The sequence below is a fragment of the Phragmites australis genome, chromosome 21 (genome assembly GCF_958298935.1).
Source record: "Phragmites australis chromosome 21, lpPhrAust1.1, whole genome shotgun sequence".
Taxonomy (NCBI): Eukaryota; Viridiplantae; Streptophyta; class Magnoliopsida; order Poales; family Poaceae; genus Phragmites; species Phragmites australis.
The window spans coordinates 2,418,447-2,488,839 of NC_084941.1; the positions used below are offsets into that span (position 1 = coordinate 2,418,447).

The 70,393-nt window shown below is 44.9% G+C and overlaps 6 protein-coding genes across 8 annotated transcripts in view; 4 read left to right on the forward strand and 2 right to left on the reverse strand.

Annotated features, from left to right (window-relative positions):
- LOC133903488 (MLO-like protein 9) overlaps nucleotides 1-3,459 on the forward strand; it is a 4,320-nt gene extending 861 nt beyond the window's left edge. Inside the window, exons 4-15 of the mRNA XM_062344887.1 lie at nucleotides 116-232; nucleotides 350-410; nucleotides 600-688; nucleotides 1,073-1,147; nucleotides 1,216-1,304; nucleotides 1,616-1,665; nucleotides 1,772-1,812; nucleotides 1,891-2,064; nucleotides 2,348-2,383; nucleotides 2,481-2,548; nucleotides 2,640-2,700; nucleotides 2,899-3,459. Coding sequence (XP_062200871.1) covers nucleotides 116-232; nucleotides 350-410; nucleotides 600-688; nucleotides 1,073-1,147; nucleotides 1,216-1,304; nucleotides 1,616-1,665; nucleotides 1,772-1,812; nucleotides 1,891-2,064; nucleotides 2,348-2,383; nucleotides 2,481-2,548; nucleotides 2,640-2,700; nucleotides 2,899-3,360 — 1,323 coding nt within the window. The 3' untranslated portion in view covers nucleotides 3,361-3,459. The remainder of the gene's footprint in view (nucleotides 1-115; nucleotides 233-349; nucleotides 411-599; nucleotides 689-1,072; nucleotides 1,148-1,215; nucleotides 1,305-1,615; nucleotides 1,666-1,771; nucleotides 1,813-1,890; nucleotides 2,065-2,347; nucleotides 2,384-2,480; nucleotides 2,549-2,639; nucleotides 2,701-2,898) is intronic.
- A 5,366-nt stretch (nucleotides 3,460-8,825) lies between these two features.
- Nucleotides 8,826-9,948, forward strand: LOC133904111 (RING-H2 finger protein ATL80-like). Its single transcript, XM_062345598.1, has one exon. It carries the CDS (start codon nucleotides 9,026-9,028, stop codon nucleotides 9,791-9,793), a length of 768 nt encoding a protein of 255 aa, XP_062201582.1. The 5' UTR covers nucleotides 8,826-9,025; the 3' UTR covers nucleotides 9,794-9,948.
- A 2,858-nt stretch (nucleotides 9,949-12,806) lies between these two features.
- LOC133902976 (monosaccharide-sensing protein 2-like) lies at nucleotides 12,807-17,244 on the reverse strand. Of its 3 annotated transcripts, none has more exons than XM_062344306.1 (6): nucleotides 16,948-17,244; nucleotides 16,748-16,846; nucleotides 15,804-16,370; nucleotides 14,756-15,705; nucleotides 13,682-13,869; nucleotides 12,807-13,576 (listed from the first exon to the last, which is right to left on the reverse strand). In XM_062344306.1, the coding sequence occupies exons 2-6, from the start codon at nucleotides 16,824-16,826 to the stop codon at nucleotides 13,132-13,134; spliced, it is 2,229 nt and encodes a 742-aa protein (XP_062200290.1). In that variant the 5' UTR covers nucleotides 16,827-16,846; nucleotides 16,948-17,244; the 3' UTR covers nucleotides 12,807-13,131. The 3 variants fall into 3 exon arrangements, with proteins under 3 accessions (XP_062200290.1, XP_062200289.1, XP_062200288.1); XM_062344305.1 differs by having other exon boundaries at nucleotides 16,934-17,244; XM_062344304.1 differs by having other exon boundaries at nucleotides 16,986-17,243.
- Nucleotides 17,245-26,485: 9,241 nt separating this feature from the next.
- Nucleotides 26,486-31,725, reverse strand: LOC133903831 (protein PLASTID MOVEMENT IMPAIRED 1-like). The gene is made up of 2 exons (XM_062345293.1): nucleotides 30,969-31,725; nucleotides 26,486-28,953 (listed from the first exon to the last, which is right to left on the reverse strand). Exons 1-2 carry the CDS (start codon nucleotides 31,352-31,354, stop codon nucleotides 26,862-26,864), a joined length of 2,478 nt encoding a protein of 825 aa, XP_062201277.1. The 5' UTR covers nucleotides 31,355-31,725; the 3' UTR covers nucleotides 26,486-26,861.
- A 5,423-nt stretch (nucleotides 31,726-37,148) lies between these two features.
- On the forward strand, nucleotides 37,149-39,487 carry LOC133904100 (protein ALTERED XYLOGLUCAN 9-like). Its single transcript, XM_062345585.1, has one exon. The coding sequence runs from the start codon at nucleotides 37,902-37,904 to the stop codon at nucleotides 38,949-38,951; it is 1,050 nt and encodes a 349-aa protein (XP_062201569.1). The 5' UTR covers nucleotides 37,149-37,901; the 3' UTR covers nucleotides 38,952-39,487.
- Nucleotides 39,488-61,479: 21,992 nt separating this feature from the next.
- LOC133903867 (uncharacterized) lies at nucleotides 61,480-69,740 on the forward strand. Its single transcript, XM_062345339.1, has 8 exons — nucleotides 61,480-61,817; nucleotides 62,314-63,045; nucleotides 63,838-64,989; nucleotides 65,121-65,448; nucleotides 66,330-66,585; nucleotides 66,677-66,854; nucleotides 67,448-67,650; nucleotides 67,753-69,740. Exons 1-8 carry the CDS (start codon nucleotides 61,581-61,583, stop codon nucleotides 69,365-69,367), a joined length of 4,701 nt encoding a protein of 1,566 aa, XP_062201323.1. The 5' UTR covers nucleotides 61,480-61,580; the 3' UTR covers nucleotides 69,368-69,740.
- The last annotated feature ends 653 nt before the right edge of the window (nucleotides 69,741-70,393 follow it).

Below are 70,393 nucleotides of genomic sequence, written 5' to 3' on the forward strand. Positions count from 1 at the left end.
GGGTAAAGAAGTAGTTCCTTGTCCTCTTGTTCGGATTTATGTTACTTATGGATGGAGAGATGCCAGACCTTTCAGATTCTGTGTTCACCTGAGCTAATTCAAATGACATTGGCAGGGTATGGTATCGCTTGTTTCAGACGATGCGCTGCATCAGCTGCATATCTTCGTGTTCTTCTTGGCTGTCTTCCATGTCGCATTCAGCGCTCTTACAATGTCCCTGGGTAGAGCAAAGGTATGGTTGGTTCTCACTTCGTCCTGTTTTCCTTTTCCCCAAAAAACTGAGAGATTTTGTTTTTATACTAGTTATCACACGAACAAACACTCGGTTTTGTTTTCTCTTTCTATGCAGACGCGTATATGGAAGGAGTGGGAAAAGGAAACTTGCTCCCCCACCTATGAATTCGTAAATGGTAGTATCTATTTTGATTGGCTATTGTTTCGTACGCTTTATGTCAATTGTGTAACATACAGTTGTGTAGTGTTATTTTCCTATCCTAGAATAATAGTACATGTACATAGTGATATATTTGCTTTCTACTGTCAAGGTGGTTGGATTTGTTTGTTTATTTGCAATTTGATGTCATATTTAACTTCTGCAGATCCCTCAAAGTTCAGGCTTACTCATCAAACATCTTTTGTGAGGCAACACGCAAGCTGTTGGAACAAAAATACAATCCTGCTCTATGTTGTAAGTTGTTTCATGACTCCTTTGTATGGTTACACAAGTAGCATATCGATTGTTTTAGTAAACTACATAATTATTTTTTTTCTCAAGTTAACATTTACAAACTACTTCTTACCATTGTACTGAATATTGAATATCAACGGTTTAAACTTTAAACTTGAACAGCTAATTTATTTCCAGTACTAATTAATGAACAAGGAACCCCAAAGATTCTCCATAATTTTACAGTCGAAATTTATAATAAAATCATAATGTACATGCAATAAACTGCTCTACCTTAAGCTTAGAGCTTCTTCTCATTATTGTCATATTGTATCTGGAAATGAATTTAGTGGCTTCAATCAGATATCATTGCTTGCTGTGCTTTAACTTGATGTAAAATTGCAGGTGAGCTTCTTTAGGCAGTTCTTCAGATCTGTCCGAAGGACAGACTACCTTACTTTGCGGCACGGATTCATTGCTGTAGGTAGCAACTGAGTCATGAGTAAATCCCTGCTATCAGTTTAAGTTGCTGATAAACGTTTGTGCAGGCTCATTTATCGCCAGGGACTAGGTTTAATTTTCGAAAGTACATCAAAAGGTCATTGGAGGATGATTTCAAGACAGTTGTTGGCATTAGGTAAGGAAGTATGGGCATCTTTCCCTTACGTCAAGCTTATTGAGGGAATTTGAAAATTCATTCATTTCTAAGTGGCTCTTTCATTTACTTGTAGAAGAGAGCATTAGTTGCAAAATGTGTCACAGACTATGTTGTCTAAACATTTTATGCCAATTCAGTTTTCTAATCAAACTATGATTAGAACATTCAGAGTTAGAGTGTTAGACAGCTTCATGTAAACAAATTTTTTTAATATATGCTTCTTATTTCCTTTATCGTCTCCTGTTTCATCTTCCTGATGACCGAACTCATTTGTCCCAATAATTGATCAGTCCACCTTTATGGGCGTCTGCTCTTGCTATCATGCTCTTCAATGTTCATGGTGAGTTATAAGTTTATTTCCTAACCATCATTTGCGCAGAAACTATATGCTGCCTCTGTAGAATGATATTATTACTTTCTTTTGATTTGGATTATGATTTCTCCAGGATGGCAAAATTTGTTCTGGTTCTCTACAATTCCCCTTATAGTAAGTGCTTACTGTGAGTTTATTTTTCTGGTAACACGTTTTATATGGCAGTTGTTAACAGTGTTTTTCCATATGTAGGTGATTCTAGCAGTTGGAACAAAGCTGCAGGCTATAATTGCTATGATGGCTATTAAAATTACAGAGAGTCATACGGTTATTCAAGGAATGCCAGTGGTTAAACTGAGTGATGAACATTTCTGGTTAGGGAAGCCTCGTCTGGTTCTTCATCTCATCCATTTCGCATCATTTCAGGTCAGTACAGGGCCAGAAAGGTACCTTATCAACAAGAGTATGCATCACGCTACCAACCTTGAGTTGTGTGCATTATCAAATGATGACTATTATGCACAATAATTTTCTGGCTAACAGTGCCAAATTGAGCTTGAACTCACGTTGTTGCCAGAAAAAGGAAATAATGGTACCTAGAGAATATTGCATGACTTTGTTTCTAGTCTTCAGTATGCATAAAATTGAATTGAAGTCACAAGGCTGCCGGAACACACTTTTGTCTAATAGCTATTCTTTGTTCTTGCAGAATGCGTTCGAAATTACATATTTCTTTTGGATTTGGGTAAGATTGCCTTCGAGATTAGGGAGTACTTTCTATGGCGCAGTTCTAGACTTGTAGCCTGCGTCAAAGACTTTGCTGATGATAAATTCCTGTGCAGTACGAATTTGGGCTGAGGTCCTGCTTTCATGACAACTTTGAGCTTATCATTGCAAGAGTATGTCTTGGGTAAGTTTCAGATTCTTTTGCCTTATTGTTGCTCAGAATTTTCTACTGCACATTAACCATTCCTGCCATTTACATTGCATTCCTTTTACAGGGCCGTCGTCCAATTTATGTGCAGCTATATCACCCTTCCACTCTATGCCCTTGTATCTCAGGTAAACACATTCACATTGCTTACTAATTTCAACAATCTGCCAACTTTTTTTGTGAGCGAAAAAAGAAAATTATGCGAGAGCGATAACTTCATAGCAGCATTTACAACGGCTATTAAATTCCCAATCCTAGTATATTAGTTTATCACAAGGTTTTGATTCTTTGAAGACTAATTAGAAAACAAAACAATTCTTTTCCAGATGGGTTCACAAATGAAGAAGACAATTTTCGATGAGCAGACAGCAAAGGCCCTGAAGAAATGGCACAAGGCCGCGGTTAAGAAGAAGCATCAGAAGGAGTCGTCGCAGGACCCCTCCGAGACCCCGAGCACGGACACAACAGCAACAACGGAGGCGAGCCAGTGGCAGTGGCAGAACGAGGTGCCGGTGCGGCACCTCCACCGGTACAAGACCATCGCGCACGTCGGCGGCGCGACGCGGCCGCTGTCCGACTCGGAGTGCAGCGACACGGACGATGCGGAGGCGCTGCCGTCGTCGTCGCAGACCAGGCACCTGATACCGCCGGCAAAGCAGCGGAGCCTCGACTCCGGACGCGCAGAGGTGCGCGTGGACGTTGCCGAGGCCCCGGCGCCGCCACGCGACGTCCTGCAAGATAGCTTCCCGTTCCCGAGGCTGCCTGCTCATCATGTGCCGGACAAGTGACGAAAACGAGCAGCCTGTTAGCAGTAGTTAATGCTAATCTATATGAATCTGTTTTCGATGATAATTCAGCTTTGTGGTGTAGCAGCCTGTAATCGATGATCGCGAATGCGTTTTTTCTGGTAAGAGTGATCCTTACTTCGACGCGAAATGATTTCATGGAACGCCGGGTTTCATGGAGCCGGCTCTCGCCCTGCTAATTTTTTTACCTGTGTTTGTTTTGGAGCCGGTGGTTGGCTCGGCCACGCCCCGGCGCCGGCCGCCAGATTACAAAGTCGAAACTTGCACCGAAGTCTACGGAACCTAAAGGAGACTAAAAGCAGATGAATATAAGTTCATGTAAAAAAGTAAACTTTATTAAATGTAGAGATCAGTCCTATTTTTAATAGATTATAAAATCGTTTCTCTCGTAAAAATTCTAGCCTATTACAAAGACTATGCATATTCTTTCATCTCTTCCAAAAGCTATCACTAAACTCTTAAATGGTTGGTTCAATTCTCTTTCACAGCTCTATCCTTTTATTTATACCCTTTGAGAGCTTCTTTTAACTTTTAAGTTTCTTTGTTCTAAAATATTCTTCACCGGTAGTGCATTTCTACCTACTATCGGAACATTTTAGTCTAGATTTTGCTCCTTATATCGAACGGATACGACTTCTTCACGACTTAGCTTCGCCTCGACGCAAGCTTCACGATGATATCACGTGACCCTCCAGCCCTCTTGAGATTTTGTTGTCAAATTGCGAAACCCTAGCGTGCTTCTCAAAGTGTGACTAGCCGCCACTTACTTTGAACGGATACGACTTCTTCACGACGCAAGCTTCGCGATGATACCATGTGACCCTCCAGCCCTCTTGAGATTTTGCTGCCAAATCGTGAAACCCTAGCGCGCTTCTCAAAGCGTGACTAGCCGCCACTTACTTTGCCTCAAGCAAGCGCTCTGATATCGATGCGCGTCCTTCGTCTTGCGATCTTAACCACCAACAAGTCTTTCCCGCTTCGGATCCATCTGGCCACCTTATCACTTGCATTGGCATCATCTTTGTTTGAATTTGTCAACACATCGTCTTCATCATTCTCTATCCATACTTTGCTTAAACTCCACGTGTACCACTAAGATCACGTTTAACTTCGTCTGGCCTCCTTGATCGTCCGACACCAAGCCTCATGTTTAGTCCCGATCATCTCGTCATCGACCGTCAAGTCGCATCCATCATCTACACACCATGAAAAAAGCAAAAATATTTCTCCCACTACAAACCATCTCCAGATTAGCTCAAAACAAAAATCCTCAAATGAAAGCCATCATGTAGAAATAGTGAACATCGGATGTTCCGGTGTGTTCTGCCTCCAAACATCGGATCATCCGGTGAGTCCAACTATTTTGTGCACTGAAGAATCTCGCTTCTACAAGAAAAGGTCCGGTGCATTACTCTGGTGTTCATTGTCTAGTCATCGGAACATCTGGTGCATTCATCTCTATCAGAATACATTGTTTCAATCACTCTGCAAGAAATGGTCTGGTGATTAATCTGGTGTTCAACCCTACACATACTGGACCTTCCGATGAGTACCACTACACTAGACTTCACAATTTCACCCTTTCTGCAAGACAAGTTCCGGTGTACTCTCCGGTGCTCACACAACTCATCATCGAACTGTTTGGTGAGTACCACTCACCAGAACCCAGTTTGTATCCTTCTTAGCTAGAAATAGCTCGGTGCACATAAGTAGCCAACACCAGACCATCCGGTGCCTATTTCAAATATTGTCGTCAAATTAAAAACCTCTGGCGTCAGCATCAGCACTACACCGGATCATCCGGTGAAGCCAATTTTCTAGGCACCGAATAATCCGATGAGAACAAATCACCTAGACTCAGAGAAAATCGTTTCAATTCCATTCTTTTTCTACTCAAGTTAGTCGTAAACAAAAATAAATATCAACAAACACATGCTAACCAAATTCAACTCAAATCAAATATTATCCATGACTTATTATACATACCGATCAAGATATTTATCCACTTAGTTTTTCAGACACCTAATATGACCCATAGCGGACTTTCACCAGCCAGTGAAGTGGGTAGTAGAAGCTACATGAAATTTTCACCTTCACTGGTCAGGAAAGCAGGCAGTAGCAGGTTTAGGAGACTTGAACCTGTCAGAGAGGCTGGTAGGGAAAGCTATGCAAGCACACATTTCAGGGCTGAAGACGAATGCTAACCATTTTTGCCACCAATGCTGATACCACGGCGGCTGCATCTTCTTTCCAAATGGCTTCCAGTTCGTGGAGCTGCTTCCACATCCGGTTGCTACAAATTCGCCTACTTGTTGCGGTAATGGCACTACGCTCTGAAGCTGACGGAGCAGGAGAAGCTCGAATAACTTATCATGCAGATTAGTTGAAAGCGATGGATTTGAGGATGGCCAGAAACCGGGGTGATCTGGATGGTAGTCTGATTTTCTGGGGGTAAATAAACCTGGGGTGATCTGGATGGTAGTCTGGTTTTTTGGGGGTTCGGTTTAGTTACTGCCTGCGTGCATTCTGCTATCTGAAGTTGTTGATTCTACTTTGTAAGCTGGTATTCCCAGCAAACCCCTTTTTTCGGTTCTGTCGAGCTTTCAAATAAACCAGAGCGTAGCCCTTTATTATCTAAAAAAAAAGATTTCCGAATTCTTTTGGGGGAGAGAGAGAGAGAGAGAGGGAGAGGGGTTAAGATAACATTAACCTAAAAAAAATATGCTTGCTCTGATATGGGCTCCTGAAGCTATGGAAGTCACTGCATGGTTTCATCTTAAGAAGGCTAGTTCCGGAGATAAGGAAGATGGGCTGTGTCCCAAAAACAGAGTTCGCGTACCATGACGAGCAGCTTCCCTGTTACCACAGCGAAATGCTGGCCCTCGCCTTTGGTCTGCTGACCACCAGCCCGGGAACAAGGCATGGGATCAATGATCATAGAGAACCTCAGGGTCTATGGTAACTGCCATGATGCCTTCAAGTATATCTCAAAGATTGTAGACCGGGAGATTGCTGCTCGAGACGCGAAGCGTTTCCACCATTTCAAAGACGGAGCCTGCTCCTGTGGAGACTACTGGTGAAGCTATCTGACTGTTGATTCCACTTGTCCACTTCGTAGCCGCAGCAGGGACAGTTCACTGCAACTAGTGGTGCTTGGATCAATTGACTGCAGAGAACTAGCATAGCAGAACACCAGTTATCTTTGCCATGCACAAGTGTATCTGATACCAGGCGTCCTTTTTTTTCTGTTTCATGAACACAAAAGGTACAAACAGAAAATTAGAAGAAACAAGTGTCCCATCAGAAATGCACTCACATACTTGGACAATGTCTGCCCCGTCCTCTCTTCCAGTCTTTCCTTCTCTAATCCGTGGAGGGGTCGTAGTCTCGTAGAGCTGTACGGTACCATGTAGGCAACCACAACTACACGCGCCCAGGAGTCGCTCTGTCGTGGTCGTTGAGTTCCACCGTCATTTGCAGCACCACCTCCACTACAACTCTACCTGTCCGGCGTCCACCGGTGCCTCTGCTGCCACCACCGCGCGCGACATACCTCTGCGTGCGCGCTCGGTGCACCACCCCCGTCCGCAGCCGTCCATCCACGACGCGGGGCTGCGTGCGCGCGACGCCGGCCGTGCGGGCCGAGCGAGACAGCGACGCCGGGGCGAAACGCGTACCCCCGGCCGGCGCCGCGTGCATGCGCTTTCGCGGCCGTGGGCGTGTTCTGTCGCGGCGAAAACGACTCGACTCAAAGGTGGCAAAAAAAAGGTCGCGCGGTGGCAGTGGCGGAGCTTGCGCCTGAACTTAGCAGGGGCCGGACATCAAAGAACAAGGACTTATCTTTGACAATCATCAAGCCAGATGACTGATAGGACCACATCTAATGATTTTTGGCTGGCTATAAATTTTAGCTCAATCTCAAATCAGACAATACTCTATCCATTCGTACTGATTTTGATATAGTCCTGATTTTGGTATGACCAAATTTGAGTCAGAACCAAACAACCCCTTCCATCAAGCCAGACCTCACCTGCTCCCATGTGGGAGGGATGAGGGTCCTCTATATCACGTATCGTCGCTGATGTGTAAGATTAGATCCACACGTCAACGATAAAATTATCGTAACGTAGATTTCAAGAGATTCGGATAACATGGAACGGCTTCGGTAGCGTCTCATCCTACTAGCAAGTTTGGCTGCTGGCATCTGCTGCTGCTGATGATTGGGAGCACTTTTCTGATGGCAAAGGGCCTTGCTCGTCTTGGAAATCGGTAGCGTCTCCTACACTTCGCTGCCGCCGCGGAATAAGCTCTGAGATTTTCTGCGTGTATGCGCTGATTTCCTATCTCAAGTGCATTGCAAATAATCGGAGGATGCGTTCTTAGCGTCAGAAAAAAAACAGGTCGTATGACTAGTAGTTAATATTGCTTCGAATTGACCGTTAATAAGCTTATTTCTGAGAATTCTAGAGGATTTCTTCTCTCCCCATTTGGATCAGCTCTTAAGTGACAATTAATATGTTTAATTCAGCGATCACCGTTTTGGTTAATTGGTCAGTTACTAGTGGGCTTGTTTGGCAGTTACTAGTGGTAAATTATCGTCCTATAATTGTATCAATCGCCTACTAGCGATTGCTGGCTACATAAGTCCTGGAGACGTCCAGGCATTTGGAAGAGCTTTCCCAGTTATTCTCATCTTTTCTATATTCACCAAGTGAAATGCATGAACTGATCCACTGTGTTGGCCCTTCTTCTTGACGTGCACCGGAGAGTTGGTGAGCGGTATCTTCGGGCCATTGTCATGAGAGGACGACAACAAGGTTACTAGAAAGCATAAGTGCACAACCACACACTACACAACATCCACTTTGAAACCCACCGGCTTCACTCTCTTCATCTTATCGTTGCACCGGCTCTGTGCTGCACCAACTCTTCACCGCATCGAACCTACGTAGGCTTTCTGATCTTCATCGAGCCCAACTTGAGCGATGCTCTCACACTAGTCACAACTAAGAGCATGTATAATAGAGGCTTAGAGTAGGTGTTTATAAAAAAAAGGTTTTTTACTCGACTGTACTGACACGAGTGCTTAGACAGATGACAAGATGTGTACTTAAATATCGTTATTTATATCATTGTTAACAAGATAATTAATTAGTTTAAGCACACGTAGTCTTTGTTTGCTTTGAAAATTACAATTTTAGATAGGTGTTTAATATTTGTTTTTTTTAAGCACCTAACCATAAGTAACTAGTATTGTTCATATCCTAAGTGTACTCACGTGTGTGCTAATAGATCAGCGCTAAGATTTGAACGCTATGCCTAAGCATTTATGCACATATTTGCATGGGATTTATTATTAAACCACATGGAAGAGCCAACGAAAAATGTTAGCAATTGTTTTCTCATTTTTCCTCGAAGTGCCAAATAAGAACCTTACGCGTAGCGTAGAGAAACACGAAGGGCATAATCGTAAAATGTGCCGTGTGGCCACAGCTCACTCCCACCCGAGAGCTTCATACGGACGCCTGCCCCTCCGTCATTAACCATCCCAACCTCCAAGAGAAGAGCGGGACCTCCCTTTCGGTCCTCTCGCCACTCCATTTTACGAAAAGACCCCTCACCCACCGGCGCGCGACCGACGTCGGGGATGCTCCGGCGGTCGTCGTCGTCGTCGTCGCGGCGCCTCCTACAGAGCAGCAGCGACAGAGGCGACGCCAACCCAAACCGTATCCCGGGCATCCCACCCGCCGACCCGCCCAGCGGCGTCAACTCCGATGTCGTTGTCATCCTCGCCGCCCTGCTATGCGCGCTCATCTGCGTCGTCGGCCTCGCCGCCGTCGCCCGCTGCGCCCGATCCCGCCGCAACAGGGCCGCCGCCGCCGCCGACGGCGGACCCTCCTCCCCCTCGAGCGACCCTGCGGACGCGGGGCTCTTCGGTGGCGGCGGGGGCGGGCACCACGCCACCGGCGCGTCGGGGGCCAGCGTGACCACGACGACCACCAGCAAGGGGCTCAAGAAGAAGGCGCTCAAGGCGCTGCCGAAGCTGGCGTACGCGGACGCGGTGGCCGCGGCCGCGGCCGCGAGGGGGGCCACGGCCGGGGAGGGTGACGGGGAGGAGGGGAAGGCGGAGGTGCTCGCGGAGTGCGCCATCTGTCTGTCGGAGTTCGGCGAGCGGGAGGAGGTGCGCGTGATGCCGCAGTGCGGGCACGGGTTCCACGTCGCGTGCGTCGACACCTGGCTGCGCTCCAACTCGTCCTGCCCGTCCTGCCGCCGCCCCATCGTCCTCGACGACCCCGCGCCGCCCAAGCGGTGCCGCAAGTGCGAGGCCATCGTCCTGGAGGCCGTCGTCGCCTCCTCCTCCTCGTCCTCCGCCGCCGCTGGCCGCGGCGTCGGTGGCGGGGGATTCTTGCCGTAGCCTTAGCAGTTGTCTGGTCGCCTCTGACGGGCGGGCCCAGGTCGGTCCCGGTAGTTGAGCTGCTCCCATCTGCCCGTGGCCCACATGTCAGTAATCCAGTAGTACAGCAAAAGATCTCCTCTAAACTCTAAAGAGCTGGAAAAGAAGAATAATTTAGAAATGTGATTCATTTTGTACAACTTCTAGAGTTCTTTTTGAGCTTGTGGGGGCATGACATCTGCTGCAAACTTTGCAACTGGTACTGTATAAACTGTAAAAAAAGCATGTGAATTGGGGGTAAAAAAATTATTTGTATTGTATAGTTTGTACTCGAGTCTAGTGTAGTCAGTGCAAATAGAGAGGATTAATTAAAAAAATCAAGGAGGAGTATTTCCATTAGGCTAGCTGGTTGTCACTGCTGTGACGTTACAACGTGGAAGTTGGCAGGCCATTGGATCATCATCTAGCTGCTAGGTAATCAAAAGCATTAGGGAGGTGTGCAAAGTGGAGCTGCTAGGTAACCAAAAGCATTAGGTAGGTGTGTAAAATGGAGTGACTGAGTGGAAGTAAATTTTATAGATCTGATCTTATAAAAGATTTTTTTTATATAATTTGTGTTTATTTATTTTTTATTTTTTTAATCTAATCATTAGATTATAAGATATATGATATAAATAAGATCTTATAAGTATTTTTCTAGATAGAGTCGTATAGAACTTGATTTGCGGACGAGTGGTGTGCTTCAGCGTTAAGTCGCCAGGGATGGATGGTCTGGTCATCAAAAGCATGTGAGCGAGCGCGAGGCGAGGCTTTTGTCTTCAGGTAATCGGACGCATCAGCGACAGTGCTAAAAGAAGTCATAGATCCTAAACCTACTCCATATTTCTTTATTCCCGCTACCAAAAGAAAAAAAAGCTGGCTCAGTCGCTCAGGATTCTCAAGCAAATAGGTAGTGGCTAGTTCTATCGGTGGTCAACCCACAACAAAAAATGATTACGTGTTACTTATATTTAGCTAAAGGTTCAGATGTATTACTTATTTAATTAGAAGGTGTTACTTATTTAATTAGGAGATGTCATATAGATATAATACATATAAGTGAGCACTGAAAAACTAAAAATTACTGACGTCTTGTACACCCTCTACCTATAAAGTAGGTCCGCCTCTGAGTTCTATCCCTGTGACGTCCCTGCGAGAACTTGTTAACCGAACTACAAAGTTCAAGCTTGTAGAACTACAGAACACGATAAGCACACTTAACGGGGTATCTCTTTGCAGTCAGGGGCATCCATCGATCGCACCGGGCAGGTGTAGCTCAGCAATTTCCTAGCACATCTTGGTCACCGAGCATTCCTAGTTTAGTTTAGTGAGACACCTCTGCAGATACCTCTAGACCAACTCTCGCGAACCGCAGATCTCCAGCTCGGATCACCGCGAACCACCCGCGGCTTCCTCCCCCATCGCTCGCGTCGTGAGCGTGCGCCGGCCGGGGACGCGAGCGCGCGGCGCGGGTGGGTTGGGCGCCAGGGGGACCATGCCATGTGTGGTTGGTGCGAACCTGCCGAGAGAGAGGACGCTGCTGTTCAGCTTCGGCAGTGGTCTAGCAGAGTACTGCCAAATGTGGTAGCTTCATTTTTATTTTTTGGAGCATTATGATTCGTGAGGTTAGTTTCTTCATAGTATATTAATTTATCAAGCAGCTAAAATATGTTCTATAAAAGCTAATTCGTAGAGAAAAGATTACCTACAATTATCACTAAGGTAATGTTTGCCCTCCCCCCCCCCCCCCCCCCCGGCCAATCCCCCCTCTAGGCGCCCTCTGTCCAACTCCAAATACAAAAGGATTAGCAGAGTTTTAACTTTACTATAGATATGTAGATATGTGGAGTAGATCCACAGCTAGAGTTCTGTCCAATACGACTATAATATAAATATTATAATATAAATAGGGTCACGTTCCAACCACAGCAATACGAAACTCTTTCCCGCCTTTCCTTGGTCGTCGAGGCAAAAACCCTTTTTTTTCCCCGTTTCAGCATCTACCGCTCGTTGCTACTACGTTCTGCTATCAGGTCAGCAAGCGAGCGAACGCGGTACTACGTCATGGCTTCTGGAAGGATGTTTCTTGTTTTTACGGGTTTGTTAGGATGCTTTCTCTTGCAGAGAGTGACCTGGCTGTACTTCAGGTTCTCAAAATTTTACCGAAGAACGAGAAGAAAATGTTCCAATGTTTCGCCTTCTTGGTGGACCAATATATGCTCCAAACGTCAGCACATTTGCGAGACCAACTTAACGCGTCCTGGAGTTTCACTCACTACCGTACTCAGTTTCTGCAGCTGAACTTTTGTTTGGATGACACTCATTATTCTTGCCACTACCCAACAATAGTGCAAATGCAGTTTTAGCCATGCAAAACACTGAAGCCTGAGCCAATCACCGGATCCAACACCATTCCAGTCGTGGGCACCTGGTGTACTCACATAGGAGTATCTGAAAAGCAGCGAATGGCTCCTCCCGTATCTTCCCCTACATATTCCTGAACCTAAAGCTTGGCAACGACTTGGGACCTCACTTTAGCAAATCTGATCTCAAGAGGTACCACTACAAGTGAACACATCACCTTTTTCGCTGGGTTATGGGTCACCAAAACAACCATGAACAGCACAACAGCAACAGCTTATTGGTTCTACTCTGACGGCCAGTAGGAATTACACTTTCTCTGCCTTCATTGGAGATATTCAGGTAGCATGAATTCTATATGCTTGTGCCTTCTCTGCCTCCATTGGACAGATGGTGATCACTAACCAGTCGCCAATATTTTCCTGAACTCACAATCGAGAGGGGCTGAGTAGACAAAAGAGCAATAACATAATCTTATCCTGACCAGTCACTAATCTCTTTCCCGAACAACTAGAAGGCCCTTTTTTTCACGACTCCTGCAAAGGCCCTTTTGGTTTGCAGCTAGCAACAAACTGAACACACCACTCTGGCAATAAACTGAACACCCAATTTAGGACTAACGATCGAGAGGAGCTTAGAAGGCAACAGAAACCAATAACATAACTGTCATACACCACCAGTTACATAGGCAAAAAGAAAATCCAAAGAACGCAAATACAGAGTCTCCAAGCAGAAAATAACAGATAATGGTCTACACGTCCTAGTTCTGAAAGCCAGCCTATGAGGCTACGACAGTATTAAGCCTCACGATGTACAGACGAATCATCTCTTTAGGCACTGTCCCCGCTCCTTTCTTCGTAGGTCCAAGTTTCTTTTACACGGCATCACAGGATTAATCACAATGAAGTTTGAAAACCACAAAATACTGCCGGCGACACTGATCACCCGGATCTGAGCCATTAATCATCCGTAGGTTCCTTGGCTTGCTTTGCTCCAACAGAGAAGAACTCAGTGATGACCTCAAGAGGCATACCTTTTGTCTCTGGCACCTTCATGAATACAAATACAAGAGCCAGTATGCAAACAACAGCGTATATTCCAAAGACACCAGCAAGCCCGATGGCATTCAGCAGCACAGGAAGGGTGTATGTCACGATAATGTCGCCAATCCAGAAGGATAAGGCGCAGATGGCTATGCAGATGCCACGAACAGTGGTGGGGAAAATCTCTGCACAAAGAATATTCGGAATAGGTCCAAACCCCATGACGAAGAAGCAGAAATAGACTATGACACTGATCGTGGAGAGTGCAGCATGCACCATGGTTCCCACATCTACAATGTTGACCACGACCAAGATAACCAGTGCTACTATCAGGATAGGGATTGTTGCAAGGAGAAGAAACCTGAATGAGAAACAAGGCAGAAGAATGATTATTCTTTCTACTCAGTTTTACCAAAAGTACATTCGAGCATAAATAGGCAATAGCATGTGAAACATGAAATCTAACCTCCTTCCAGACATATCCATAAGCCTCATAGCGATACCAATGCTCGGAAGCATCAGTAAGGTTGTCAAGGCACTGATAAGAATAGATGCAGAAGATGAACTTAAACCAATGTTTGAAAGAAGAACACCAACACCTGCTTGCTCAAGAATCTGAGGAGTGTAGTACAGAACACCATTGATGCCGGCAAACTGCATAAGGAGATAAGTTAATGATCAACAAACTAACATTTCGTATACCATATTGACAGAAAAACAGTGAAAAGAAAAAACAAAATTATGTTACAAGGTGAAATGTTGTGCTGGGCCCTTACTCTCAGAAGGCTAGACCATATTCAGCAAACATATTCACAAATCTCCTTGTAAGTGAATGTGGAGAAAAGATCAACCTACTGTTTCCATGTTTCTGATAAAATGCCTGTTAATCAAGTTATGTGACCTAAACAACGTTTAGGGGTCCCACAGCCCACCAACAGCTTCTTAGTATCTTATTGGGGCATTTGCAAATACCTCCCTAGTTTTTTATTTTTTGCAAGGATGCCACTCGAATGACAGTTTTAATGGTATTTTTGCAATTTTCTAGTGGCAAGCTTGCAATAACACCAAGAGTAGTGGTTTCTTTGCAATTGTCCCTATCTTATTTAATAGAATATTTTTATGTGTTTCTTATGCCAGATACCACAGCATGTTTCTTCAGATTGACTACTACAATTTGTCAAAACTGACTTGACTTGTGTTAGGAGGTAAAGATTATTGGTAGCCTTTACAGTCTGATCAGCAAAACTATGCTACCAGTTATTAGCATCCATCATATCATCAGTTTTATTTGCTTCTTTGGAACAACAGAATAGGCTACAAAACATTTGTTGGTAAGGTCAAGAGTAAGAACTTTAAAAAGAAAGTAATTAGCAGCAGTACAGCACATAGGAGCAAGATGCTTTATTTTGAACTCTTTGGTTTTAAGAAAAAGAACTTTAGTTCATGACAAGAAATGCTTTTGGTGTTTCTAAAGCGCTAAATCAGGTATTACGTGCACTTATGAACGTATACATTGGTATATAGAAGCAAATCTAGTTACCTGTTGCAGGATTTGTATTCCTATGCCAACAAACAGTGCATGCTTCACTCCAGGTTCAAACAGGTCAGCCCATCTTGGACCTTTAGCAACTGCCGCAGATGGATGTACCATGGCAGGACCAGCAGCACGCTGCTCCATCAGTTCCTTAGAGTAAAGAGCTGGTTGGCTCACAAGAGCTGCAGCCTGGACGAACTCACCACCGGGAGGAACATCCCCTCCTGGTAATGACAATATAGAACCCCTGTTGCCTTGTACCCCCTCCTCATGCAAGTAAATACGTTGGAAGCCACCTTCCTTTTGCCCATCTGAACCTTCTCTCTCAGTCCATTTCCACGCCAACTGCCATCCTCCACCAATGCCCATGCTGCTTACTGCCTCCCCTCCCTGCATAAGACTGCTACTTCTTCCCACAGAACCCATTATGCTACCATGAGGTGCAGCAATCTCCTTTCCTTCCACGCTTGTTGCTTGACGAGAAATAAGTGGGCTTTGGAGGCTATCCTCAATGTCATCTCCACCATGATCTGAAGCATAATCTTCACCTTCCCTTTGACTCTCGGCATCCCAGTCAGCTTTCGCCTGCTGCTGTTCCGCAACACTAAACATGCTGCCAAAGTTGGGAAATAATGTGCTCCGCATGCTCCCCATTATCTCGGGCATCTTCTCGTGGACACTTCCGAAAAGAGTGACAACAGGATCCACAAAGGGCTTACCCTGACTAACCATACTCCCATGCCGAGAGATGAGACCCATCGCACTTCCAAGTGCACTCTGTCCCCGAACAGGACGGGCAACCCAAGATAGTCCTTCTTCAGGTCCATATAGTTTGATCTTCTCTGGATCTGGAGCCAGCCCTTCATCAGCAAGCTCGTCATCAGGGCCAATTATGTATTCTTCAATACGTGTATCTTTCCCAACACCCAAACCTTCAACTAGAAGAGCCATTTCACCTGTACATTTAATCCAGCATTCCAGCATGAGTAATCATCACACAAAATGTATAAGTTCTACAATTACATTGAATTATATCTTGCAAAGTCATTCAAACCTGAGACATCTTCCCTTCCCCGCAACCTTTGCAACACTCGCTTAGCCTCAGCCATCCTTCCTTTGCTCACAAGCCACCTTGGCGATTCAGGCAAGTAGAAGACAGTCAATGCAAAGTATATAAGTGATGGGATCGATAGAACACCAAGCATGATCCTCCAATCAGGTTTTGGCATGAGGGACATCCCAAACACCATGCAATAAGAAAGGAACATCCCTGCCGACCCACTGAACTGCGGCAGTGTGTTCAACAGTCCTCTAATGTCCGTCGGGGCAGTCTCAGAAATGTACAAAGGAACAAGCGTGATGGCCAAACCGATACCAAACCCATCGATTAGCCTTGCCAGGAGCAAGACATACACGCTTGGCGCCCAGAGCATCACCAATCCACTAACGAAATAGAAAACAGCCGACAGAATCAGCATAGGCCGCCTACCAAAAGAGTCAGCCACGGCCCCAGAGAACATTGTGATGACTGTTGCCCCAATGAGTGACATGGCCACAATGAGACCCTCAATGAGGGGCTCGCTCTGCAAGTTGAATTCCTTCTTTATATACAAGACCGCCCCTGCAGTGAATCAGTGATCAGACATCTGGTCAACAAGGTCAGAACAAAGTCAAGATATCAGAACCAATTCAAAATTTTGAAGCATTTGACTTGGGTGGTAACAAGTTTCAGACAGAGAGATCGTGTATGGCGGATCCATACAATTACTTAATCACGTTAGGAATAGATTCGAAATTCTTGAGGAAATCACAATTGTTGGTAAATTTGAGATCGAACCGTAATAAAGGAAATGTTTTTCCTATATGCGATTCCACCAAACACATCGTGATCTCGACAGGAATCCCAATAATTGCTACCTAACATGGACCCTAGCGCAGCATAAAAAAACATCTAGGTGCAACTGCATAAAAAGATTAAACTTTTCTATCATGAATTACCTGCAATGGTCGCATTATCCCAGCCCTGTAGCAAGTTGCCGATGGAGGCCGCGATGGCGACCAGCACGGAGCCCGTCATGGCCGCCGAATCTACCACCCCTGCACAATCGCCACCATCATCGCTCATCAGCATACAAAATATCGTAGTCCTCCAGCAAACAAGACGAAACACAGAACATATCGGACCCGAAAGAACCAACCTACAAAAACCAATCCAAACGCAAGACCCCTCGCTTACCCCCGCTCCGGCGACCGAGACTTGGGATCCCCGGTCGGGCACGGGACCTTAAAAGGCAGCGGCGAACTCTAGAGCGGGATCTGGAGAGGTGGTGAGGTGGCCAGATGGGAGCACGGGGGGATTTCAACCAAAGTCGCCAGCTTTTCTTGCGCTGCGCGTTGGGATTGGAGAGTGAGGAGGGCAGAGCAGAGCTGCCGCCTGCAGAGGCAGGCGAGGGGCCAGGGGGGGGGGAGAGATGAGAGTGGAGTGTGGGGTGGGATGGGACGCTGGTCACCAACTTGTGTGCGTGTAGAGACTAGAGAGGCAATGTTGTTTTTTTCTCCTCCAACGCACTCGGCTAGTGACCCTGAATGACGCTGACAAGTGGGACCATGTCTGTGCCGACGTGGATCAGTGGGTGCTTTGGGTGAAATTTGGGGTGAGAATTGGCGCTGAATGTTTGTTGACAGGTGTGCACCAGCATGGGAGAATTATTGTATGGATCTAACCTCGTGTAGGACAACTAGGCATTATGTACTTGCTATTCATAAAAAACGGTTTTGGTAGGTTTTTATCATGTTAATCCAACGAATTAAAATCCAACTCCAAATGGATTTTTAAGAGCTAAAAGCATGCTGGTTTTCAAGGGGAGTGCTAGCTAACAATTCGATATATATCAAATTTCAGCTTTCAAATTTTGGGATTCTATGTGTACAATTTGCGGATTCGAGAGTTCAATTGGTTTTAAAACAATTTATATTGGTTTCAGGTTTTACGGTGGGGTTTACGAAGCTTTTAATAGATTTTGATCTAAAATTCTAGAGGTTTAAACAAAGTTTTGTTCGGAATTCAAGAAATAATTTGGATAAAATAAATAAATGGTAGTTTTGGTGTGGCGATTGGATGGCAATAGCAAAAACACATTTATTTGATTTGCTGGTGTTAGCGTGTCGCTCATACCACTATTAGGTTTGACTCAAGGATTGATGATCTATATTTTCTAGAGGGACGTTAGTAGCGATGGAATCTTAAAAAATGGATAGGACTGTTTGGTTGTTAGTTCTTATAGTCTAGATCAAAATTTGGTCATGCTAACAAGATTTGGCTGTCACTTGATTACAACCAACATTTGGCCAGCCAAATAAAATTTGTTACTCCAGTTTTGGCTTAGTTGCATGCAAGCTCTTACTGACATTGGAGGCATTAAAAACACCTTTTGGGTTTAACGACAAGTTTAAACAATTATATTTTTAAAACCTGATGTCCAAATCAATGATTTGTATATATTATTGTACTCGTAGCAATCAAATTTACAAATTAAGACCTATGTTGACTAGGTTTTGGATAAAAAAATCAATGACACATGAGATCCATATGTCATACGCACAATTTTGATAAATTTTGGTATTGCTGTAATCTAAACACTTTCTTTTAGCACTGTATTTATTTTAGCTTGGTCATAAACTAAATATCACTTTGTTGCTCTAATTTTAGTCTTGTTCTGATTAACTGACGACCAACCCCATCACCATACAGGAGAAGGAGAGCTGAGAATAAGGCGGGCCAAAATCTCAGGCACAAACACGGTTTAGTACTAGACCTAGCCCAACTCACGTCTGAAAAGATTGAACCTGAGCGATCTGTCCATGAATAGGTCTACTAAGGTTAGACTATGTCGACGTGCCCATATCTAGTTGCTAGCATGTGTTTCTTCCCCTTGTTAGCCTCACCTAGGTAGCCACATATTGGACACAATTTCTACCATCATGTTTATTCTGCTTTATCCTTCATTGCACGGTCGGTAGCCATCCTCAATTCTCCTGATGAGAAATAGTAACTTTTATTCAGTAATAATCTATTAAGTAATATATATATATATATAATACATAAGGGAATATATAATAAGAATTTTAATAACATATACGTAATAAATAATGACTCTATATTACTAACACTTCTCAAATAAAAGACGTATGTAATAGTATTGTATTTGAAAGAAGTGATATTGAGTAATAAACTAAGATTAATACATAAAAAATTATCTCTTCAAACTTGTTGTAGAGTGGAGCCTTGATAATCATCTATCTTCAAAGCCAAAGAAGTACTATACTAAGTATAGAAGTAGAGTCGTGATGATGATAATAAATAAATTTCTTTAGTCAAGAATCACGATGAGCAGTAAGATAACCAAATAAGTTGTCATTAAGGGTAGAAAAAACCTAGATGATATAATTACATCAATTAAATCAAATCAAAGATGAATGTTTAGCTAACTACAAAACAAAATGACAATTTAACGAAGGAATGTATGTGCTCCCATGGCATAGATGGACTAAAAAAAAAGACTAAGATTTGGATGGACAATAGAATTACAAAGACGCTAATACTAGGCTTGGAAGAGTCAGCACCGGCGTCCAATCATGCAACCGGCCACGTGGGCGCCCAATGTACTCGACCGAGGACCCACATGAGCAATGATAACGAGGCCGGTGGCGAACTGGCTTGCATGAAAGCGAGCATCTCAAGGCAATGTTGTGTGGTGTCATGGATGGATCCAACGGGCAGAAACCATGACGAGCGGCGTGCACAACAGGCGGAGGCCTATGGTCGCAACGAGCAGTGACGGCTAGGCAAAGTGGAGGGTGGATCCGGTCAATGCCCATGCGCCGGGCGAGGCGAGGGAGCCAACAACGGATGAATCTGGCCAATAAACCAGTGGTTGGTTGGCGGTGGCAACCTGCAGGAAGCCAGGGTGAGTCGGGGATAGGAGGCACACAAGCCCTGCACGTGGAGGACCTCGAGCGCTCGGACGGGCACCAAGAAGAGCAGAGAGAGAGCCGACGGGAAGAGCGAGAGCCAGCGGGAATAGATCGGAATGAGTTGCGGTGTAAAAAAACTTAGATGTGATATCATATTAGGAATAACAATATCTATTTAATAATAGCTTATAGAGATAATATAAGAGAGTATATGATAAAAAATTTACTATATGTTTTGTTCTATATTGATGCAGAATGAGATCATTTAGATTCAAAAAATATTTTTTTCAATATGTTGTGTCGGATGGTCCGACAAATTATGTTGAACCAAGCTCTCCAGGTCCGACTCGTTTGGTGCTAACAGTAAAATCGTCCGTGAACAAAACATATTGAAAAAAAAATTCAATATGTCGTCCGTGAATTTCTCAAAAAGCAAAATATTTGTCGTCTATTGTTTTAAAAATCTTAAAACTTTTTTTACATGTTTTATAATTTATGTACAACTTATTTTAATTAGATTCACTTAAAAAGGCTATGTAGAATTAGAACTAAAACTCTAAAAAAAACTCTACTTTTATAAATTCTAACAATTGTTAGGACCTCAAAATAAATTCTAAAAAATCTGAAAAATTCACTAATATTCTTCTTATGTGATTGACTAATTTTTAAAATTATTTTTAGTACTAGGCTATACAGTGAAAAAATAAGTTCATTTGCAAGATTTTATTTATATATGTTTTTATCATACTATATAGCCTATCCAATATCGACCAATTCAGTCAATCATATATCATCTCATACATCTAACTAAATAACCTACTTGTACCACCTCTTCTAATACCATTCCGTCCAGCACCATCCCATTCAAAATCATCTCATCTTATTTAATTTTATTCAACCAACTAAATGTTACTTAGTAATGTGGCTTACTGAATATAGTTAGCCGGAGCAAATGGAGTATAACATCACAGCTTGTCGAACCTTCTGGACTCAAATTATTGCACTAAGCAAGCATTACTACTAAAACTAACCTAGCTTCTGCTTGCTTAGGATGAAACTGCATATTGTCGTATCTGCTTGTGTTGAGTTGCTATGTACTGATACCCTTGGGTTTATACATGTGGCCCACACATCTCCTATATAAACTAAGAATATTTATCATTGTAGGAGTAATTCAACATCATATATCACACCCTCTTAGTCTAATAGGATTAAGATACGGATTATCTTTTTCAACTATTTAGAAAATATATATCAAACGACTATGATTTACTTCTTTGCTGGCACTTCACTCAAGCCACCTCTCATGTGAGCGACCCGAGTTCAATTCCCGACGCCCACCTCCGAAGACGCTGTTAAAAAACACTTCACCTTTAAAAGGATTACTGGAACGTAGAGGAGATGGGCACAACAGTTTCTGAAATGGACGGCTGCGTACCAGGTTGCTCCAAGAAGTGATCCATCCTTTCACATATTGAAGAGCCAGAAGAATCATAGAAGAATGGGCGACCTGATGGGCCTAAACTATATAATCTACAAAATGCTCATCAAGATGACGATGACATTTTTGTTTCTACTAGTGCTTCGATTGTGGGATTTTCTATCTGACGCGTCATGATGGATTCCTTTACTTTGTTCCAAATGGCGTCGGTTTGATTGCAGCAGGCAGCTGTCCACATATCACTCTCTTCTTCTTCTTTTAGTGATATATTTTCTTTTTAATGATCTTCTAGGTATGCTTCCGGTGGTATTGCCCAGCTTTAGATTCAGCACGTTGTGTACCCATAGTGAAACAGATCACCGTTTTGTCCCCAGAATACGCACGATACCTACGTACTGAATAAATACATAGTTTTAATACACATTAGACTCCACTAATGTAAGCTACCCTGAGGTACGCTAAAAGAATTAATACTTATGCTAATTAAAATTTAGTAAAATGTTATTTAAAAATTATATACGTTATGAAGTGATGCACCGGAGTCTTTTTCGCTCTCGCACCACCCTTTACTAGTGTTAGTTCACATATGTTTCAAAAGAAGTATTCAAGGGACCTGACACGTCATACTAGACCCATTACAGGTGTTAGATTATAGAGTTTTAGTACTAACTTATACATCTTCTCTTTCGATTCCACTTCTATTTAAAAAGTCAAAAAAAATGTTTATGCACCGGCCCCGGAATGAAAATCCTAAAGCATCTCAAACCATATTCCATTCATTTCTTATTTTCCAGATTCTCCTTTTTCATTCTACTTCTATTTATTTTTTCTTATCTCCAACAGCTTTCTTTTAAAAGGATTTGTGGAGAGAAAGAAGAGATAATTCCATCTTAAATGGAATGATTTTGTGAATCCATTCGTAACGGAAATCGTAAAAGTAAATCGTTGAAACGCTGAAGAGAACGAAAATTTTTTTGTGAAGAAATTTTGATCATTGACAGAAAAAACTTAGAGATGGTTTAAAAATGGCTGGTCTATGCGCAATCGAGGGACCAGCCAGTGCCTATTTTTCACTCTAGCTAGATGCTTTCGGGCCTCATGATTTTGTGGTGGCGTACCTAGATTTTCTTCGTGTAGAAGCAGCGCAGAAGAACCTGTACGCATCACTGCACGTTGCTTTCAGTAGCGAGATAGCATCAGCTTTTTGGAGCTTCCATTCCATGGCCATAGTTCGGTCCCATGACTGCCTAAAAACGTCATTGTAACTTAACTGGCCGATTTGCCTTTAATATCCGTCTTAATCAATGTACCTTGACTTATTCTCAATTCCCATAAATCAAGTTATTAGCTGCTGGCAAGCCATCAATCTATACTACTATAAAAGAGTAAATTTTGTAAAATTACAGATACTTTGATAAAATTATCATAAAATTATAGATTTAAACAGTAATTTTACAAAACTTCAGATTTAAGTACAAAACTACAAATTATATGTCTTTGATAAAATTATTGCAAAACTAAATATTTGAGTAAAAATTTAACAAAATTACATGTTTAATACTAATTTTATCGTAAAACTATATATTCTAGATGACATGTTCTCAGCCCTATTATTATGACAACAAGACCCGTTTGCAGTCTTACAGCAGCTAACAGCTCATGAAATAGACCATCCAGGAGCTCATGACATTACAAATACTTTGGCAAAATTATCACAAATCGCAAAATCACATATTTAAGCAATAGTTTTACAAAACTACAAATTTAGCGTCAATTTTATCATAAAACTATAGATTCTATCACAGGCCTATTAACCTGACGAATGATCCCGCTTGCAATCACATGAACTCCCAGACGGTCCGTTTCATGGGCTGACAACTGCTATGAAACTACCAGTGGGGCTCATTCATCATGGTAATGGAACTAGGAATAGCTCATCTAAAATATGTAGTTTTACGATAAAATCGACACTAAATAAGTTGTTTTATGAAACTATTGCTTAAATATATAGTTTTATGATAATTTTATCAAAGTATCTGTAGTTTTACGATAAAATTGTTATTAAATATATAGTTTTATAAAACTATTGCTTAAATTTGTAGTTTTGCGATAATTTTATCAGAGTATCTGTAATTTTGCGAAAAAATAATCTATAAAAAATCACGGTTTGGGTAAGGAACTTTTTTTTTTATCTCCACCCATCAATCGCCTTTGATCTAGGCTGGGATGCAAAATTGTTCCACTCTTAAATTTATGAAATAATTAATGATCTCTACAAATTACGTCATTCATCACCACAGAAATGAAAGAGCTAATTCTCAATCCCTCCATATATTATGGGATCAATCATGATCTAAAGTTGGTCCACCTAAATTTTAGAGACTAATCTTTGCTTTTATTTACAAGTTAATTTATTTATCCTATTTCCCCTTAAAATTGAGGAGCTAATATTCAATGTGATTTTTCTGGTCCCTGGCATTAATCACGGTGCATCTAGCGATCCTCTTTCCTATTCTGCTTCCCTATCAAACCCTTTCCTTCTCTTTGGTTTCCTGCTCTTCATTCCTCACTAACATGATGCCCTGCTTCTAATGAATTAGAACTTCCATCGTACTTCTCCATCGAGTTGGGTCGGAATCTATCTGTCCAACGTACTGCTCAAAGATCAAGTGTAAAAGTCCGACACCTGATAACCATCGCCATCCTTCTCTGGTAGTCAAAGACATAGCACTGACCTTCAGGAATCATATTGACTTGATTCCTAGAACTTGGCCTAGCTCTTCTACGAGATTTATCTCGATTTTCCACCCTATTATGATGTGCATTGATCTTGTAGCGTAGATCTCGATCAGGGTGGTCTTTGGGAGGTGACTCACGATGTACTTGTCGTTCACGGGTGTGCACCATTTTGTAGGCTAATCTAGCCTCTCTCCTCCGACCTGGGAAACTAGGTTGGAATTGTTTCAGCATGAGCTACATATCTGAGTGATAGATCTTATCGATCTTAAGGCTTCTACGCATTTTTGTGCATCGGTGATAATCCCAACAATATCTTACAACCACCTTGCCCCTTTTGGAGTATTTAACCCTCCTTGAGGTAGATTGGAGAGTGAAATCCTCGCGCCTTGCAAGTACTGAGCAATATCGGAGGCAAACTGTCGGTCGTTGCCTTGTTAGCCCAATGAACCGAACAATAACTTGAATGTATGCTACATCATCACTTTTACTTGCGACATGGCTCTCATGGCTGGGACTAATATCCAACAGGTCATCCTATTGGCTAGCAAAGAGCACATTGGCACTATAGTTTGACATGGTATCTTCATTAGAGGATGCATCGAACTCTGTGAAGCGAGATTCATCATTCAGAATCTCCTTCTCTATATTGACAACTACTTATAGCGAGAGTTGCTAGAAGTTGAGACGACAGTTGTAATATGGTTTTACGATCTACTAGCCATACGATCATGTGAGTGATCATCTTGCCATCGAACCCTGGGGTTTCACGGTCGAAATTTGCCATCAGAGATCGAGTAACTTCTGTCAACTTGTTAGGGTTCACATAGATGTCGGGTTCGAAGTCATTGTAGTTCTCATCATCGGAGTAGCCCCTTGATAGAGACTCGATGTGCTTAGCTGATGAAAATATATCTTGTCATATCACCACGAATGATACCAGTTGTCGAAGATTGGTAAAATCGATTATGCAAATACTTATTATCTACAAGAGTTAGTCTGGCGTTCACAAGAGTACATCGTCAGACCATCCAGTGTACTAATCTTCTGAGCTCCACCTACTGAAATAATCCGATATGCTTAATACCTCATCATCGGACCATCCAACATGTATAACCTTTTCTACACCAGACCTTTCAACATATGTAAATTTCTTAGGATAGAGATAAAACCCTCAACTCCATTTCTTTCCAACTTTAGTTAATCATTATTATTATTGTAGTACATATACATAATTAAGCAATCTAAAAACCATCGAATCAAATTACATAAACTTGTCAGCCACTCGTTACACCTGAACTAAGACACATTTACACTTTCTTTCTTACTTATTTTCTCAAATGTTAATAATCCATTTAAATGATTAGACAAATATACATGCTTAACAAATTAAATTAATTGTTTTTCTTGGACTACAGACACGTGGATTCTACGTAAGCGCTTAGCGTTGAGAAAATGATGAGCCGGCTCGCATTTAGCCTCCTGTTTTCTTAAACAACGTCTTCGTCGTCGCGACTTGACGTGTGCTACTGCTGAGACAAGTATGGGCGCGGACAGGTGTGAGCACGAGGCTCCCGGTTTGCGAACCTGGGCGATGAGTCACCGGCGGCGGCTGCCCACGTGTGCGTGCCGCGTGCGGCGAATGACCGGCGCGGTGACGTCGACGGACGAGGCAGGCGCCCATGGTTGATTGATTGGGCGTCGCTGGACCTGTGCCGCAACGCTAGGGAGACATCTGATCGATCCGGACACCGGAGGTTGAGTGATCAGCCTCTCGCTGATCGCAGGTTGCTTTCTGCGCGCAGATCCGAGTGAAATCTTCCGAATGCCGCGTCTTGAGATGTGCAGATTTCCTGGCGAAATGGAACGAGAAAAATGAACGATCTAGGTGCAGAAACACTTCAAGTCTGGACTATTTGTGCACACATGAACTCATATGTAAGGTTTTTTTTTTTTTGTTCATGATTTTTTTTCTGCACGCTCTCCCATAGCCCTGGCTTGCTAGCGGTTGCCAGTCCGTGTTCGAAGCCTCGCCTCTAACATTTAATGAAATCCCATAGGGGCGTCTTCCTCTCCGTGGATGTTGATCAAACAAATGCAACTTCATATATATTTATATATGTATAATCTATATTAATTGTACATCTTTCTTATCTGATAATTATTTATCCGAGAACAGATATGCGCACGATTAAACCCGAGATCATTTTCCAAGAGCCGTCCCGTATCTGAAAGCAACATGAGCAGGACACTGCTGTGACTGTGCAAAAAGAACAGTGACGGTCTCGACAAAAAAGAACAGTGACATTGCCCGAAGTAAACGACTAGAGTACTAAACGAGAACTATAGCTGTGTCGCTCGGTATTTTTGTTTCAAGCACAGTGCTGTGGCTTTTAGGGGAAAGTACAGTGCTGTGACATGCTCCAATCCATCGCAATTGCATTGCTGGGCTTCGGAAAGGAATCATTCCTTCTTGGGCTTACGAGGCCCACTACAACTAATGTATCAGGCAAAAGAGTCAAAACTTCCTATCGATTTCCTCTGAGACCAGGAAACATGAACAAGTCCTAAAAAAAGGAAGCATGGACAATTCCAATCTTTTTTATTCTGGATTAGGAGACAATCTCTTATCGAAACAATAGCGTAATCAGGCTTTGATCCAAGCCATAGCAACATGAATGATCACATGAAGACCTAACTGACAAATGAGTGCAAACAGTGAATATCATTTACCCGATCCTCATCTGAATGCTACTGGTGAGATAGTATTATCAACACCTTCGGATGATGATCAGATAGGTGACATTTACTATTTACACGTTTGCACCAACTTATTTGCACCAAAATTCTACCCTGATGTTACGCATCTACATATATGTGTACCGCTGAAATCTATGAAATACCATGCAATCTAGCTCGAAGCGCGCATGCACGTACTCACGCTGCAGTCTGCAAATGATCTCACGTGCGGCCGGCGCCAATCCTCACGTCCGGGTTGCGCATCGTCTTGAGCCACATCCCGGCGAACACCCTCGACGACAGGCTCCACACGACTTCAGGCCGCTGCAGCCTCGCCCTCGCCGGCGCCGTCGGCTTCGTCGCCCTCTTGCCGGCGCGGGCCGGCCCGTGGGCGAGCACCCACTGCGTCGCCGTCAGCTTCTGCCTCTCCGCGCCCCAGCTCGCTTTCCCGCCGGCTCCGGACGCGGGGCACCTCATCTGCACGCCGCCGACCTGCAGGCTCCGCACCTTGAACCTCCCGGCGCTGTGGCCGGCTGCGCCCAGCATCCTGGCCGACTGCACGACGGCGACCATCGGCGCGCCCACCGCCTCGTAGCGCCGCGACGGGTCGCGCAGCTGGATGGCCGCCACCAGCGTGACGCGGCCGTCCGAGCCGCGGGACTCGGACCACTGGTCGGAGGGCACCAGGGAGTCGAACACGCTCGTGTCTCCCGCGGCCGGCGCCACATCGAACGGCGCGTCCTCGTCAGCCATCTCGGCTTGGATCATCAGTGCGTCCACGGCCATGGCCTCCAGCTTCTGCAGGGAGAAGGAGAGCACCTCCTCCAGCGTCTCCGGGTCGTCCCTCACCCTCCAGATGCCCGTGGCGACACGCTCGCTCCGGCCCTCGGACACTGCGGCGGCGAGCTTCCGGACGAGCCGCACGGACCGTGCCGCCGTCGAGCTCGCGATCTCATCGGTGCGCCGCCCACCGATGACCGCCTCAGCGATGCCCTCGAAACCAACCTGCTCGGGCGTCTTCCCCGTAAGGTTATCCATGTCCCCGAGCGACGCCACCTTGCGGCGCACCTCGTCGGCGTCGCCCGCCACCGCCATCTTTTGCAGCACGTCGAACCCGGTGGCGGCCATGGCGCCCGGCAGCACGAACGGCCTGGACACTTGCATGGCGAGCTTCGGGGGACCATCTCCGCTCCCCAGCGGCAAGTCGAACGGGTTCATGGAAACCAAGAATCCGCCGTTGCGCGTTTGCACGGCGGGGCCGAGGCTCCGCCCCAAGTCAGGCACCACGGGCGGAGTCGCCGCCTTCCTCGGCGACTGGCTTCGTAGCGTCACGGGCTGCTTGAGCTTCTTATTGTCGTCGTCCACGTCGAGCTTCCTAAGGAACTCTACCGTCACCATCTCTTCATCCGCGTCGAGGCGCTGCTGCCGATCCACCGCGTTCGGCGACTTCTTCCCGCCGTTGGTCATCAACGCCTCGATGGCCTCGATCTGCTCCGCAATGGAGTCGAGCTCCCGCAGCACGTCGCGGTGGGCCTGGTAACGGACAACTTCTTTAACCGTCTCGACGCCCTTCTCCACCACCTCGTACTCCGGGAGGCTGTACACGTCCCCAGCATCGGTGGTGGCTGCGGAAAGCTCGTCGTCGCCGGGCTTCCGAGGCATTAAAGACGTTACAGGATCTTCATTCTCGTCGATGCAAATCCTGTTAACTAGCTGCTTGTAAGCTCTCATGGAAGGTGAGATGGCAGCATCGGATGCCGAAAGCTTGGGCGTAGTACTTGAGATACTGAACGAATTCTTGGTGTGAGCCCTCGCGCGAGCGGCCGGAGACATATCCCTCTCCTCCGCCTGCGTGTAAAGGCTGAGCCCTGCGTCCTCCATGAGCTGAAACCCCAGCTTGAGCAGCAGCTCGCCGCCGGCCGCCTTGCCGGAGAGTGCAAACGTCTTGTCGAACCACCTGACGCGGCGTCCCTCGGAGCTCTTCTCGACGGAGTCGAGCACGAGCGAGGTGACGTCGACGGTGTGCGTCCCCAGGCGGACGCCCCGAGCCTGAGCCTCGATGGCGATGACGGACACGACGAACCTCCGCGGCTCGAGCTCCAGCGGCTTCCCGGTGCCCGCGCCGCCGGTGAAGTAGAGGTTGCACCTGACGAATAGCGTCTCGTCGAAGTCCGCGGCGCCGTCGCGCACCCGGCACGGCATGGTCTGCACAGCTCCGTCCTTGGTCTCCGCCTTGCGGACGGTGACGGCGAGGCGGAGCCCCTCCACGGAGGCCGGTAGGCCGCGGACGGCGGCCACCTCGATCGAGAACAGGAACCCCGTGTTAGGAAAATAAACCACGGTGTGTGCCATGGCCTGGCGAGTTTGCTGGGCGGCAGCAGGGATGGCCGAGTCGGAGGCCGTTGGCGACAGAAGCGGAGGAGCGTGACGTGGATCGAGATTAGCTCTGGAGACCGAGTCTCATGGAGGAGTTCGTGGCTCGAAGCGTGAAGACGGCCGGGTCGCCAGGAGAGCGCGTACGTGCGCGTGAGGCTCGACGGAGTGCGTTGCGTGGGCGCTGCGTCGCCGAGAGGCTATAAGAGGCCATGTAATCCTTGTGTGTCAGTTTGTCCGAGTTCTTTGAGTTGAGTAGAAGCCAACATACAGGCCGTTCGGCGGCCGGGGCGTTCGGCGCCATAACCAAGTGTCTACTGTTCATCATCTTCAACCTCCGTCCGGCGAGAGAGAGAGAGCGATCCTAGGGCTCGGTTCTAACAATTGGTACCAGAGCCACGTCGGCAGGGACTGGACTCGATCGCGGCGCGGTACCGCCGCTGGAATCGAGATTGTGCTATCCGATTTGCGCTCATGGCAGGCGACGATGGCAATAAGACCCCTCCCAGTTCTCCTGGCAAGAGCGCCCAAAGCAAGGGTGGCGATGGTGCTGGTGGTAGCGGCAAGGAGGAGGTCGTGCGCGTCGTGCGGGAGATCGGCGGACCGGCGAATTGGCCACTCCTCACCAAGACAAACTACACCGACTGGTCTTTGCTGATGAAGATCAAGATGCAAGCACGAAACCTGTGGGACGCCATCGAGCCTGGCGGCGTCAGCCTACAGGTGGACCGCCTGGCACTGGACGCGATCACCAGCGCCGTGCCGCCGGAGATGGTGTCGTCTCTGGCGGTGAAGGACACCGCGCAGGAGGCGTGGGAGGCGGTGAAGTCGATGCGCATCGGCAGTGAATCGGTGCGCAAGACCAAGGCACAGCGACTGCGACGCGAGTTCGAGTCCATCCGCTTCAACGACGGCGAGGCTGTCGACGACTTCACGCTACGCCTGTCGAATCTGGTCGCGGCGCTCGGCACGGTCGGGGAGACGATCGAGCCCGTGAAGGTTGTGGAGAAGTTGCTGCGCGTCGTCCCCAAGCGCCTCTCCCAGGTGGCCGTCGCCATTGAAGTCACCGCCGACCTCAGCACGCTGACGCTGGAGGACGTCGGCGGACGACTGCGCGCGGCGGAGGACCGCGCCACGGAGGACGACGAGCCACCCCCGGCACGGGCGGATGGCAAACTGTATCTCACCGAGAAGCAGTGGGAGGCGCGCTGGCGTCAGCGTCGTGGGAAGGAGAGCGCACGCAGCGGCGGCGCGCGTCATGGCGATGGCGACAGGAAGGGAAGCCATAACGGCGGCCATGAAGACGACGACGACGATGATGGGGGGAGCAGCGTCAGTTCGGGCGCAAGCAGGCGCCGACGCAGCTCCGGCAAGGGCAAGTGCTTCAACTGTGGTGTCCGCGGCCACTTCTCGAGGGAGTGCCCCAAGCTAAGGAAGGAGGAGGCGTTGCTCGCCGACGCCGACGATGAGCCGACGCTCCTGTAGGGCAGGCCGCGCGGCGACGTCGTGGTTTAGGGGGAGAATGTTAGGAAAATAAACCACGGTGTGTGCCATGGCCTGGCGAGTTTGCTGGGCGGCAGCAGGGATGGCCGAGTCGGAGGCCGTTGGCGACAGAAGCGGAGGAGCGTGACGTGGATCGAGATTAGCTCTGGAGACCGAGTCTCATGGAGGAGTTCGTGGCTCGAAGCGTGAAGACGGCCGGGTCGCCAGGAGAGCGCGTACGTGCGCGTGAGGCTCGACGGAGTGCGTTGCGTGGGCGCTGCGTCGCCGAGAGGCTATAAGAGGCCATGTAATCCTTGTGTGTCAGTTTGTCCGAGTTCTTTGAGTTGAGTAGAAGCCAACATACAGGCCGTTCGGCGGCCGGGGCGTTCGGCGCCATAACCAAGTGTCTACTGTTCATCATCTTCAACCTCCGTCCGGCGAGAGAGAGAGAGCGATCCTAGGGCTCGGTTCTAACACCCCGCGCGGCGCTTCCCGATGTGGGACAGCGCGCGCACCGGCTTCCAGCTCCTCCATGCCGACGGCCTCTTTTTACTACCCTCCATCTCCGCGGCGGAAACTGGGCTCCTCGAATCCACAACTGCCGCCACCTTCTCGCCAGCCGGAGCCCTAGGACGCGCCCCGAGCCAGGACGACAGAGAGAGGCGGCGCGGCGAGCGCGCCCTCCGCTCCGCCCTTCCGGACCCATCAACGACGCGCGGGCCGCCCTCCGCCGCCCCGGAGCGCACGATGGCGAGCGACGCGGCGCGCAGGTGGATGGCGTCCGGCCCGTCGAGGTAGTCGCTCAGGCTGGTGCCGGAGCCCGCCGCCGCCGGAGCCCCATCACCGCCCGATCCGTCCATGTCAACACCTCACACTCGCTAGCGCGTACTTAGCCTTCGATCGCCTTCCTTGAGCTGGACCAAGAACTCATGGAGTCTAGTACTCGGTAGCTTTTAACGCTGCCGTGTTGGCGCGAACGCCGGTTGAAAACCGACGGCTATACCTACCTCCCACCCATACACCGTCGCCTCCATCCGACGGCTAAGACCCGACCCGTTCGCACGTCATTGGTCCGATCAACGGCTCCTGATCGCGCCATGCCCCTCCGCCTCCGTCCGATGGCCGTGGCTTATCCACGGCGCGAGAACCGAACCGGAGGAGACGAGACGAGCCGGCAGGCCGGCAGCCACACGCACACGGAGACCGAGTGATGGAATTGAGGCCACGAGACTTTGGTGCCCCTGACGGTCACGGGCTCGTGGGTTTCTTGTGATCCATCGATCAGGGGCAGGGCAAAGCAAAGTCGATGTGATCCGGCGTTAATGCGGGAGAGGAAAATGACGCCGGCCGGGGTCAGAACGCGCGCCTTCTTGGCTGCGTGTAGGTGGTTTTTGCCACGACGAGAACTAATGGGATGGGATCGGCGAGCGTGTTGTCTTGCCTGCGAGCACGCGGCGTCACGGAGAACACGAAAATTAAATTAGTACATGCGGACACCTAACTTACTAGGATCATTTATTTGTATCGAAATTTATATTAAATAAATATTAAGTAGAAGAGATAGATGACGAAAATAGCTCAAGCATATGAAATTATATTTCCCCGCCAGGAAAACCGGGAACAGGTCGCCGTAGTCTCGCCGGTCGGATGGTGCAAAGTTGCAAACGAAACAACGGCTCCATTCACACGTACACTAGCAGTCTAGCAGCGCGTCGGTGTGCTCGGTATGGTGCACGTTCACATTCGAGCAAGCAGCACAGCGGATGGGAACGGGATCAGGATCTCCTGATTTGTGATTTCATCATTGACGTGTAGATCCAGTTTTCAGTGACGAGTAGTGAAACTGTTTGATTAGTGTGTCTACGTACGTCTATTTTTATTTTACTATGTAGAGCACGATAAGAAAAGATAAAAAAATTAGGTTCACAAATTTTGTACATTTCAATATTTATTTATAAAATTATTAATATTAAACATATTTAATTAATTATAGAAAAAACAATAGCACTTTTATGCATGAAAGTAATACTAACCTAAAAAAATTTGTTTCATATTTTTTTTGAGTTTTAGATATTTTTCTTTGCATTTTAGTTTTTCCCAGCCAATTTATTAATGTAACTAATATTTATTTCAACATTTTTCTAATTGTTTTTAAAATTACATGTATATGTATATATACATATGTATATACATATATACGTATACATATATATACATATAAACCTATATATATATGTATGTATGTATGTATGTACGAATGAATATATACATGTACATACACATTGTCCACTGCTATAATAGCTACAGTAGCAGGGGGCATGAGAATTCTGGGATTCCAGGTACTTCAGTATATAGTAGTTGATAAGAGTATCTTCATCCATGAGAACTCGGGTCTCTGTTTGAAAATGTACTACCATAATATCTTAGAGGGGAAATGCAAAAAAAACCCAAATATCACTTGGATTTTGACTTTCCACCCAAAAGTTATCTTGTTGCAAAAAAACTCCTAAAAATTTGACTTGTTGAAAAACCCATAAAAATTCAAAAAAAATCACAAAAATTCTAAAAAAAACTAGAGACAATTATAAGACCTTCTGTGAAATTTGTTTTCAAAAATAATATCCTTTGCATCATATTTCATGAAGAAGAAGTTTAAAAAAAAAGAAAAATGTGCAGCTCATTTATTAACTCATGTTATTTTAACTTTTTCATGTCTACCATTATTTTTCCTACACAAATAATTATTTAAGTAAACTAATAAAAGTGGTTTTACTAATTTTGGGGGTGTTATGGATTAGTTATGAATTAATCTATCTGTAACACATTTACTCAATCATGCATGTTACAATAACTATTTCAAGATTTCATGTCCTGCAGGAAATACTCGGTTGCTCACCATCACCACACACCGGATCATCCAGTGACCCTTTCAAATTCTACCGCCACACAAAGATGCTCTGGTGCTTCCTTTGCTTTCACACACCGGGGCACCCGGTGCAGCCAGAATTCCAAACACATGATAGTCCGATGAGGCTAAAATTCCTGGACTCAGAGAAAATTGCCAAATACATTCTTCCTTCAACTTGAGTTAGTTATGAACAAAGACAAGCATCAACAAACACATGCTAACTAAGTTCAACTCAACTCGAACATTGTCAATGGCTCATCACAATCAAATCAAGGCATTTCTCAACTTGATTTCTCAATCTCCTCCTTGATGAGTCCATTAACAACACACATAAAGATAAAAAAAAGAATTGAAACACAAACTAATGAGCATATCTAAGTGATCCAAAAGCTAAAGAAAAGAAAAAATAAGATCACTTATCATAAGATGGAATTGGAAATGCCCGAAGCTAAAAAGAAGCAATTCAAGCTCACGACATTGGATTTTCTCCCTGTTATATATTTTTCTCCACCCTGTTGGCAATGGAATCATCATGAGTGCAACAAGGGTACACATGAATGTAAAAGCTCCTCATTTCTTATGCAATTTCACCCATTTTACTCCCCCTTGGGTAATGCAAAAGATGCGTAAATGCGATGCAAAGCTACCAAGCTTTATATATAGATCACAAAGCACTTGTAAGGACTAGAAATGTTAAAACACTATGATGAGAAAACAATATAACTCAAAGGTACACAAAGTCTCAAGATGATTCTATGTCACAAGCACATGGAGTATAACAAGTTTTGAGCATGTTGTTCAATTATTAAAAAGATGTCACCACAATTTCATGATCAGTGCATTGGGAGTATCCATAATTTTATGATCAGTACAAAGATGAAAGAAACTAGTGCTGTTTGTTTGTGATTTTGCTTTTAGATTTTTCTGAAAAGTTGTGTTTTTGTCTTCTTAAAAAACTACTTTTGAAAATAGACTGGTGGTTTCTACAACAAATTTTTTACTTCTTAACTTATAGATTATCAGAAAAACATCTCTCAGTGAGCTTCTCAATTTTAGTTCATTTTTCTCATAAGCAGTCTTTTAACTTCTCTAAAAATCACTTCTTCAGAACTCTATTTATTCTGATTTTTGATTTCTGATAACAGCAAAATTAGAAATAGAAGCAGGAAATAAACATACCTGAAACGTTAACTCAGACACCCTCCTTGCATGCAACTAGCTCATCATCTAGAGGTTCTGTGCAATGCAAAAGTGGCCTGTATGAAGTGATGATTCCTTTGCCGTGGCTATCTCGCACCACTATACCAATACCTATGCCCTCATCCTGTGAAGCAAAGGATCCGTTGAGTTAAGCCTGTGCCAGTGAGAGTTTGCCCATGAGAGTTTCCCCTGCCTGTGCTGATGGCATGGGCTCCTGTACTAGGCCGCATGCACGCTGCGCACTTGTGCTGCATGCATGGCGTCCGGCTGTCTCAGTGGTTCACGGTGGGTCAGTCGTCGTCGTCGTTCGCCGTGGCAACTTGGTGACAAAAGATCTGATCTCCTAACTGATTCTTCTTGGGTCGGCCAAGCTTTGGGAAGTAGGTGAAGCATCGGTGTTTGACAATTTTTTTTTTTTACAACAGGAGCTTCTTATCCGAAGCTTTTATTAAAGGCTCTTTAACAGGGTAGGTGCAAGACGGAAGATGAACCCCCGTCCGTCGGACTCCCGCTTCGAGTAGGGGTGAAATTGGATCGGGTTCGGTCGGATTCCACCGTTCCTATATTCTAACTCATATTTTCTAATCAGGTTTAGATCGAACACGGATAATACCGAATACAGATTCGAACATGAATAATATCGGATATAAATACGAAACAAATATGTACCGGATACATACAATATCGAACACGAATACTTATCCGAGTATCAAGTCAAAGCAACAACCATATGTCTCACATCTTACATAGCCATTAAACCATGCAAAATATTCATTATGCAACTAGATTAGGCTATTAGATATAGTAAATTAATAACAAGCTAACATGTAATGTCTAATAATAGCAAAGTAGTAACATCAGTGCATCACTAATCACCGTTTATTGTGTTACATCATTAGTAGTTTTTACCACTATCACAATCTCTAGTGAACAAGCACTAGCACTCTAGCGGTACCTCATGAGTTCACATAATTAAGAGTACAATCAAGCCAAAATATACGACTACCGATGACTATCCCGATATTTTATCCCGATATTTCATCGGGTAATATCCGTTTTATGTACCAGATATTCCGTATCGATCGGATACCGTCTTCTCGAACCTATATCCACCAAAAAATACCCGAATTTGGCTCCCATACCCGTATAAACAGTCGGATACCTAGATTTATATTCCAAATTTATCTCAAAATAATACGGATGGAAAATACCCGTTCCGTTTTTACCTCTACTTGGAGTCCAACCACCAAACTCCATTCTGGTTCGCTCGGTGTTTGACATTGGCATGCACCTTTCTGCTGAACTTCAAGTTGCCTCCGTTTTGCACATGGCTCTAGCTAGATTGCTAAAATCACATGAATTTCTTTACTAAGGCCAGAAGTAAAGTACGAGTTGCTAAAATCTAGGCATGAGACAAAATGGCATACTGCGAGGAAAGGATAATGTCAGCCGAGCATGGAAGAATAGAGCACGCCGTGCCTATAATGCTGTTTACGACAATAATTCAATACCAGAACCAGGTTAGCTACTCTGGGGAGCTTGAGGTCGATATGGTGGCCTTGTTAGGGACATGTTTTTTTTTTAACATTAGACACTGTGTATTTTGTTTTTAGATTGTGCATATAGAAATATGCTAATAATATGCTCCATTTGTTTCTTTTTGTACGAAATATTATGATTTGAAAAAAAAACCTTGTGAATTTTGACCAACATTTAATCAAATTATGTGCATGCTTAGTTTAAAAAAATATATCAATTCATAATCCACAGACCTTTCAAAACGATATTGATTTTGTAGCAACGGATAAAATTAATGATCAAAATATACTTTTAATGATTTTTCTAAATCCTAATATGCCCTATAAAAAAACCCAGAGGGAGTACTTCAACTCCTCGTGTGCATATAGATCTCAATACAAAATGAGTGGATAGGAAATATGTCCACCAGAGAGGGAGAAATTGGTGCTCCTACCCTGTGAACCAAAATGGTCAGATTTTTTAGGTACATAGAGACACATACTACTCACGCACTCCGCACATACTATACACGCGTGCGCGTTCCTACACACGCTATAAGGGAATAGGAGTCTCGATACCTTCAGTGTGCGGTAACAAATAGTATCACTAAACATACATGTGCGTATCGTACCTAGCCTAATCTGGTCTCAACCCAAGCACGGATGAGCACCCGCGTCTTTGGGTTGTGGGTGTGTGTCCGGACTTTGGGCTATGCTCTTTGAGAAATGGGTTTTCTACCTAAACGCAAACGGCCCAAAAGGCCCATTTTCTGAAAGCCCAAGACGCATGTGGCAGCGACGACCCTGCCACGTCATCGATCCGCAGGTCTCAGTTCAAACCAACCATTCGCCTCCGCTCCCCATCCAACGGCGCGGCACCACCCTCTCGAGGATCGACCTGAATCTCCCCGTCCGATCAGCCACATCACCGATCTGCGCCGAGTCTCGCTATCCAATCCCAGCCATCCATCACCTTCCCACGGATCGAGCTCGTCCGGCTTCCCGACCTATAAATACCCGAAGTAGAACAGGAGAAACACACCACGTAAATGATAATCTCAAGTTCAAATCGGAAGTAAATCCTACGAACCTTCCAAGCCACCATCACAAACGGATCTGCATCCTGTGACTTCAACTTACGAAGTTAGAGGCGAATTTGTATTCGGACACTCATCACACAGTGTCGGTTTTCACTGTTTACAGAAATACAATAGTGATTTCGCAGCTTACAAGAATACTGTAACGCCAAATTTTGTTCATTCTTTTTTTTAATAATATCTCTTCAAATTGTACGGTCTTCAAAAGACAAAGAGATACGAGATGGAAACTTCGAGCCCTCGTTTTGTGCGGTCTTACCAATATGTTCCGTGCATATTCGTTCATTTAAGGTGGAACGGCTCGCAACCTTTTGAATTCACTCTGGCTTTAATTCCTCTGAAATCTGAGAATTCCGCTTCATCACAAACTGGAACCAACCGGACCGGTCCAGTATCTACGCCAGCGCCCGTCCCGCACCGATGTCCACAGCCCGCCGGCGCCCCGTCCCGTCCCGTCCCCTCCCTCCCCTCCCGACCCGCTTTGCCGTTCCGCTGTTCCCATCCCGCCGACCCTCTCTGCCACTCTCCCCCCATAACCCCAGCCCCACCAACCCACCACGCGACTCGACCTCGACCGCGCCCGCCCGCCTAACCTCCTCGCGCCCGCGATCCCGCGCCGCGGCCCAGATCTGGTGGCGCCTCGCCGAGACGAGCGCTGACGGGGGAGTGGAGGTTCGGTCGGTCGATGATTTCGGCCGCGGCGCAGGTGGGTGTGGTCGCGGCGTGCGTGGTGCTGTTCGTCCCCATGGGGCTGGCCGGCTGGCACCTCAGCCGGAACAAGGTGCTCTTCTTCTCCGGCGCGCTCTTTGTCTCGCTCGCCGTCGGGGTCCACCTCTCCCCTTACCTCCCCTCCCTGCCCCACCTCCTCTTCTCCTCATTCTTCCCCCACCCGGGCGCCTCACCCGACTCCTCCGCGTCGTCCTGCGCCCCGTTCCTCCACCGCGTGTCGTGGGCGGACGCCGCTGATGGATTGGGAGGAGGAGCGGGGCGGTCGTGGTCGTGGCCGCCCACGCTGGTGTCCACCTGCGGGTTCGCGCGGCTGTCCCGCGACGAGGCGTCGCTGCTGCTCAACGGCTCGTGGGTGATGGTGGCCGGGGACTCGCAGGCGCGGCTGCTCGTGCTCGCGTTGCTGCGCCTCCTGCTCAACCCGGCGGCCGCGGCCGCCGCCGAGCCGGAGCTCTTCCGCCGCCACAGCGACTACCGCGCCGCCGTGCCGGCGCGGGGCATCTCCGTGGACTTCGTCTGGGCGCCCTTCGAGAGCAACCTAACGCGGCTGCTCCGCGAGGATCTGCGCCTCGCGCCTCGCGTCCCCGACGTGCTTGTCCTCGGATCCGGCCTCTGGCACATGCTCCACGTCACGGACGCCGCGCGCTACGGCGACGCACTGGCGTCCATCGCCGGCGCCGCCAGCTCTCTCCGCTCGCCACTCCCCGTGCCGCCGCCGCATATGTTCTGGCTCGGCCTGCCGCGCCTCGTGAACCACATGCTCAACACTGACGCCAAGAAAGCACACATGAACGACACCGTGCTCCGTGCCTATGACCGCGAGGTCGATCAGAGGGGTGTCTTGTGCCGTGATGGCGGCCCATTCCGGCTACTTGATGTGGGAAAACTCACCCAGGGTTGCGGGCAGCAGTGCACTGCTGATGGAATGCATTACGATGGCGTGGTTTATGAAGCCGTCTTGCACATCATGCTCAATGCATTGGTGATTGAGTCACAACAAAGGATTTGAGTGGGTGGGGGTTCTTGAACAGGTTTGCTCCCACCCCCTGTTCTTTCGGTCGGTTATAATAGGCAGGTAACTATAAATTGTTGTGAATTAGGAAGGTTCTTTGATTGCTTCTAAATTTTGGTCGCCTGCCAGAAGTCACCCTTGTATTGCTCAACCTTAGATTGTGAAATAGGGACGTCTTAGAACCACACTTTTTTTTGGCTAAATGGAAACCGAGCTGGTTGTGCTGTATACTTTTTTTCTTGGGGAAATAACTAAGATGGTGATTCTGACATGTAGGATAGAGGTGACTGTGGAATACTCAGAACTTGTCACCTTTTCATTTTGGCAATAGAAGGTGTCATTGTTGTTGTAAATTCATAATTTTCTCTGAATCATGTCTGTGATGATTGATGATGTTTCCGGCCCTCAGATTCATCGACCTATCCAATTTTAATGATGGCAAGATCTATGTTCACATGTCATATTGGAGCTGAATTGGACTGTAAACTACTAAACTGTGCTACTTCCCTAACATTTTATACTTTTCACCACTAGTCCTAAGATTTGTGTTATTCTGAATGTATAAACCTACGACTATGCTGCATGCTGAATACATCCCGCATAGTCGAACACAAAGTTGATGCAGCGACCATACTGTATGGAAGGTTTTACAAATGATGGTTTTACAAATGCTTAGTACTAAAATAATGTCCCACTTATACTCTTCCTGTCCAAAAAGGAATAAGATATAGTTATTTGCTTCATTTAGTCTTTGGTCTTTGCTGTGCGCCTCTATACTTACTAGTAATTGACTTTAACTGAGATCCTTAAATGTAACAGACAAAATTAGGTTTTCAATGGCTCAAATAAGAGACTTTATAACATTGCATGATGTATTTTTCATTCTTTTATCTGGTTTATTCCAGTAGTTGGTGTTTTCATTTGAAACTGTTGAGAATCTAATGCTCCGTCATTCATTCATTCTTCGGTGCACGCAAAAATGCTACAGAAAATCCCAACGTGTGGGAATCCTTGTTACGGTGGTTCATCAAATAAGGCATTTAATTGCTATTTTATTTTTGTAGATGAGCTATTTCCGTGTTGTATAGCCCTGTTAGCAATATCACACGCTAAGTGCATCCCTTAGTTTTACTCACTTTGCTCAGTCTTCCAGTTAAGGTAATCAGTATGTTCCTGAAGGCATTGTTTGGCCTACATAGCATATAACAATGTGGGATTATCAGAAAATGCCATAGTCAAATTGGTAGTAAGAGAGCACCAAAATATGCCTCTGTTGCTTTGCTTTAGTGAACAATGTTTATTTTTGTTAGCATTGTTGAGCCATGGTTTGATTGCCTATACGGTGTTCTAAGATGTGTCTGCGTGTCTGTACTATGTAGTATTAGTTTAAATTGGTCAGTTGCCTTTCCTTTTTGCTATGCATTGGGGGTATTACACATTTGATATACTATTCTTTCCATACTGAAAGGGATAAATTGGAAGCGACAGGCCAACAATGAACATCAACATGGAAGATAAACAATGATATACTTTCATGACCGCTTCACAATTCCTGGTGTTTGTTCTCCAGGTCTGGTTTACCATGTTTGGTCTAACCCACATACATGTTTTTTTAATGCAATTGCAAATTGGCTTTGATGGAAGATATTCGTGCGAGCATGTGCATGCACACACATAAGCTTGTGTTGTTTCAGACAGTGTTACTGGGACACGAGTGCGGGAGTCGGAGTCCGATTCAGGTGTGGGTGTTCGAGTCGGCAAACTTGAGAATATATGATTGGGGGATTCTTCTAATATATATATATATGTATATATATGTATATATATATGTATATATATGTATATATATATATGTATATACATAAAAGATATGTATGACATAGAGACCTACCTCTTCTTTAATACACTAGAAGGGAAAATAAAATCGTAGATTTGTAGTTCTGATTTAATCCACTAGATTCATTAAGGCTAAAAAAGGAAAAATAAAAAAGAAAAGAATAAATGTTGAAATAGGTCGTCATTTGCTGTCCCATCTAGCCACGCCCAAGTTCAACTTTATCTCTGGTGTCCTAACTCCTCCATCCCCTTTCTTCCATGCTGCCACCACCTCCGTAGTCCTCATCTCCCCACTGCCTCCCCTCCCGAGTCATCCTCTCCCCCGCTGTTGCCTCCTTCTCTCCTTCGCCGCCTCCTCCTCTCCTCCCTCGTGGCTCGGATTTGGGTGGCGGCTGGTGAATTGGGATGGGCGACGTGCGTTGGGTTGTCGACGCGGGACGATGTGCTTGACATCAGCGTGGCTTCTTCGATGTTGCAGATCCGTCTCCTCCTCTCCTAGTCTTGGACATGGCCACATCGTGTCAAATGTGTGTCGCACCGCGATCAATGCGAGTCGACATAACGATACGCGTCGATGCGACAAAATTGTTTTGGACACGCATGTCCTTGTAACACTGGTTTCAGGATGAAAGATGTCAAGCAAAGGTCCGTGGTCGAGCGCTCAAGTGATTGCAGCTGGTTTTCAGCCGATGGCCATCTTGATGGCATTGGAAAAGGTAGAACGACAATTGTTAATCCCAAGACTTGCCCATGATGGACTACCTTGACAGCCCAAGTGTGAGCAGCACTTGGGTCTGAGCAGGGTTCACAAATTCGACGAAATGCGATCGATATTCGTGAAATTCGACCTATACGAGCCGCATCACATTCATAAACCGATTGAATATCGAGATTTGAATCCAAAACTTCCAAATCCGAATAGAAAAAATAAAAAAAAAAATCCTAAAAACACTAATGACAATTCTAAGATCTTCTGTGAAATTGTTTAAAAAATAACATTTGCATCAAATTTTGTGGGTGAGAAGTTTGATAATTAGAAATAAGAAAAAAAGAAAAAGGCCGAAATGGAATCAGCCTAGTGACCCAATTTTGCCCACCCTTCTTGAGTGGATAAGGCAACCGGTTCTCCTCCTCCTCGAGCAGCATAGTGGCATTGGAGCACTTTCCTCTCCTCCCCGAGCGACGCAACGGTGAGCACCGGCGGATCCGTCGCAGCCGACGAAGAAATTGCACGTGCGACGTAGAAAACCTAGCGGAAGAGTCAATATTTGATCGAATCAAGTCGAATATCGAGTTCAGTCGAGCGAACGCTATCGGGTTCGGTGAGCATCGAATATCGAAGGTGAGTTTTCGGTTTTTCGAAGAAATTGGTCAAATATTGATGGTCAGAATGTTGGGCGCAAGACTTTATACATCATATGTAGTCCATGTCTGAGATGTATTAGGAAATGAAGCACCAAATAGTTGTTCAATTTGTAGTGTGGTTGATTGGCTAAATTTGTTCAATATTTGAGTAACGAATAAATAAAGCAATTTATAGGGAGAGATGGAAAGAGCTATCTGATCATCTTTTGGAACATCACCAATCTCATACGCTCTATATGCAAAAGCAATACAGCGGAGGCTAGTAAAAGTTTGACATCTGGATTTTATATGTTGTTTTGTAGTAATCGATGGCAGACAAAGATGCGGTGTGGGAGCATGGCAAGAACTTGTACCTAGGATTTAAGTGCAAGTATTTTCATAGGGAAAGGAGAGGCGATGGTGCCACGAGGTTGAAACAACATTTGGCAGGGCGCAACACTAATATTATATATTGTGGTCGGGTGACTTCTGATGTGCGTGATTACTTCAGACGCGACTTTGATAGGACGGAAGAGAAGAGGAAGGAAAGGTCTGGGATGAGGCTTCGGAGGGAGGCAACCTACATAGATTTAACAAGCGATTGTGAGGAGATGGACGAGGAACAGATGCTGCGTGCTATGGCCCAATCTAGGGAGGAGGAAGAGTTCAGGGCTAGGTAGGGGACTTCTACGAGCACGGTGGTGGCAGTGGGAGTAGTAGAGGAGGGGGTGGTTCTATCAATGTGTTGAAGAAGATGTTTAAGAGGCATCTTCCACGAGGGAACACTTGAAAGTGTATCTAGACCCCTAAGTGGGTTTTGGATAATTGATGATAAACGATTAAGGGACTAATAAGTTTAATGAGGTTATGAACATATATTAGTCTCATTGAAGATGTTAAAAAGTGTTTGCGTCCCTAAAAAAGAAAAGAGAAGCGACACGTGGTTACTCATTAGATTTGAATTGATTCTATTTTTAAATTTGAGTGTAGGTATGTCGTACTTTTAAGATAAGGTGTCTCAGTGCTCAAAGTAACCTTTTGAACCTAAAGATGAGAGACAAATCACCCCACGAACGCCGGTTTTTCAAAGTTGCTCTGTGTACCCGAAAGTTCCGGGTGCAACTCGGATGTTCCAGGTAGCCGAATCTCCAGATGGAGCTCAAGCATGGGGTGCTTGGTTTGGTGTTTTAAGCCAACCTGGAAGTTCTGGGTTGACGGAACCTCCGGATTGGATTCCGGCCGGAGGTCATCGGGTTCCTTTCTAGTCTGGACCTGGGAGTTCTGGGTTGGTTCGGAACTTCCGGATTCTGTGTTGTGTCCGAACCCTCCGGGTTAACTTCCGAGCGGAGGTCCTCTACTGCTAAGTCTCACACCAACCTGAAAGTTCTGAGTTGAACCCGGAAGTTTCGGGAAACCTTTTTAGGTAACCTTGGGTTTAGGCAAGCAATGCTTACTGGTGCATGGCCCTGTCACGCCTCCGAAGAAATTTCTCGGGGGCACCACAACTACATTACCAAGGAAGTCTCTTGATAACCGGCATCTACACACTATCGAGGCTACACAATACTTTCGAGGAAACCTAGGCAGTCTTGCCTCCAAGTGACCTAGGCATGTTACGTCCGTGGTGTGTAGGCATGTCATGCAACGAGGATTCTTTGCGACAACATTCCTTAGAGCACCGTATCTCCGCCACCGAGGACATCCCCGGGGCGTGGCTTAGACACCCGAGGCTATGCAAATGCCTTCCAGGGCACCCTGGGCATAATCTGCCTTCCAGGTGACCTAGGCATAAGCGGCGCCCGCGGTGTGTGTGCCTCACTGTCTACCGAGGCTACGCAATGCCTTACAGGAAATCTAGGCAGTCTTGCTTCCAGGTGACCTAGGCATGCTACGTCCGCGGTACGTGAGCTTGTCACGCCACCCAAAGATGTCGTACGGGTGGTGCCGCAACACGGTCTATCAAGGAAATTCCTTGATACGTGGCAACTACACTTCCGAGGCCGCACAATGCCTTCCAGGAAACTTGGGCAGATCCGCCCCCCAGGCGACCTAGGCACGATGCGTCTACGGGAGTGTAGGGATTTTGCATAGTTATACTAGCTAAGTTTTGCAGTCTACTGTTGGCAATAATAAGCTGATTGTAGTATAAAACGTAGCTAGGTTATATAACTATTCATGCTAAATGAGGATGTAACTTAAGTTCTACTGCGTCTACCTAGTGGCTATCTATTGCAAAAGACTTCTACCAGTAAGGTTGGAGGCCTCCAACATACTCTAACCTTGCTGTATGAAAGACGGATCACTAGGTAAACTACTGATAGTTAACAGTGGGCGTACCTTTGTAGGAATAAGACCTCTATTGTGAGGCTTGGAGGCCTTGAAGCATGTGGCTAGGCCGAGAGAGGCGGTGCTTGACCCTCTCAGCCCTTAGCCGTTGCTCAACTCCGGAGGTAATCCGTCCGGAGTCTTGCGACGGCATGTTGGAGGCGTAGTCGAAGGCTAGTCGGGAGAGGCGGTCCTCGACCGCCTTGGCCCTTAGCCGCTGCCCAGCTCGGAGGTACTCCGTCCGGAGCCTGGCGACGGCGTGTCGGAGGCAAAGCCGAGGACTAGGCGGGAGAGGTGGTCCGCGCCCCCCTCGGCCCTTAGCCACTACTCGGCTCCGGAGGTACTCCGTTCGGAGCCTGGCGACGCTGTGTCCCCGACTCAGTTCTCGTTGCTGGATATGGTATCGTTGGTAGTAGGGTCGGTAGTGACGGTGCAGGGTTGAGGGGCAGGGGATTTGCCCGGGAGTTTGCCCCAGGCCTCCGAACCCTGTGTCGTCCTTCGTCGGCTCCTTCTGCGGCCAGGTATTCTGCTTGCCTTCCGAGGTATTCCTCCCGGAAGGTTATGAGGGTGCGATAGTCGTTGGTGTTGTGGTCGTGTCCTGGTCCGTGCAGGATGCACCCGTGTGCCTCCGGGGGCACTGGAGCTTGGAGTTGTCATTGGGGTCGTTGCTGAAGGTGGTGTGTCCCGGAGCCTATGGTTTCCTCAGGGTCTCCTTCCCCTTCGGGAGACCGTCGAGGCTGCCCGGTGAACCGGCTTTTGGAGCCGAAGTGGTTCAGACTATGCCTCCTCGGATAAGGTGGGCTTGGGGTTCCCTGCGCGCGGTTGGTGTTGCGAGGGCGGCGTTGGAGGTGCTGGCGGGGTCCGCGAACCACGGAGCCTTGCGTCTCCTTGGAACCCTCTTTCGCCTGAGGGGCCTAAGGAGGACACTGGGTAGACAGACCTTTAGAAGATGTTGGCTCGCTTAGGGTATCCCAGGTGTTGTCGAAGGGGATACTTTGGGACCAAGCCCAGGTGGGAACACTCCTGGGTTAGACCGCCCAGAACCACTGGTAGGCGGCCTGCTTGGCTGTGGCTTCGGCCGCGTCCTCTTCTGAGGCGGCGAGATCTTCATCGTGCAGAGGCTGGAAGGCCTCCGCGCCGTCTGGAGTTCTTGTACCGACCCAAGGTTCTGGGTTGGCCAAGGTCGGAGGAACGCCGTCCCACACGGCAGCGGGGCTGGAGCACTTCTGCGTTCGAGTCCCCACAGACATCGCGCTGTTGCAGCAAGAGTTTGTTTTGCCCCAGCAAGTACGGCGATAGTTTCTTCTAAGGAGAAGACTCAAGCTTGGAGATAAAGTTTAAGAGGAAGGAATACCACGATTGTATTGATGGTAGAAAAAATAGATCGATCTGGGGGGCGTATCACAGCGTGACTTGGTATTTTTTCACCTCTGTGTCTTTCTGCCATTCTAGCTTGTCCCCTCAGCCCAGGCGACCATGGCCCCCTATTTATAGGGTCGTGCGTAGCTTGGCGTATAAGTTATCATAATGTGCAAATATCTGGGACCTGACCGAATTACTGGACCTTATCCCGGATAACTACTTTCTACCATATCTGAGAGATAAATATCCACCGTAGTAACTATCGTGATGCCTGCCCCCTGAAGGCAGCGAGCCGGTCGCCGATTGCGGCCCGGCGCCGCACTGTCAGGGGTGTCAGGATAGCCTCCATTACGCTGGGGTGTTAGAGCGGTGTCCACCAGCCTAGGCGTTTAATGCCGGTCACTTCCTTGCAGGCAAAGCATGACTGGTGCTCTCCTTCCGGCAGATCTTTCCTAAAGCCTGTTGACTCACCCTGTAGCCTTCGGGAAGCCGGCCCGAGCAGCTGGAGACAAGGGCCTCGGGAGGCATGGCTCCGGGAGGTGAAGGCTTCGGGAGGCAGGACTTCAGAAGGTCGAGGCTTCGGGAGACCGAGGTCTCAGGGGGCTGGGCTTCGGGAGGATGAGCCTTCGGGAGGCCGGGCCGGTTAAACCCAGGGAAGGCTTCGCATGTACGAAGAGGTACCGCGAAGGAGCCTGATGACTTCAGAGGCCGAGCCTTTAGCTGAGGATCCGGAGATGAAGGCTCCGGAGGGACCTGGATAGTAATCTTCAATCTTATTCTCAGGCTGGTTTATTTTCCCTCAACAAGTACCTTGGGGACTTACCAATTCCTTGGTAGGTCCTTGGTCTCTTGTTCCTCCAAGAAACAAAATTATGTAGCCCTATTCATCGTCGAGGGCGAGTATGTTGAAGCAGGTGCTTGTTGTGCTCAACTACTTTGGATGGGACAAACCTTGAGAGACTATGGCTATAACATGACCAAAATTCCACTTTTGTGTGACAATAAGAGTTCTGTAAAAATAGCTAACAATCTTGTGCAACATTCAAGAACCAAACATATAGACATCTATCACCATTTCTTGAGAGATCACTCAACCAAAGGGGATATCGATATTTGTCATGTGAGAACAAAAAAAAAACTAGCCAATATCGTCACCAAGTCACTAGACAAGTAAATATTTTGCGAGCTGAGAAGTGAGCTAAATATACTAGATTCTCGCAACATGGTGTGATATGTTGCATACAATTGATTGTTCTAGCCTTATAGTTTTGATAGCTACAAGCTTGCGAAAATATCTTTTCAGTGGTATTTTCAAAAAATTGATTCTTTGATCTTATGATCATATGTTGCTACTTGTTATCATTGTTCTGTATTGTTGTTTCTTGGCTGATCACAAGTGATAAAATTTCTTATATGTCTAACTTTCTAATCTCTCAAGGATCCAAATCGAATCTCATCTTCAATTTGTCATCCTCCAGAACTCAGAAGTTCCATACTCAACTCGGAAGTTCCGAATTCTAGAAGTTCTTAGCCTTCTATTTTTCTCTATCGAGTTGATAGAACCCAGAAGTTCCAGGTTCACTCAGAAGTTTCAGATTCTGTCAGCTAACTCGGAGGTTCCGAGTTCCCCTCCGGGTGACCCTTCTCTGTCTCAAACTCCGCCTCAACCTCGAAGTTTCGGGTTCCGCTCGGAAGTTCCGAGTTGAGCGGTCTTATACCCCTACCCGAGGAGTTACCCCTTCATTCCAATTTTTTCGTCCTCTCTCATCCTCTCACCTTGGAGAAGCCACCTCTGGCAATTTCAAGGTTCCACTATCAAAATCTCAAGATCTTTGTCTGAGGTATCCCCCCTAGGTCGAATACTCCGGGCAGTCCTCTGAATCGACTATGAGTTCATCGGTTGTTCCTAAAGGTATACCTAAAGCTCGATCTTCCCGATCTCTCAATGTCATGCTCTAGAGTTGATTCTCTTTGGTGAAAATGTTTCATATCTATCATAGAATCATATCTCATAAGGTTTTGCAAATGCATTGGATATATCTCTCATGCCCTAAAATTCTAGCCCAAAATCAACCAACCTAAAAGTTCCAGGTTGAACCCAAAAGTTTCAGGTTGTTCCAGGTTGAACCCAAAAGTTTCAGGTTGTCTAGCTCCAGTTCATCCAAATCTTGTTGTTCAATTTCAATTCATGTTCAATCTTTTCCCTTTCGCAAGCATATCACCCATGCCTATCTCAGGACAGTTAAAGATGGTTCATGAGAAGGATTTTGGTCAAGCTTATTAAAGGAGGACAAATGCTCTTTTTGATCCTCAAGCACAAAGCGATGTACCATTGCAACCGCCTGCTTCAGAGGGTAGCGGCAGTGGTGGTGGCCATGGTCTTATCCACAAGGTCACTAGAAAGGAGCGGGTTTCACATTCAAGTAGCATCTGCATTGATGAAACGGTTCAAACCATCAATGTGCCTCATGGTGGTGCTTTGCCACCTAGAGGAGGAAGGGGAGCAGCAGGGAGAGGCAAAGGAAAGGCAGTTGCATCTGGCTCAAGGGCACAAGATGATGACATAGAAGAGGATGTGGAACAACAAGAAGAAAAGACTATTTTGGCACCGTTAAAGCTTTACAGATCGTACCGTGCATCTGTTCATTCAAGTCAGTTGGTCAAAAAGGTGATAGATAATGTGAACAAGTTCGACTAGTGCAAGAAGGAAAGATATGAATGTCCTTTTATGAGAAGAATTTGGTGGATCATCGGTTTTGCAATGACTTTCAAGCCATTTATTATGAAACCGTGATCCTTAAGAAGAAGCCAGTCACTCACATGCAATGGATTGACTGAGACTATATGGATAAGAAAAATGATCCAATCTTCAATGAAGTCAGATACGCTTGTGAGCACAAAAGAGTGAAGAATATCATGGATTTGAAGTATGATTGGAGTGATGAAGTGATAGCCTAATTCTATACCATACTCCACTATGATCATGAAGAGAACCAAAAAATGCATTGGATGATTAAAGGAGAAAGGTACAAGATCAAGTACAATAGTTTTGGTCTCTTGTTTGGATTCGATGTTCGTGACACTAGTAAGACCAAGATTCATGTGGAGCAACAACTTTCCATAGATGAAATGGAATTCATGTATGATGATCGTGGTGAAGTGATGTATGGAACAACTAAGTGCATGAGGGCATTTTACAAGTATCTTAATTCTTTGTTCCGCGCTACTCTTGCTCCTAAAAGTGGTGATGCCATTAATGTTCAAGGAAACACAAGAAACTTGCTTTCTAGGATGTCTAATGAGAATGATCCTTTTAGTGTGATTGATTTTATTTGGGAAAAATTCACACCACATCCCACACCCCAAGCAAAAGTTGTGCCTATGCTCTCTATATCATGTTTATGATTGAGAAAGTGATCAAGAAAATTTCTTTAAAGAAGTAAAGCATGAGCCTTTGAGGATTAGGTTGGTGAGTTCCAAATAATCTCATCTTTGCCACCTCCTCCTATGGCAGCACCTAGAGCAACGACAAGGCGTGGATCTTCCTCTCTTGATTCATCCTCCTTTATCAAGAATGCTCTCAAAGCAATTTTTAATGTGTGCACTCATAATACTGTGAAGATCAAAGAGCACAAGGATAAAACGAATTTGAGGTTGAGGAAGCTTGAGGCAAGGCAAAAAGAGATTCATGCTCATTTGAAGATTGAGCCTCCTTGCTCTCTCATAGCTTCCGAGGAAGAAGAGAACCCTTGGGCTTGGTATGATCAAGCTCAATCCACCACTACCGGCACCAGAACATCTCATGCTCAAGTTTGTGATGATGAGGACGAGACCGAGGAAGAAGAAGAGAACTTGGATGGTGCCAAGGAGATCTCACATGATGATGATGATGATGATAGCGACAATGGAGATGGAGATGAGGACTATGAAGAGGACATCGAGTGATTTATCTTATTGTACCTTTCTCTTTTCTTTTTGGTGACTTGATGCCAAAGAGGGAGAGGATGTGTCTTTTCTGTTCTGCTATCTAACCCGGACCTGGAACTTCCAGGTTAGTGCAGTCAAATCTCCTCTCCTTTATCAGTTCAAATCTTTATAGTTTTCGATGTTGGACATGTAAGGATATTTAATGTAATGGTGTGATGAACTATGTAGTGTACTAGTTGTTGAACTTTAAATTTAAATTTGTAAGAACTTATTTATGTTAGTGTGAGTCTTAGGTGATGCTAAATATGTGATGTACTGATGTAATGTTGTTTCATCTTTTATTGAGCGATATACCATATCATACGCATCACGATTTTATATGTTCAGTCATACTCTTTGCACCCCACAAATGCTAAGATATAGGGGAAGCTTCTCGCAAAATTCTTTTAAATTTGTGCATTTGATATCAAAATTAAATTTTAATCAATGCACAGATTTAGAGGGAGCTCACAATATATCTTAGAATTTAAAGTTTCTGATTCAAATATCTTTTGTAAGTTTTAATCGTGTTGTTATCAATCACCAAAAGAGAGATATTGAAAGTGCATCTAGGCCCCCTAAGTGTATTTTTGGATAATTGATGACAAATGATTAAAAGACTAATAAGTTTAATGAGGTCATGAACAGGTATTAGTCCCATCGAAGATGTTAAAAGGCGTTGGCGTCCCTCAAAAAGGAAAGAGAAGTGGCACGTGGGTACTCATTAGATTTAAATTGATTTTATTTTCAAATTTGAGTATATGTATATCGTACTATCAATATGGATGTGTATAAATAGCCTTGAAGTTGTCTCAGTGCTCAAAGTAACATTTTTAAACTAAAGATGAGAGAGACAAATCACCCCACGAACACCGTTTTTTCAAAGTTGCTCTGTGTACCCGGAAGTTCTGGGTGCAACTCGGATGCTCTGTGTAGCCGAAACCTGTGGGTGGAGCTCTGGGCATTGGTGTTCGGTTTGGTATTTTAAACCAACCCAGAAGTTCTAGGTTTACCCGGAAGTTCCAGGTTGCCGGAACCTCCGGATTGGGTTCCAACCGGGGGTACTCGGGTTCCTTTCTAGTTTGGACCCAGAAGTTCCGGGTTGGTTCAGAACTTTCGAATTCTGTGTTATGTCCGGACCCTCCGGGTCAGCTTCTGAGCGAGGGTCCTCTGGTGCTAAGTCTCGTGCCAACCTGAAAGTTCTGGGTTAATACAAAAAGCTGCATAACAACTAGTTTTGAACGGAAGGGTTTAAATACCCTTTCACCCCTCCCTTCTTCTGCTAGTGAACAACCACGAGACAAAAGCCTTTAGGGCATCAATTCTAGCTAGGATTTGAGAGTTGGCTGTGAGAGCAACAGATTGAGTGCTAGTGAGTTAGATTCAAATTTTTAAGCACTTGAGTTCATCGTCAAGCCGATCGAGCCGCATTTGTTACTCTTGGAGGTTCATCCTCCTAGATGGATAGGCATCGCCCGATGAGCACCTAAGATTGTGGAGTGCCACGGGACATTTGTGGAGGTCATCCTCACCTCCGCAAGGGAAGAGGACAATCGAGTAAGCCCAAGCTCGATCTTCATGGTTGCTTAGTGAGGATAAGGGTTGAAAGAGACCCGACTCTTTATGAGCACCTTAATGGAGGTTTAGGATCTTTGTATCTGAACTTCGGGAAACAAATTCGTGTCTCCTTTGTATTCTTGTGTTCATTCTTGTTCTAGTTGATTTTTGGGCGATTTGCCTGATCTGCGTGTTTGTGAGTTTGTGGTTGTAGGTGTTCCGTTAAAAAACCTCTTCACATTCTAGACTTGCTTAGGTGTTCTTATTTTTCAATTTCGTGTTCCAACCGGAATATCCGGGTTGAGCTTGGAACTTTCGGAATCCGAAAGTTCCAAATTAAACCCGGAATATGCGGATTCTGTTAATCCGTTGCGAAGTTTTTTATTTTGTAGGAACCCCTGCACACCCCCGCTCTAGGCAACATCTCGTGCATTCAACACCGAGTGTAAGGGATTATAATGTTGCAACAGCAAAAGGCGATGTGTAGCACAGGATTGACATTGGGAAATGGACTACAAAGGGAAATAATGCAAAGTCAGCTATTGGTTTGGCATGGTCCAAAATTTTCCACACTTTAGGTATTCCTGGTAGACAGGGCGAACGGCACATTCTTTATTGCTGCAGTGAGAAAAACATAGAAATGAGGTGAGTGATAAAGTTTGTAATGAATTTTATTGTTGTCATATATCTTTCTTGTTTACTTATGATCATCTGTTCTATGACAGGAGAGGATGTCCTATCTCCAACTAGTCGGGATATCGATGGTAAGTACCTACACGAGAACGAGAGAGAATTGAAGAAACAATTTGACAAGTGGAAGCTATAATGACTAGAGTATGGTGTGATCATTATGTGTGATTCTTGAATTGGACTGACACACATGAGTATTAGTAATTTCCTTTTCATTTCAATGGTTGCGTGTTTTTTTACAAGTCCATAAATGCAACTGGCTATAGCCAATATGTCAAGTATTTGAACAAGGTACACTGTTTTGCTGAGTTGGTAACTTAGTATTGCAATTGTTGCATATTTATTTGGTTCATTCGTTTATGCAGGAGATAAGATCAGTGTTGAATGATGTGAGGGCAGAAAATATTGCGTAGATCGTGATCGATAATAGGTCAAACTATAAGAAGGCATGTCAGGTTCTCACAAGGGAGTATCCCGCTATTGCGTGGTAGTCTTATGTGGCGCACACGATAAATTTAATATTGAAATCAATTGATCAATTTAGAGATCATGACATTGTCATTCAAAGTGCAAGGTCTATATTGCGATGGCTTTACAATCATTTAAAGCTCCATGAAATGATGAAGACCGCGATTGGTGGCGAGTTGGTGAAGTGGAATGCTACAAGGTTTGGCACAAACTATCTTTTTATTGAAAGCTTTCTACGTCGAAAGGATAAGTTCATGCAATGGATGGAATCTAGTGAGCTGCAGCAATCTCACTACATTGTCTCTGACACTGGGAGATATGCACATTCTTGCCGATCCAGCTTATCATGGAGGGACATTCTTAAAAGGGTTGTCGATTCTGTTCAGCCGTTGTATGCCTTTCTCCAATTCACCGATCAAGACAAAATACCAATATTGAGTGAGGTGCTCTTGAGATACAACATTGTCAAGCAGGAGTATGATACCTTTGACATGTATATGGCAGTTGTCGATCGCAGAATGTATGATCTAACACATAGCACCCACATCAATGTTGGTGATACACTCTTACCACTTCCATTGTTATAGTACTAATGCTTTGATAATCAACTTGTAGCGGCCACATTGAATCCCCGCACGCACTACGAGTATGGCATGGGTCCAACCTTGTTCGAAGATCTCCGGGAGGCATTTGAGAGGATGACTGATGTTAATACTGACACGGAAGCACTTCGTTAGGTTGACAAATATCGGTCCAAGTCTCTATCATTTGTTGGTCCGCTCGCTTCACGGATGGCATGTGATGGCAAGACTCCATCTGGTACGATTTGCATTGATATATCTAACTGTTACATATGTTATTTTCTAAACATTTGATCACTTTATCTACTTGCAGCTCAATGGTGGTCTATGTTTGGTTCATCTACACCTACACTATCAAAGCTTGCCAGGCTCCTTGTGTTTTAGTGCGCTTCATCTAGCGGGTGTGAGAAGAACTAGAGTACATTTGCATCCATCCACACGAAAGTTTGCAACCAATTAAGCTATAAGAAGCTTTGTAAGTTGATATATGTAAACTACAACCTGAGGATCCAGAATAATCTGGATATAGGCATCAGGTCGACTGTTGATGATGGTCCATTTCAATGGTTTATGAAGCTCACATTGAATGAGGAGAACAATCCGCTCAAGGACTGGATAGAGACCGATAGATCAAATGCTACCCCAGAGCTTGATGAGGAGGACACAGATAGTGACACTGGCACACCCCTGCCAACTTGCTTAGTGATAGACACAGTGAACCCACATGATTTGCAATAAAAGACTAGAGAAGCTACACTATCACAGTGGGCTACTAAAGCAGTAGGTGGCACACACATAGGAAAGAGGAAGAAGCAAAATGTGCATCAAAAAAAGACCAAGAAGATTAAGGGTAAGAGCAAAATATAAGTGCAAAGTGATGAGAGCACACAAGTGGCTTGCAGAGCCCAATTTACCAAGAGTCTAATGACAACAGCTCAAAGACAGATAGTGATGACGATGATGGTCAGGGAGGCGGTGCTCCTCCACACCCATCCTCTATCGTTGTTCCCTTCCAATTCACTAATGAGAGTCAGTTTGCGCATGCCATACAAGACCAAGACCATGGTGCCCCATTCTCACGAAGGCATGTCATACCGGGGTTAGATACACAATGAGCATAGGGTGGCCCTAATGGACCACAAGATTAGAGATGGCAAATGGGCCTATCGGGCCGACCCGGCATGGGCCTATCTATGCATGACCTGATAGGCCCAGTAAGATTAACAGGATATGCCATGTCAACCCGTGTGCCGGAGGCGTGGCCCACAACACGGCCTGTCAGCCATCGTGCCAGGTCGGTCCGGCCCGGGTACTGTTGCGGCATGGTCGGCTCGGTGGGCACAGCAAGGCAGGGTGACATGGCGGGGGAGGGGGGGGGGGGGGCAGCACGGCAGCAAGGTGGCATAGGGGTAGGGCGGAGCGGGGTGTGATGGCCATACGATGAGGCAAGGTGGCACGGTGGGGCAGCGGGACGGGGTGGCACGGCGGCATGGTGGGCGGCGGGGCATCGAGGCCAGGGGTGGGTGGGCGGCGGGGCGAGGAGGTCGAGTGCGGGGTGGACAGGCGGGGAGGATGGGGCGGGGCAACTAGGCGAGATGGGGCTGGGCAGGCCGTTCCCGTGTCGAGCCGTGCCCGTGCCGTCCCGTCTAAACTGGGTCATGCCGTGCCGAGGTGTCGGCCCATGCATGTCCTGGCTAGCCGTGCCGTTCTGGCACGGCCCATCTACCCTCGTGTCTGGGCCATGCCAGGCCAACCTAGTAGGCACGACCCAATTGTCCATCTTTGCACAAGATAATGTGAGCTCTTCCAGCAACTATGGTATGGAGAGTAGTTCTGGATCATATCCGTACCACTATCTTGTTCTCGATGCTCAGTCATAGCCTCCTATTTAGTGGGTATATGAGTGGTAAGAACTTGACTTTTATGCCATATTGTAAGGACAATGGTCAACCACTTCTGCATGGAAGGGGCAAATTTGGGCAGAGTTTAAGGCTGAGTTGCTATCTACATGATTAATAATGTTCATGTCCATCGAGGAGTACAATATGGCAAGCCAGGTTCACGACGGTAGAAGCGGGTGGCACTGAAGGTGATGCTTACCTTCTGGAACAAATTTCTAATTTCTGTACATAACAAAATATCTGGGTAATTTGTGTTCATCTTGTGGATACAATGAAAACTAAGGATCATCACTTTTGGTAAGTGTGGATGGCAGATTAGTAATATGCTAGTATAAAGTGAGATTGTGTGTAATATGATAGTGTTTCATGATAATGTATGTATAATTCAACATATTTGCTAATCTATGGTGCCAATAATCTAATCTATGGACATATTTCACGAGATAATGGTAGATGACGGTGATATTACTATTAATATCTATTTCTCTGCTTATCAATATCGATAATATAGCAAATGTCATGCAATTTTTTTTCTTCTGATTTTCCTTATTTTTTCTCCATATTTTTCCTTATTTTTTTTGTTGAACTTAACTGAAATTCGAGATATGCTCTCGGTAAATCGATAAAATCGATCAGTTTTTGATATTGATTGAAATGCGACGAATGTGATTGAATATCAATAAAATCAGTCAAATTATTGAGAAAACCGGTCGCATTTCAGTAGTCTGATTTGAGAGTTTTTTTTGCCTCGATCAATCGGGTTTGACCGCGCGAATTTGTTCAATTTTTTGAATTTTTGCTCGAATTTCACACATTTCGTCCCATTTGTGAACCCTGTGTGTGAGAGGAAGACACTGGAACAACTGAAGGATAGGCAAGAGAGGAGAAGAGAAGCTGAGAAGGTCAAGCAAACATGTTTTGATCGTTGTCCCCTTCATCTTGATAGTAGGCGCAAACGACGTTGGATTCCCTCTAATTTTGGTTGATTTGTTCTAAATTTGATGGTTTTCTTGATGTTCAATCGCCCCCTATTAGGTCGATTTATTTCAAACACATCCATTTTTGGTAGGTGCGAACGACATTGGATCACCTCTTAATTTTGGTCCATTTGTTTTACTCATTGATTTCCTTAATAGTAGGTGCAAGTGACGTTGGATCACCCCCTAATTTTGGTTCATTCATTTTTACGAGGATTTGATAATTACAAATTTACTAGAAATACAATATATCTTGAAGATAGAAATGATATACATGTTTTTCATTTGATATAGTGTGTTTCATAACCGTCATAAAGTAAATGGGACACGTACCGATATTTCAATCAGTTCATCGTGTTCCACACAAAAATCATCTCCAGATTAGTAAGCAATCATCTAGATATTCATAAGTAATACAATTTTGTAATGATACACTCATAGACTCTGAATAAAATACACCTCCCTGAACTGACTATATAAGAAGGGGGAGTGGGTGGGTCCTGGGGGAGTGGGTGGGTCCTAGGGGATCGGAAGAAGCAATGTTGCAAGCCAGACAAGCAATAGAAGCAAGCATAGTCGGATAGATGCAAAAAACATCCAATTAAGATCTACAATAGATTCGAGCCACGTTTATATTCATCTGATAAGAGATTCAAGATTTAGACCATGAGATAATTCACCGAAATCCTTAAGATTAGATCTAGACATCATGTTATAATTGTTTATTACTGTGATTAATCAAAGTATGATGTATGACTATTATTCTAAAAGAGATCTAAACCTATATAAATCTCATATCCTTCTTTTCGATACTTACAATTAATAATAGATATCCTACTTTAAATAAGTTTTTGCATAATCAATTTTATGAATCATCGTGGGTTTCAAACTCATAGATCTCTTGCGAGTACAAGTTGGATTGAGGATTTGCACGGTGGGTACCAGATTCGAGAGAAGTTTGATAGATCTGTTTGGTGCGCCATCTTTGTTTGAGGGATAAAAGATGTCAAATCTAGTTGAATTTCGATTAACTAGACTGATTGGTGCGCCTATGCATGCTCATGGGACTTTAGTGTTTGATCAGAGCAAAGGAGATCATGTCTAAAATACATATACACTAATATTATCTGAAATTAAATAGATGAGTTAAGAAGCAGTTAATTAGATGAGTTAATTTAATTTGCCATATTTGTTACTAAAGTAAAAGTGAGTGAGTACATGGAAAAGTGAGTGAGCTAACTGATATAAGTTACACTGCAATAGATTCATTTTGACTAAAATCACTGCATGGAATATAAGGAAAAGAATGTAGTGTTATGAAATTACATTATAGAGTTTAAAGGAGAGATAATTAATGTCCGAACATCGATGATAGTAGTCTAAGTTATGTATAGACAAAATAGGTCTCTGGTCATCTTAATGCGCAGAGGAGTTTTTGGTAAAGTCATTGATGTAGGCGATCTGCATAAGCTTAAAGGATATTCTGGTAGAATAAACAGAGGAGAATATGTTAAATGTAGGCTGACTAAGTATCATAAAAAATATCAGTTGTTTTACAGTGTAGAGAATTCACAATTGGTCTTCCTGTGGTTAAGTTTCAGTTATCAAGCAGACTTCTTGCAACCGATGGTTTTCCACTATCAGAATGACTATAGTTAGATGTTGTAGTGATAGGGAAGTAAGAACTTCTAAGTTAGATAATTCACATTACCGGCGATGTTTATGAGATCCTGATGCATCTTGGTTTTCAGATATAAGAGGAAGCTTGGCTGATATATCAGAATATGATCTTGACTGTTAGGAGAAAGAAAATTAGTTTATCAAGGCCAAGTAAATAATACATTAAAGACTCCATGTCTACACAAAATGGTATATGATTAGTTAAGTATTTACCCATGCTCTAGTTGTTAATAGATGAGGTGAAGGTAAATGTGTTGTCAAGTTAGTTCTATCCAGCATTAGTCCCTGCTTTATGGTTTATTAAAGGAAAGCAATACTCATGTATCAGTGATATGGTAACAATGAAATCGTAAAGAGGAGTGAAATGGTGATTTAGAAATTAGAGATCATGACTTTACCTGATCTTCTTTCTGTGGTGAAATATTGCATGTAGTAGGTTTATTGGCTAGTGAATTGTTAGAGGCAGAAATGTCTTAGTTGGTTTGCATTGATGCACAATAAAATATACAGTAAGTAAAGCTAGTAAAATTTAGTATTGGTGTTTTATGAGTACTAATGACAAAATTTATCAGAGCATACCTAGATGTGTATCATCTTTAAGCATAAGAACAGGAATAGGTCTAGCCATATTGATGATAGATTTCACTTGATAAGATATATTATCTCTTTGCAGAGGTGAAAATGGAACACTGACTATTACTGTATATTTATAATTGTACAGACATGTAATTTGAAAAGGAATTATTTTAGGGCTTGTTGTCGATATCATCGTGAGATCAAGTGCAGTAACACCTATGAATTATTGACCCATATCTTTGAAGAAAACTAACTCGATGTAAGGTGGATTATCTTCCATGATATTTTCTACGTTGATTGCAATAACAACAATATGGTACCTAATAAAGGGAGTAATAGATTAGAAGTTCGTAATGGTAGTATCTGTTATATGCAAAAGAAAAATGAATTGAACCATCGTCTCAGCTGCGGCAATCAAGAGATATTGTGGATGAAGTAAGTGGGAAAAAAATATGAAGGAAAAACAAAATACTAATGTGAAGACCACATGTCATAAGTGTTGATAGAAAAGATAATAATTTGATTAGATTGGATAATAAGGTTCTAGTTGAGCTAATGAGTAGGCACATTGAGGTATCTACAAAAATGATGGGCAAGCTAATCAGAAGGCAGCTACGTGCAGAGGCTTGCCACACCTCCAACCTCATCTTTTTATCCCACTACACCTCAGTTGTTCCTGTTCTCTCTCACGGGAGAAGCAAAATGTAAACCATCAGACCAACACCTCCAGTATGCTTGTTTATTATTCTGCCTCTAGTAGCTCTTTCTATTTCTCCTGTTGAAGCACCAATATATTAATAAATTCCCATTTTGCTGCTCTTGGAGCCCACCTGGGCCTTGTACATGCTGGCGGTGTGCTGCTGCTCTTCTCTTCTGATGAGAGAAGGAAGTGAGTTCAGGTTGAGTGGCATTATAAAGAGAAATTGCGGCAACACTTTGGATTGGGCATCAGCAGCGTGTAGAATAGAGAGAAATGAGGTGGTGATGATGTTGATCTGATGATGGAGGAGATCTAGGGGATTGAATGTGGCGGCCTTGTGGTGTTGTTCTCGCAAGGAAGAAACAGAGAGAGATGAGATGATGTAGCTCTCGCGAGGGGATTGTACCTGTGGTTCTAAGAAAGAGAACACTAGGAGAAAGAGGAGGGGGATGGGGGGAAGGTGGTGGATGGGAGGATAGAGAGGAACCCTACCTTAAATCGTTCAATGGAGAAGAGCCGCGCAGCCCCCGCCGTGGCGCTGAGCGCAATGGCCGCGGACGCCGCGAGGAAGGCGAGGTGGTGGTCGCCGCAATAGCGCAAGAGGATATGGCCGAGTCACACAAGGTCGATGGAGAAGAGTCACGTGGCCCCTTTACGGTGCCGACCGCAACGGCCGCGAACGCCACGAGGAAGGCGAGGTGGTGGTCACCACCGCAAAGCAGGAGAATCTAGCTGAGCTACGCGAGGGAGGCGGGGATCTAGCTGGAGAGCACGCGATGGGGCAGCGACATGGGCACAATTTGAGTGAACCGACTATGGTGGCTCAGTGCTCGGGAGCCTTCCAAAACGCTCGGGAGAGAAGAGCCCTCGCAGCCCACATGTCGGCACAGTAGCTACAGTTGTGTTAGCCCTTGTTGATACATTCCCACATGGCACTATAGGCTCTTTTTGTAAATTCTACTATTTTGGATAGATAAATCATGACACATGATACATGGTACTCAATGAACAAGTTAACAATTAGGTTAGATCGAACGTGTTTTTTCCTAATCCCTAACACTGGAGGTATAAACTATAATATTTGAATGCATGTCTAAGTGTACACCACACCTTTTACACAAGTACATCCACACACTCTAAGACACACGTTAGATCTATAAGCTATACACACATATCTACTGAAGATATTTATGAAGCCTCAAACTCAGCAAGCGACGACTACATTATGTTCCTTTTATGGTTTACATGCGCTCAAGATTGTTCGAAAGAAATATATTTACAGAGGCAAGTCTCGGTGTTACGCCAAGAGTCAAACTCCTGGCCAATTGTTCGCCCAAGATTACTTTCTACTAAGGACCTGTTTATTTCAGCTTTGGATTATGAAAAACAGCTTTTAGATTGTGGATCCTGAAAAACTGGATTGTGAAAAGCTATAGGACCAAAAGCTGAGGTATGTTTGGCTATTTGGATTGTGAGAGGGTTGGAGGTCAGATGGGGTCCACTTGTCATCGGCTCTCTTCACTCTCTCTCTCTCTCTCTCTCTCTCTCTCTCTCTCTCTCTCTCTCTCTCTCTCGCCCGCATCACCCGACCTCCGCCGCTCGCCGCCCAACCTTCGCCCGCTTCACCCGACCCAAGGCGTCCGCTGCTCGACCTCCGCCCGTGATACCCAAGCTCCACCGTCGGTCGCCCGACCTCCGCCCACGCGATGAGGAATGGTGGCGATGGCACTCGGTCCTTGAGGACTCCGCAGCGAGCTCCTCCATCGTTCCCCATAGCTCCCTCCTCCCCTCCCCACAAGATACTCCTCGATTACAGTCGAGCACCATACTCCCCACGGATACATCAGGCCGAGCACCATACTCCTTGATTCCAGCTGCAGGACAAGCTCTGCCACCACCATAGAAATTCCCCACGGCCCTACACCAATCCGCTACTCCAAGCCTTCTCCACGACAACACGAGCCCTTACAAGCTCCCCCTGTGTCCTCCATATAGCCCACACGGGGAGCTAAGCCACTGTTGGAACTCGTCGTTGATCCCTCTTCACACCGTGGTGCCGCTCGTTCCCGAGGTCACCAAGCTTCACAACCGGCGGCGAGGTGGGGTGGGCGACGTCGACTGAGAAGAGAGAGACGAGACGGGGAGAGAGACGAGAAAAAAACGGTTCGTTTGAGATTATAATGACACTGACGGGTAAATACTATGTCAACCTTGATGGATATTTTGATCTTTTTACAAAGCAAAAGCTGAGAGAAACTGCTCTCCACTAGATTATGGGATTGTGACAATCCAAAAAGCGGATTATGAAATCCAAACCTAAAAGTTATTTGTTTACTTTCACTTTAGCTTATAAAAACTGCTTTTTACCATCTACAGTGAAAAAATGGATGTTAACTCTAATTTCACCCATCAATTATAAGGATACTCATAGACGGGCTACATCTTTGGCGCGCCATTTTCTACGCTCTAAAATGTTGGAAATCTCACTTGGTTGTTACCGTTCAGTAAAAGGTGAAAACAACGCCGCGCGGTTCACTCACAAAAGTCTCACCAAATAATTACTGCTCCTGTCTAGACCAGAAAAAGCATCCCCAAATCCCCCACCGATACCGAAGCAGCGACTCGTCGCCCCCCCTCGTGCTCGCCGCCGAGCCGAGGGCGAAATGCAGCGCCCGCACGACGCCGGCGACCCGGGCGGGTGGAGGCACGACGAGGATCCCGGCGGCTTCGACAGAGGCGACGGGGACGGCTCTGGCGACGAGGTGCGGCATCAGGCGCCGCCGCCGGCGCATGACGGCCCCGGGGACGCGCTGTGGCGGTGGCGGAGCCAGGGCCTCTCCGAGGTGGTGCTCTCGTGGTCCGTGGACCAAATCCTTGACAAGGACATGCTCCGCGACAAGGTGAACGAGCCCGCCCGCGCCTTGGGATTCTTCCCTGGGCTGTTTTAGGTTAGGGTGGAGTCGTTTTGGGTGACAGCGTTGTGAATAGGCGGTGAATTTTGTGTGGAATTCGGTAATTGTTTTTGCGTCGGCAGTGAGTGATTTACTGCTTATGCTTTGTCTGTTGTTGGAATTGCACCTAGGTTTCCGAGATATCTGTTGTGTCCTCTGCTTGGGTGTAGACTGTGTCACTGGCATATGCTGCAGTACACTGCTATCCTTGAATGCTTACGTTTCATGCATCTATATCAGCCTAGCCTTTTTTTTATTTGGGGCAAAAAAAATAAATGCTTCACTGCCTTAAAGAAAGAAGTGCAATTGTTCTTATTCTTTAGTAGATCTATTGATTGAGTTTACTTAGTGCTTGCAATCTGCCTTAAAAAATACAGCTTTATGGACTGAGTTTTTACAAACTGTCACAAAAAATATGGATTCATGGAAGTGAATGTTTTTACAGGTGTCGAAGATACAAGATACATTTAGCAGCATGGAGCAGTACATGACATCGTTTTTTGGCCCACTTTTAGAGGAGGTCAGGGGTGACATGCACTCAAGCATGGAGGACATCTCCAACGCTCCATATGCAACAGTGTTGTCAGTCAATTCTACGAGGAAGGGGAAGGGATTATATGATATCAAGCTCGGTAGATGGAGGGGAACTTCTCATGGCTGCGGGATTGACAATTATAAGCCAAAAGCGGCAGATGTGCTACTGATTTCAGAAACGAGACCGACAAATCAATCTGATATTCTCAAACAGTCCAAATCATGTGTCATCGTATGGGTCAATAAGGTTCAGGGTGATAAAATGACAGTCAAGGCATCACGGTGGATGGAGACTGGGGCTCATGGAGATGAACGGCGGCAGATGGGTGTTAACAAGTATGATAAGATGTATGCTGAAGGTTTGGACGAGTCTTGGGACATTCTAGATCAAGAAGCAATGGCTCCAAAATCTAGGTACTCATCTGCGCACAACAATGTCTGGAAAGAACCACCAAAAGTTGGAAAGTGTAGCCATTGGAAAGAACAAAATGAGATGGAGACATGTGATTCATCAAGGCGATGGTCCTTCTATGCCATGTACCTGACTAATATGGTAACATATGACCGTGTTTGGGTTGTGCTCCGAAGGGGTTTGACAATGGATTCCAAAATCATTCATAACATGTTGGGCAGAAACAATTACGTGAGTTTTTCAGTTACAATGTTAGCTTCCATAGTTCCATGACTATTTTGCAGTGTACAAGAGGGCTATACTCTTTTGCCATGTTAAAAAGTACATGTAGCTTGCATCTGACATACATTATGTGATGGTATGCTTTTGATCATCAAGTATCATGCCTTTTCTGTTCATATAACTTTTATAAGATGTGAATAAAGTCCATAAGCATTTATTATTTTTTTATTTTTAACAGAGTGTAACAATTTACTTCTTTTATACTACATGCTATTGAACTATCTGTTGGAACCTCTGTTTCAGTGCCGCTCACAAACATGCATGTATTCTTTTATTTGCAATTTATAAATCCTGACATTGCTGATATGTGTACATAAGAGCTTTATAAAAGATTACTAGAAGATCATGCACTATTCAAATTATATGAAATAACTTACGAAAGTCAAATCCAACCTTTTTTTTCTGCTGACCAGTTGGTCTAGTTTAACTATATGTTGTAGATTGTGAATTGGTATTGCTCCTTCCTATCATTATGTCGCTACAATAGCTAACCTCTATCGTTATGTTGTCACAATTAAATTTAACATCAGGCCTTCATTGACATTATCAACTTTTTTAATAAGCAGGTACCCACATTCGTAAAGTACAAAATGAATATAATGTATGCTTTCCCCATATAAATCTACAGTTTTGTGTATCTAGTTGTTACATTCTTTGTTTGCATATTTTAGTTATGGAACTCTTATGTCTTTCCATTTTTTTTTTTCATTGAGCACTGAAGTTTTCAAATTGATGCTGTAGGCCCTTGGACATTGTAAATACTGCAGCAATAAATCACATGATGAAATCAAGGGTGATCTCTGCAATTTTAAGTTGAATGACTCACAACTTGATGCAGTAGCAAGTTGCATTTCGGCAAGTGAATGCAGTCACAGATCTTCTGTGGGGCTAGTTTGGGGCCCACCAGGCACTGGTAAAACTACAACAGTTGCAGTGATGCTACAAATGCTTCTGATGAAGGAACAGAGAACTCTTGCATGTGCTCCAACTAATATGGCTGTCTTGCAAGTGGCTTGTCGTCTTCTTGAGATGACTAGGGACTTCTCTCTAAGACACCGTTATTCATTGGGTGACATCATTTTATTTGGTAACAAGGACCGTTTGCAAATTGGCAAGGAGTTATCAAAAATATATTTGGATGATCGTGTCCAGAAGTTGTTGCGGTGCTTCAACCGAGAAGATGGGTGGAAGTATTGTGTGAATTCTGTCTTAAAATTCCTAATAAACTGCATTTCTCGGTACAGAATGTCCCTAGATATACAACAAGCGAGCAGTGATGCATGCGGCCTTACCTTTAAGAAGTATTTTACAAGTAAATTCAGCACTTTAACCAAGGAATTGGTAGCATGTATAGATACATTCTATGACCATCTGCCAAGGGGTTCCCTGGGCAAGAACTTTGATAGAATGATGTTTGCCAAAAGTTTGGTAGATAAATTGCAGCAGTTGCTGAGCGCAGATGATGTCTCCGATGAGCTTCTTTTTACAATATTCAAGCCTTCTGACGACTCTTCTATTAGTCATGATGACCAGATAGATGATGAAGCTGATGATCTGCATGACTGTAATATCTCTCCAGATAGCCCTTTGGACATAAAATCCCTTTGTATTAAAACCCTGATGAGTCTTTCAAAGATGCGGCTTCCTTGTGAAGACAATGAGCTTTCAATCCGTGACTTGTGTTTGAAACAAGCAAAGCTTATATTTTGCACTGCTTCTAGTTCATTCGAGTTGTTCAGACTGCAAAGTGTGATGCCTATAAGCATCTTAGTTATTGATGAAGCAGCACAACTAAAAGAATGTGAATCACTGGTTCCTCTATTGCTCCCAGGGATAGAACATGTTTTACTGATTGGGGATGAAAACCAGCTATCATCATTGGTAAAGAGCAAGGTATGTTTTTATTATGAGATCATTTTCAATGTCATGTCGTCTTTTATCATCCGCGTGTTTTGTTTTCTCACCATTAATTATTTTCAATCTTCTACGGTTGCTCCAACTTTCTCCTTGCTGCGATGTGCCAGATTGCTAAAGATGCTGACTTTGGACGAAGTCTCTATCTGAGATTATGTACAATGGGTTACAGCAAGCACTTGCTGGAAGTACAATATCGAATGCACCCTTGCATCAGTAAATTTCCAAATGCCAATTTTTATGATAACCGGATTTCAGATGGTCCCATTGTCAAGCAGGAAGACTATGTCAAGCATTATCTCCCTGGTCCTATTTATGGTGCTTATTCATTCATTCATATTGAAAATGACATGGAAATGCTTGATAACCTTGGTCAGAGTTCCAAAAATATGGTTGAGGTTGCTGTAGCAGCCAATATAGTTGAAAGACTTGCGAAAGGTACATTCATATGCCTTCAGCTTTCATGTAGCATGCTGAAAGAAATAAGTACTAAGATGGTTTGACACTTTGATGCCTTGATAAACCTACTTACTCCTGTTTGATAAACTACTATGTACATTGGTAATATCTTTGAAATAACCTTTTAAGATGGATTACCTCATTGATAATCCCAGGTCTGATCTGTATCAATAATTTTGCACCTTCTTTTCTTATCGGTATTTTGTATTTTGACAACTGGGATGTCGTTGGAATATAAGGATTGGAGTACATGGAGTCTGTTGGAGAGTATAGCAATATAGGGAGGGAATCTTTTAGGTATGGCTCCCTATATGAGGATATAGGAAGTGAGTTTTAGAGAGTCTCTTAGAGATGCTCTAACCAAATATCTCCTTCCTCAAATAACTTTTATCTCCTACTTAATCTTAAAACCTCCTTTATTTCTTAATTCCTAAACCTTCCCAAATCCGATACCTTCCTTCTAAATCGCCTACGGCTGTACTGCCACAGGGCTCGGGTCACTGTTCGCGTGAACAGTGACCCGCCTATGTCCTGCACGTGACAGGAGAATAAGAGACAACCTCCTCTCTACCAGAGTCAATATATTGGATTTCAATGCTGCCAATTTTCGAAGGAAACATGCATGTATGATTTATGTAGGCTCAGCATTTGTTCAATTAGCATACAGTCATGCATACTTCATTGCATACTATCAAGGTCATAACATTTTGCATTTTTATTTAATTTTTAGGTGAGCTTGTTTCTGTTTCGATTAAATCATTATTTTGAAAGGGATATTTGTGGACTAGATTTAACTATCCTTCACCTTCAGGTTGCGGATGAAGCTAATTAGTGTTTTTTTTGGTCTAAAACTACTGTAGAATGCTCTGAGAAGAGGCAGAGAACCAGTGTTGGCGTAATATCTCCGTATACAGCCCAAGTAATTGCATTGCAAGATAGACTTGGAAGAAAGTTTGAGAAGCATGAGTTTCTATCTGTTACAGTAAAATCTATTGATGGATTTCAAGGTGGCGAGGAGGATATTATATTGATTTCAACAGTTAGATCCAATAAAGATGGGAAAGTAGGCTTTCTCTCTGATGCTGGGAGAATTAATGTGGCTTTGACAAGAGCAAAGTACGTTGTCTTAATTTGGTGACGTTTATTTCAACACAATGTCCCCACTACATTTTCAGTTCAGTAATTACTATTTTTTTTTCTGCCACAGGTATTGCCTCTGGATCCTTGGAAATGGAACCACTTTACTGGCTAGCAATTCAATATGGGCTGAGTTGGTCCGTGATTCAAAAAGACGTGGATGTTTCTTTGATGCTTCTGAGGACAAGGACTTAGCAGAAGCAGTCATGTTTGCAACTGGGCTCGAGCAACAGAAACAAAGAGAACATGTAATATTGCGGATCTTTTTATTGTGAAACAGAAGGGCTCCATGTATCCTGCTTGTTAGCCATAACCATCTTTCTGGATGGTTTGTGATAGTTCCCTCCTCTTTAACATATTCATATTGAGTGAAACCTACAGTTACTTGTGACATCCTTAAGTAGCATTCGGTGGATACGCTTTTTATGTCTACCCATTCGAGGATACTGATAGGAGTAGAGTTATGCAAGTGTAAAGGGCTAAAGGCATAATCAGGGTCACTGACTTGCACTCAGGCTCTGCAGGGTGGTGCCAGTAGCTCCTGCCTGCTAATCTTGTTGGAGCATTTCTCTACCTGACACTTATTTTCTAAAACATCCCAGAGCGAGAAATGGGATGAGTATCATGCTTGAAAGACATCACTTGTTTTGGTTTGCTGGATGTGCTAACTATGTTATTACCAATCTTTTCTTGTCCAGTCACATTGTGTTATCCAGCAATAGAATCATTTATACTATAGATTTGTCAGTTTGCGCTGATAAGATTATCAGCCTAACACAATGTTGCTTGCAAAGCTCTGTTGTTCCAAATGTCTTACAATTATCCTTTATGCACTTGTCAGAGGAATGGCCGCGCAAATCATGCAAATGGAGCGCCATCTTGGTCATCAAGGCGTGATGTTGTGGCTGTCAGGAACAGCCCACCAAGAAGATGGAATCAGCTTCCAGCTTCTGGCAATGCAAGGAGCATAACCAGATCTCATGATTGGGGGCCAAATGTGTGTCGGGCAGACACACATAATTTCTCAGCTGGTAAAGAGGAAAGGTACGAAACTCACTTTCAGCAACACAAACCCTTTTGCAGTGTTGACTACAATTATCAATCCCAAGCTGCGCCTGCTAATCAATATTGGTTCAACAACTACAGAACTTCAAGCGACCAACATGGTTCAGTGGAACGGTATAGAGGATGGCCCAAGCAGCATGTTGGGCGGGACCCTCCTGGTAGGCTGTATCGTGAACCCCTGTGCAGTGGTTCTCAAACAGGCAATGGAAGACATACTCTTTCTAGATCAGCTCAGAGGCAAGAATCACATGGCCAAACTAGTATTCTTGGTACAAGGCAACCTCCGGGAATTTACTGCAATAGGGAATTACAGAACAAGGCTATTTATCCAGAGGTTCAGAACGCGACTGCTTATCCATGCTGGCACGGTTCTTTTCAGCAAGGGTTCGATTCATATAGAGTTGCTGATTCTGAATTTGGTAGGATGAATGGAGACAGGCAATTCGGTAGTCATCCGCGACAAGCACCATACAGTCGAATTCACGGTCGAGGTAGAGGAAGGCCTTCATATCCTGAGAAAGGAGATAGGGGAGGATGGCATGAACGGTTCTTTTACCGTCAGACAGAAAAGCCTCGCTGTCAAGCGCAGAATGGCAGTTCTGAAACTGCAGCCCACGAACTGCTAGCTCCTGAGCAGAGAGGGATGAAAAGACACTGGCACGAAGCCGAATCATCAGATTCGCCGCCACAGGTCAACACAAAAATGAGACCTGAAAGTGCAGATCAACCCCTTTGGCAGGAGCAGCATGGGGGTTCTGGAGGTCTGTCCCACAGGCTACCTACAGCCATGCAGGGAGGGATGAAAAGAGATGGGTGTGAAGCTGAAGCATCAGGTTCACCTCGGCAGGACAACAATTCAACAGTGAGACTCGAGAGTGCAGATCAACCTCAATATCAGGCGCAGGCTGGCAGTTCTGGAACTGCTTCCCACAAACTGCCTGTTCCTGAGCAACAAAGCATGGAAACAGACTTGTGTGAAGCAGGAACATCAGATATACCAGAACAACACAAACTTCAGGCTCAGGATGTTAGTTCTGGAGCTGATTCTCGAGAAATGCCTGTTCCTGAGCAGCAAGGGATGATATCAGACTTCTGCGAACAAGAGACATCAGATACACCAGGACAACACAAACATCAGGTGCAGGATGGCAGTTCTGGAGCTGCTTCTGACGAACTGCCTGTTCCTGAGCAGGGAGGGGTGGAAATAAATTTCTGCAAAGAAGAAACATCAGATACACCAGGGCAACACACACATCAGGCTCAGGATGGCAGTTCTGGAGCTGCTTCCGACGAACTGCCTGTTCCTGAGCAGCAAGGGATGATATCAGACTTCTGCAAAGAAGAAACATCAGATACACCAGGACAACATGAACATCAGGCGCAGGATGGCAGTTCTGGAGCTGCTTCCGACGAACTGCCCTTTCCTGAGCAGGTAAGGGTGGAAATAAACTTCTGTGAAGAAGAAACATCAGATACACCAGGACAACACAAACATCAGGCGCAGGATCGCAGTTCTGGAGCTGCTTCCCACGAACTGCCGGCTCCTCAGCAAAGGATGGTAACAGACCTGTGTGAAGCAAAACCATCAGATGTACCATATCAGGCTCAGGATGGCAGCTCTGGAGCTGCTCCACACGAACTGCCTGTTCCTGAGCAGCGAGGGATGGGAACAGACTTATGCGAAGCAGAAACATGAAAAAATACACCAGGACAACACAGAAATAAAACCTGAAAGCGCAGAACCAGATAGCTAGACACTTTTGAATTTCAATATGTTACCTTTCTTTTTTGCTCTGTATAGGCTATAATCTTGTGATGTTCCCATTTGGTCTGTATCCAGAAAAAAAAAACCTGTGTATAATAACGCATGTAACATGTAGATCTTCTTTTGGCTCGGCAACGGTGGGGGAAACCGGAAACCTGCCTGAACAGTAGTGTGTAGAATTTGCACCAATAAGAGTGTTTTTTGGAACGGGCTAGATATCTATCCCCTTGTAATAGTACTTGTGTTCATGTGTGTCAGGCTTTGGCCAGGGACACGAGAAATTCAGAGCTTCAGAGTTCAGACATACTGCGCTCATATGTTTGGTGCGTCTTGGTCCCGCAGGTTACAAGCTGCATGGGCTATACAGACTACAAATCGCCGCGGTGCGAGTGGTAAAATGCCGGTCATAGGACCTGTTCCCTTTAGGCTTGCGCCAACTCCAGGCAAAATCTGATGACCATTGCTCGTCATGCCCAGCGGTTTTCGCCAAGTGGTCAGCGGGGCTTTGCGATCATTCAGGGTGCGAGCTTGGAATGGCAACCGCACAGCGGTGTCCTGCCGCGCGTTGGGCCTCGAGTAGATTTTTTGAAGTAATATTAATTTAATAGAAAATTTAAAAAACAATATATATTATTGGAAAATTATAAAAATAATATCCTGTCGGCAAATTAATTGCCGACGGGACATGTTGACAATTGATTTGCCAACCACCTATATTAGAATAATTATGTTAGAATTGAGCCTTATAGCTTCTCACTTGTTATGACTTTACCTTTCATAGCGGATCTCGAGACACAGATCTTTTTTTTCTACATTTTTGGAGAGATAATTGATATATGATCTATTTGAAGCTACTAAAGGTATGCGAGAATGCATAAGTCCAAAAATTGACCAGAGGCAAACCATTTACTAGGCCTTTATAACTTCACAAAAAAAAAGTTCAAATTTCACTGAAAA

Bases quoted from the DNA above. Each gene is read 5' to 3' on its own strand.
- LOC133903831 (XM_062345293.1), bottom strand. From the start codon at position 31,354: ATGGACGGATCGGGCGGTGATGGGGCTCCGGCGGCGGCGGGCTCCGGC. The intron at 28,954-30,968 runs TTAGAACCGAGC...TAACACGGGGTT, and splicing joins GGGAAGCGCCGCGCGGGGTG to CCTGTTCTCGATCGAGGTGG.
- LOC133903867 (XM_062345339.1), top strand. From the start codon at position 61,581: ATGCAGCGCCCGCACGACGCCGGCGACCCGGGCGGGTGGAGGCACGAC. The intron at 64,990-65,120 runs GTATGTTTTTAT...GCGATGTGCCAG, and splicing joins CATCATTGGTAAAGAGCAAG to ATTGCTAAAGATGCTGACTT. The intron at 67,651-67,752 runs GTACGAAACTCA...CAACAACTACAG, and splicing joins TCAGCTGGTAAAGAGGAAAG to AACTTCAAGCGACCAACATG.
- LOC133902976 (XM_062344306.1), bottom strand. From the start codon at position 16,826: ATGACGGGCTCCGTGCTGGTCGCCATCGCGGCCTCCATCGGCAACTTG. The intron at 16,371-16,747 runs GTAATTCATGAT...GATTCACTGCAG, and splicing joins GGATAATGCGACCATTGCAG to GGGCGGTCTTGTATATAAAG. The intron at 13,577-13,681 runs GTTAGATTTCAT...TTTCTCATTCAG, and splicing joins ATGGATATGTCTGGAAGGAG to GTTTCTTCTCCTTGCAACAA.
- LOC133904100 (XM_062345585.1), top strand. From the start codon at position 37,902: ATGATTTCGGCCGCGGCGCAGGTGGGTGTGGTCGCGGCGTGCGTGGTG.
- LOC133904111 (XM_062345598.1), top strand. From the start codon at position 9,026: ATGCTCCGGCGGTCGTCGTCGTCGTCGTCGCGGCGCCTCCTACAGAGC.